Raw genomic sequence first — 60,948 nt, 5'->3', positions numbered from 1 at the left:
CTAACAAGCTGCATGATACTGCCACCGCCGTGCTTCACTGCAGTGATGGTTTGTTTCACAGACAGACTCAATTCTCTCTTTATCAAAGTATTCAGTCCTGATTCTCAGCAGTCGTAGTTTTCAGCATTACTGCAGAAGTTTAGCACATGGGCCCTCCAAAATGGATGAAACAGTTCCATCAGCATTATCATCGTCTTGTCACTAAAAAGTGAGAAGCGGGTTTTCTTCAGTCCTGGTCGTCACTGTAAACTCAACTTCAGCAAATCTCAACCAGAAATCAGTGAATGTTGTTGTTTCAGGGTTTCCATGACTTGGTCAGAACAGTCTAAGGTCAGAAAGAGAAACGCTCCAACGGTTTGACAAAAATACCTTTACTTTATTAGCATTTTTCAGAAAAACTGTCCCTGAGGAAAGACGTCATGTAAAAAAAACCACGATTGAGGCTACGGATGAAAGAAAATGGAAAACTGGCTGATGATTTAAAAAAACAGTCACATTCTCAGTTGAATAGTTTCTGACACATCAAACCAGACTGATTCCGGAGGATTAATAAATTATTGCTGCTGTTGAGATGAAGACTTCCTCTGACGCCTTCTGTCGCAGGACATCGGAGATGTTCACTGCTCTGATGGCCTCAATGATCTTCACTTCACTTTGTCCATGTCTATAGTTGAGATTGGCTCCTCCTCCTCCTCCTCCTCCTCCTCCTGACCTGACACGCCCCCTGCTGTCTGACAGCAGGAGTGCTGATGGTCCTTCCAGTCCTGCAGATAAAAACCGGCCGTGGTCAGAGTGTGTGAAGAGGAGTTTGTTCCATTTACTCGTGTTAGACATTTCTGTGGCAGAGTACATCAAAAGAAAATGTTGATATCCTGCATTAAATGTTATTGATCATAACATCCGACTGCAGAGACTGGAACGTTTCATCACGGGGTTACAGGTTCAGCATGTTTATCAGACGGGTTCCACTTGGTTCATGTTAATGACTCCTCACCTCAGACTGAAATTAAACATGGAGTTCCACAGGGTTCTGTCTTAGGACCTGTACTCTTCACTATGGAGATTTTATTATCACGAAACACTCCATTAACCCCTACCGCTATGCAGATGATTCACAAATCTATTGATCAGTGAAACCAGATGATACTGATCAACTTGTTAAAGTAGAAGTTTGTCTACAGACATAAAGGCTCGGATGAGCCGTAATCTTCTGCTCAGATAAAACAGAAGTTTTTTATATTTGGCCCAAAACATCTGAGAGAGAAATTATTAAAAGATATAGTAACACTGGATGGTATTACTTTGACCTCCAGTACCACTGTGAGGAACCTGGGAGTTAATTTTGACCAGGACTGATCCTTCAACTCCCACATTAAACCAGACTGCAGGACTGTGTTTTTTCTCCTGGAATGTCTCTTCTTTGAGAGTCAGGGACGGTTCAGGGCCCCCGGACTGTTTTCTATTGAAGCTGCTAGAAGTCAGGACTGCTGGGAGACCTTTACTGCAGAGCCTCTGGCAGGACAATGGGGTCTTCCTGATTTGTGCCTCTCACCACGACATTATTCCATTAAGTTTACGACACTTTCCCCCTGCGACTCTGACACTGAGCTCCCCACACACTTTCACATACTCTGCATGAGGAAGTGTGTCCTCTCCTCTTCCTCTGGTTCTTACCTTCCTCTGACAAAAGTTGGAGCAGTAGTTGACTTTGTGGCAGCCCGTGCACTCGCTGATGGCCATCCGACCGCAGTTCACACACATCTGCTGCAGAGTCCACACAGGAGGACATGAGACATGAACCCAAGAGAAAGCAGCGGCAGGAGGCCTTTCTACAGCTCGTTCAGACTCCAACAACGTCTGATGGAGGATTGGGGGCCTGTCAACTCCTCAAATGTTTTACAATCCATTAGTGTAAGGCCTTACAATGTCTTTGCATGTATTCTGCGGTGCTTTTATAGACCTCACAACTATTTTTCAATTTTTTTTAAAGTAAAAGAACAATTAAAGCATGAGTGTTTTTGTCATGTCACCATAGACTCTCCAGTAAAAATAAGGTCTAATACCCATCACAACTGCACCAATTAGCATCCACTTAACATCCAGTCTTTTCAAAATACTAATGAAACGTTGATAAAACCCTCACAAGTATACTAGTTTAACAAATTGGCAAACGTGGACATATTTCCTGAATTCCTCTGAATAACAGTAATCTGGTATTGTGAGATTGGATTAGATTGTTCTCCGATGTATATTTGTGGAACGTTATATTACTTCCACCTTATAAATGATGTGTAATAAACAAGGCCAAAGAAGTTAATTTCAAAACACTGCTCAGGTGTGTGTGTGTGTGTGTGTGTGTGTGTGTGTGTGTGTGTGTGTGTGTGTGTGTGTGTGTGTGTGTGTGTGTGTCTCTCACATTCATGATGATTTCTGTGATGTCAGAGCTCCGCTTGGAATCTGATTGGTCCGTTGGCTGAAAGGCGATCTGGTTGTGAAAGGCCTGACTGAGACCAATGCACTGACAACATTGACGTGGACACAATTAATGAGAGAAAGAAAAGAGACAGAAAAGAGGACAGAGCTTCTACCTGAAGATTCCGAGGTGATGCCATGTTTGCTCACCTCCTTCCTCCCGCCCTGACCTTTGACTCCCACTCCCTCGTCCACGGAGTGTTTGGCCTGCTCGATCAGACTCTTCAGCTGCTGGACGTTGCTCAGCAGTGTGTTGGCCATCTCTTCCAGGTACAGCCAGGTGTTCCTCTGCCCCCCCTCGGCCGGGCTCGCGTCCAGCCCGGTGACCAGCGCCCCCGCCGGTGGCGGCGGCGGCGACGCCACCGTCGTCGAAGCGACCGCCACCTTGGCTTGGACCGGCTGAGGCGTCATGGCCAACGCCGGCAATGCGGCGAGCACTGGGAGGGGAGACAAATCCAACAACATCTCTCAAAGGCCGTCTCATATTCCAAAACGTATATCAGCTGGTGTAGAAGACACGTTTATTTCTCCGTATCCAGACGCAACTATTGATCATTCTGCTCCAGCAGCTCTTCCAAAACCTTCTGTGAACTTATTCCTCAACTCTGGCCGCCATGCTTTCAGCCCGCAATCAGCCTTCTTCATTTTCTCCATCTTCTGTGGTCATACAGTGACATCTAGTGGTCCCAGAAAGTATGTACTGCTAGATTTAGATATACTATGACTTGCTTCTAAATATAAGTTGCACAAGCAGCCAGATAATTAAAAAAATAAAAAAAGGTGCAACTTACACTCAGGAAAATACAGTAGTGGACCCTAAATTACCATAATTACTGGATTATACGTCTTGTCTGTGTCATGAAGAGTAGAAATACATAAATAAGTCACATTTATTTTTCCATATCCAGATGCACCTACAGCGTTGATAATGCTGTTCCCAAACCTTCTGTCAATTTATTCCTCAGCTTTTAGCCCACGATTAGCCTTATTTGTTTTGTTTATCACAGTAAAAGTTCCTTCTTTTTCCCCAATTTCAATTCTGGTGAAAATCCACTCGTCATGGAGGATTTTCCGAGGTACAGTAAAAGCTTTCTGCAGCCATACAGTGACATCTAGTGGTCACAGATGATATTTAGGTATTTATTTATTTGTATTTTGATATGTGCCAGAAGTACATTATACATTAAAAATAAATACATTAATAATAATACCTTGGTTTTCTTCTACTCATTCTTGTTCTTATTATTACTATTATTATTGTTTTTAATAATCACATTATTATTATATTTTGAAATTAATTATATATTTATGATAATTATTAACAGTTTAAAATTTATATTTATTTATAATATTTCAATTTAATAACATAAAAGAACAAATAAAATACCAAAAATGGAAGAAAAAAATGTCTAAACTATAATGAAGCAAATAAGTTTCAAATAAAATATTAAACATGAGCGTGGACTAAAAACAAAATATACAAAATAGAATAAAATGAGTTTAAATAGAATACAATATTGCCGTTAACTGTATTCTTTAAAATGATCTTTGTTTCTTCACATTTGATTTACCAGAATCAGTCTAATATTGAAAATTTGCCGACAAAAAGTGGAAAACACTTTATAGGGGAAGATAAATATATATTAATGGCAGGCAGGTTCATGAGGTGAGTGACTTCAGAAGTAAAGTGTGATTTAGTTGTTAAAGTTGCACAGAAAGCCGCCATGAGGAGAAGTGCTGCTGCTGCAGGGACACACTGAATGGAGATGAAAGTGGTGAAATCTGGACTTCTGGATTGTCTCTTCTGCCTCTGGGAGACGAGTTTGAAGTGAAATGAGCAGCAGCGGCTTCAGCAATGAGAACAGAAACGTCTCTGTCCGTCTCACTGGCAGACCTTCCCTGTTTTCATTTCATTCAGTGAATTCATCCCTCGCCCATCCCTTGCTCCACCCGAGGAGCAGCGGCACCGAGGCTCGGGATTGATTAACCTCGGGGTGAAGGACGGAGACACGTCCACAGGAAGCCGGATCACCGGCCACATACTGCTGGACGCTTCGTCTTTTTAAATGTTTAAAAAAAAAAATCTGAAAGCTCGATTCTCTTGATTTTGGGTTGTAAAATTCCGTCTGGTGCTTTCAGATATCAGTGTTTCTCTCACTCCGGCCCAACGTCTCGGGGTTAAAGCAGTGATGGCGTCTCATTAGTCAAACATGCAAGTCCACTGAGCTGCTGTCTCCTGAGACCTTATTATCCCGACGCAGCAGCCGAACGCAGTGCGAGCGCGGCGTTCCTGGGATTATTTGATAGAATGATGGATGGCCGGCAGGTGACGAGGTGGCCAGGGGGGGAGCCTGGGGTGGGACGGGGGACTCCTCCACAGGTTACACGTCCCTCAGAGTTCAGAGGAAGAAGAAGGAGCGTGAAATTGGAACCGACCTGCAGTGCTGGTGAACACCTCGTTCTGCAGCGAGCCCTCCGAGATGATGGCCGCTGCCGCCGCCGCCGCCGCATCCCCCACAGGGGCGCGGTCAAAGGTCAAGGCGCCTGAGGTGGTGAACTGTCCTGATGGAGACACTGTGACTGGAGGAGGAGGAGGAGGAGGAGGAGGAAGAGGAGGAGGAGGAGGAGTCAGAAACGTATTAACAGAAGAAAAGGTTGGGATCGTGATGAAGCCCTTGCATCTTACAGGTGGCGGCCGGCGTCAGGGTGATGTTTTTGTGGATCGGAAGCTCCTTCTTGGTGGGGACAATAGGCAGGTCGCCGTCCTTCTTTCGTCTCTTGTACGGGACGAAGAGTCTCACCGGTCCGGTCTGAACAGGGAACAACACATTTCAGACGGATTCAAAACACTGGGCGGCTTCCTGAAACGTCCTTCCACGTTACCATGCTGATGGTCTCAGGCGCCACCGGCCCGCCCTCCTTCGAACACTGTCGGACGAGAAGCAGAAAATCAGATGAGAGTTTATAGAAAACAAGCTTCTCTAAACAATGTTCTGTTGTTTGCCTCACCACCGTCAGGTCATCGCAGCAGGCCGCACACGTACAGGAAGCAGCGTGAGGATTCAGGATTCGCTCCTAAACACACGTTTTAAAGTGACACTTCAGCTCCAAATGGAATAAAAAAATCCTCAGAAAAAGTCTTTCTCCTGAACATCCAACTTCAACTTTCCACACAAGGTGATGCGGCGAGTCACTCTCGGCGTTCCACTCGCACCTTTACAAAACAACGTTTCGCGGTGTCTGTTTACTCGACAATGGTGCTGGGAGCCGTTGAAAACACAACTTTTTAAAACGGTCTCAGTGTCGAACGGTAAAACGTCGTTGTGTAAATGTGAAATGGTTTTGAAAAGAAACATGAAATTGTTTTCAGTTGAAATGTTGTTTAAAAAACGAGGCCTCAGACATTAACAGGCGTCCAGGTGATTAGACCACGTGCAGTGAGCTCCAGCGCAGACCGTTTGTTTACCTTCGTCCCTATCAGGCGTTCCGAGTAGGGATGTCCCGATACTTTCCCGATCCGATACTCACATTGCGCTCGCAAAGGTACTCAATACTCTATTTTTGGAGCGACTAAGATGTCTGAAGCTAAAAGCACTATTGGCAGAAGCTTTGTTGAGATAGAAATTATTGTAAAACTCACTTATATAATCAAAATTCTTCTCAGAATGACTTAAATGCTCTTAGGCTCCAATGTAACTTCTTTGTGTATTAAATTTCAGTTGAACCTAAAGCAGTATGAGAGGTTTGACCTGAATTGTCACAAAACATTTACATTTCAATGTGAATTATAAACACTTAATTCCACTTCAAAGTGGTAAAACCTGTTTGACAAAAGTACTCTGAACATAGTACTCTCAAAAAACGTATTCAGAATATCCCAGTCTCCCTTCAAACTAGAGTAACCTTCTGGCTTGTTTTTTTCACCATACCGCTCCCCTGTGGGTACTTATCCTTTATTTTAAAGCTTTTTTTTATTCAAGGCATTTTCTTTAGTTGTTGTTGTAAACTGAGGAACATCCACACGACGGAAAAAGGATCTTTGTCCTCCCTGGCTTTCTCCCAAAAAACTTCCGTCCGCACGTCACTATGAACACGTCTCAGCTCGAGGCTTCAGGGCATGTAGTACACATTACTGTAGATCCTCGATCAGTCACAAATCACCAATATCGGCCCCGATCCCATATCTACCGATCTGATCGGGACATCCCTAGTTCCGAGCGAAACCAGTTGAGATTGAATTACGTTACCATCTCCACGTCATTCCACTGAATGGCCCAGCATGCAGTCATGAGTCATCCAGCCGCTGCTGGACTGATCCTCTGCCAGGCCACCAGGCGGCGCCGCGTCTCCGCAGACCTCCGGACTCAGACCTTCGTGTCCTTTCCCATAGTTTCTTAGGACAGTCGTAAAGACTGTATAACTCAGACCGGCGCGTTCTCTGCAACATGGTGCAGGCCGACGACGTTTATGAAATTCCCATTTTCCTGCGACGCGTCCGTGACCCCGTGCTGTTCTCACTGCAAAGCCAGTGTGGTGTGGTGCTGCCTGACCTGCTCGGGAAGCGGTTTGAGTGAAAGCGCTTTGGTGCCTGTTCACACGTGCCCTTAGAGCATCTGACCACCCTAAAAAACAAGCTCACGCCCCGTCTGAACGGACACGGATTTCATTTAATCCAGAGGAAAGTAGAAATCAAAGGGTTGCATGATGTCTCAAGGCATCTCATGAAATGTAAGAGCGGTTGATGGGTGCGCGCGGCGATACATGTTTGGTGGTGATTTCCTGTGAGGAGACACTTTGACAGTAGCGGGTGCAGCGTGGCGGCGCGCTAGCAGGCTGTACCTGTATGAGGCAGAGCAGAGGTCTTCCCGCGTATCGGATGCTCCTCTTCCAGTCTTTGCTGCTCGCTCGTCCTGCTAACCCCTCGAACTCGGTGGGCGTGAACCACTGCTGGTTGTGTTTGATGCAGCGACCTTTCCCACCTGACAATCAGACGGGACCGTCAGCTCAGGAATACCGTGGGACAAATCTACCGACGACACCGTCATCCATCCATTTCAGTGTCAAAGTCACTAACAATGTACATATTACATGGCAGTGTCTAAGTCCATACATGTATAATGAGGTAAATCATCTAATCATGACCCTCCAATGGGCCTTATGTTTGTCGGGGTGGTGGTGGGGGTGGGGGTGGGCGGGGTGGGGTTGGGGGTGGGGGGGGGGGTACTCGCCTGATCCCAGACGGTTTTTGTAGAGGACTCCGCTGGTGTTCCTGCAGCGCACCGGCAGCTCACTGTTGTACACCGAAGGGTCCCAGTTGTACTTGGAGCAGGACTCTTTTTCCTGAGGAGGGGTCATCGGGGTGGGCGGAGTCTGTTGACCTGGGGTGGGCGGGGCAAAGAGGCACAGAGCAATCAAATCTGAATGTCTAGATATTCTTTCTCAAATCTATACCAGCTACGTCAAAATTGTTGCAGTTCACATCGTATATGTACGTGTACGTGTGCGTGATATGATATGATTTTGTTGTTTGTATTTGTATATCTTTTGATATGTCTGGAGCAAATATTAATAATAATATTAATAATAATACAATTATTATTACTAGAATTATTCCTAATAATAGCAAGCATACTAATCATAATAATAATAATGAGTTCTACCTTCTAATTCTACATGAATGGTGAAAAAAAATCAACCTCAGTTCTCCTGTTTATAATGGTTTTGTGCAAAATGTCTCTCGCAGCAGTTTAAGCGTGTTTTATTATACTGCATCAATCAAGACCTCGGACTGGAAAGTTACCAGCATCGTGGGTTGAACCGTCCGCTCCGTGTTCAACAGTTCCTTTCTTCAACCATCCTATTCAAGATGTCTGGTCATTAGTGTACCTGAGGCGATGGCGGTGGCCGACTTGAGTCCGGCTGCTTCCACGATGCTGCCGTCAGTGTGAACCACAATCAGAGTGGCCTTCTGGGAGTTGAGTCCTTCTCCCAGCTGCAGGGTGGTCCGACCGCTCTGCAGCACAAGCACACCACCGCAGAGTGAACAGGGCGAGCGCCAGAGCTTCAGATGTCTGAGTGGAGAGAGCCTCCTACAAACCTCCATCAGATCATTTCAATCGTGAGCACAGACAATTAAAAGATGCTGAGTGTGTGAGTGTGATTGTGAGTGTGAGTGTGAGTGTGAGTGTGAGTGTGAGTGTGTGAGTGTGAGTGTGAGTGTGAGTGTGAGTGTGAGTGTGAGTGTGTGTGTGTGTGTGTGTGTGTTACCAGAACGTGTTCGGGGAGACTTCCTGAAGTGGCCACCGTGGTGGTGAAGACGTTGTCCTCCGGGCTGTGAACACCCCCCACCGTCACCGCCACCTCTGATCAAACGACAGGAAATGTTTGTTCTTAGTTTCGCCACATGTGAGAAGGTCAACCTTTTATTTCTGCTTTTTTTATCTTTGTATTTCTGTCTAGGTTTGTTTTTCACCTTGTTTAAATGCCCCTATTAAATATTTATTTCCATTCTGAACCAATCAGCGGAAGCTCATCAACGACTGTCAACTTTAAATAACCACAACTCACCTTATCTGTCTGTTTTGGTGCAAAGTGATGGAGGTATGATGTGAATAGTCCACCTGAATTCAATATTTCTAAAGCCAAATAAATGTATTTCTCAGTCCGCAGATCTTAGTGCTGTAGTTCTTTATAAAGACGGTCATCACAACTGAAGAAACTACAAAGTGATGTTCTTTAAAAAGATGTTTTAAAAAATTACTCTTAGGGCCTTTTCAAGTGAAAATACTAAACTTTAGTTGTATCATGGGCGTGTGTTTACATGACAGCTGTGCTCGTAGCCACCGAAAATGCAAAATGAATGTGCATGTGCTCTCTTAATAAGTATGGCATATTGTTCTCGATTTACGTGTGTGTGTGGTTTCAATACAAAAACAAACGGCGCCCAACGTGAAAACTACAATTTCAGTGTTTTGGAAAAAAATGCCTCGTAAACGCTGCTTCCCTGACGTTTCAATCCACAGATGTGTCTGACATTATTTCTAATAACGGAGTCATCCCAAAGGAATAGACCAGAGACTGCTGTTCTTTTCTTTTTAAGGGAGCATTGAAGCAGGGTTTAAACTTTTGTGGACTTTCTGGTGACTAAACGTAACTTTAAATGCATTTCTTCCCCTATTCCATCCTATTTTGAGTATTTCCTGTTCACTTGCCCTTCCTTTTTTGTATTACCACTCTATTGATGCTCTGTGGGAAAGGATGACTGGTGTGTAGCACATTTAGTTTAACAGATTTCCTCCTGTTCCTCATCCCATCTACCAGTGTTTACACGTGCTACTGGACACTATCAAAACAAAGTAATACTCTTATTAAATATAATGTATAAGGAAATAACTTAAATTTAACTGAGAATTTCTTTATTTAAACATATCCTCATACACGTGTGCTGAGCAGAAATATAAAAGAAATGTAGTAGTTTAGTTTATTATTTAGAAAAATGACAACCTGCAGAAGTCTCTTGTATTTTTGCATGTGCATTATATTCAGACACTCGTGTTGAGTCTGTTAAAGTTTGCTTCTTCCAGCAGAGCTGTGTCGTAAACCCTGTTTCTGTTTAACTCTCATCATCTGCAGGTAAGTTTGTGTTTTGGCGCCACCCGAAGAGCCTCGGCCTGCTTCGGCCTGCTTCGGCCTCCTTCGGCTCGAGAGGCCCGAGTTACCCGCGAATGCAGCTTCGGCCTCGTCCGGGTTCGGCAGGGACTCGGCTCCCATGTCGATGTTCCCCGGTTCGTCCATCACCGCCATAGTTGTGACTTCGGCCTCCGACTCGGTATCCGATCCCTCCACCGGCCCGTCGATGGGCGGTTCATCCAGCCCGAGCGCCTTCGTGGCCGAGTCCGCTTCGTCCATACTCCGAGTCGAACGACAATAGCCGAATATGGCCGAGCAGCCGCGCGCAGAGCGGGATCCGAGAAAAGCCGAACCCGACACGAACCGGCGTGGAAGCGCCGAGGATGGAGAAGCGCAACGGCCGAAAGTGGAAAATAGAAAATCAGCGATATTTTCTCCTGAAATGAACGCACGCGTTTTTGAAACGAAGGGAGCGACAGCGAAGACGGAGAAAGGAGGGCCGCTTGTCGTTTGTTTTTAACTGAAGTCTCGGCAGAGGGAGAGACCGGAAAAAGCCGAAAGAACGCGAGACAAGCCGAGGCGAGACAGAGCGGCGGTCACGTGATCAAGTGTAAAAACACACTTCTCACTATCTCTCATAACAACTTTTCATTTTAAACTAAAACCTGATGTTGAAAAAATAAATGTATATATTCAAACACGTGTTCCCCATCCACACATTCAATTAATAATCTTATCACGTTTTAATGAAAATTAAAGAAAAACTTTTTTTGATGAAGAAAAGCTTGAATGAAAAACTATGAGTGAAACAGCAGTTGCTGTCACTATATATAAACACACACTCAACCTCCGCCTTGGTTGAGAGTCTAAATGTTTTTCTTTCTTTGCTGAACTTTGACGTGAGGCTGAATATGTCCCCTCTCTTCCACATCTGCTTCTTCAGTCCATTCAGTAAGTTATTCAACAGAATAATAATCACATAAGTACCTTCAGTGATGCCAAGAAAAACTATATTAGCAGTCAATTATCACACAGTACAGGGGTGTCAAACACATGTTGGATCAGGGACCACAAACAGCCCAATTAGCCTTGGTAAGATAGTCTTGGACTGGTAAATTAGTGCCATAATAACCGAGAAATTTAAACTTGAAAGTTTTAACTTGTTGTGCCGCATAGTATAGACAATGAAAATATCTATATTTTCACAATACCAAACAATTACTACAGAAAATACCTACAATCTCAATATGCAGCCAATTTTAATGAAACCTGGTGCAGAAAGCATTGAAATGTTTAAAGAAAAGAACTATGGCTGTTGCATTATGCTTGTTTTTATAAACTAATTCTAACCGCGCGGCTTTGAGGCTAATGGGAGCAGCTTTCATGGCAGCATCAGTAGTATCTCAGCTTGGGTCTCACTGTTGTTTTGTGTCCACTACTCTTAAGAAATATGTTTAAAAAAAAAAAATCAATGTTTTCATTGGAAGGTTTACAATGTGGTCGGTGGTTTGGTGGCCGGATTGGAGCCTCTTGTGGGCCGGTTCCTCGCCCACGGGCCTTATGTTTGACACTCCTGGTACAGTGTGTTGTTTTATTAAGTAATAAATGCGGCACACCTGAAAGTGTCAGCACATTTATTTGATTAGTGTTCATTGTAATGAATTATCATTTCCTGCTTTTGTATGTATATTTTATCCATCCATCTTCTATACTGCTTCATCCTCACAGGGGTCACAAGGTGCTGGAGCCAACCTCACTTTACTATTGGCGAGGACAGGATGCTTCCGTTCATCACAGGACAAACACACAGAGAGAGAGAGAGAGAGAGAGAGAGAGAGAGAGAGAGAGAGAGAGAGAGAGAGAGAGAGAGAGAGAGAGAGAGAGAGTTAGACACACAGTGGAATCTACATCTCGTCTCGCTTGCCCTCCTGTGAGGTGGACAAATCACCATGAATAACAAATAGAGCATATAGACTAAAATGTCAGCCAAAATAGAGTCAAAATAAAAAAATATATATTAATTTGCCGCTGAAAAACAGTGCGACAAGATTTAAAATAGAAGTCAAACACTGAAATGTGTAAAATACAATATGATATACCCTGAAATGTTCAACATGTAGTGGAGTGAAGCCTCAGAACAGCTTCATGGATATGAAAAGTGCCTCAGCGGTCAGATGATCAGCGGGACTTGAATCAGTGTCCACTACAGGGACAGCAAGTCTTTTACAGTAGCTGGTGCCAGAATGACCTTCAAACGGTGTCCAAGCTCCCGTGTGACCGACGTGATCGATATTGAGTGTTTTGCATAAACTTTATTTTTATCTGTTATTATTAAGAATGCTTCTCTTGATGTCGTCTCGTCGTGTTAAGCCACAGTGTTTCTTGACCGGATAATTCTATTCTATTCTATTCTAGTCTATTCTAGTCTAGTCTAGTCTAGTCTAGTCTAGTCTTCAGTTGTGATGACTCGCGATAACCAGTAGGTGGCAGCACTTACAAGTCAAAGATAAATGAAGCGTTCAATCGCTCAATTCAGGACTTCAACCTCCCTGATGAGGTGATCAACTCTGTGACTTCTCCTGTAAAGCTCTCAGCAGTCAACATGTGCAGAACGTGTGGCGCTTTACCTTCAACATGCCGTTTCTAAATCATCATGTACCGAGAACCACACTGGAAAGAGATCAAACAAAACCCTCAAAGAAGAACGGCGCTGCAGGGTGAACTCGACATCTCTCAGCATTGAAGCTGAGCTGTGGGAACTGAACTCTGCAGGAATCGTGCCGAGGCCACAGGCCCCACTGGATAAAGACAAACCGTAGCAGCAGAGAGGATTTTCTTACCTTCTGGGAGTTTCAGAGCCACTTCCAGCCCCGTGGTGCAACTCAAACCCCACAACATGAACTCTGGAGAATTCACCATATTTTGCACCAGACAGTGGAATAACGTCAAAACTGCACGACTGGCACATTAAAAGAAGAAACAACAACAACTTGTTTCAGATTTTAAAAAGGAAATTGAATGAAATGCAGACTTTTCCTGATGTAGACGTAGATTTTCACACTAAAATAAGAGGAAACTTTTGGAGTTTATCTGCACACATCAGTGATAATGTGGTTATTGTACCGGGGATATCACGTGTGTGTGTGTGTGTGTGTGTGTGTGTGTGTGTGTGTGTGTGTGTGTGTGTGTGTGTGTGTGTGTGTGTGTGTGTGTGTGTGTGTGTGTGTGTGTGTGTGTGTGTGTGTGTGTGTGTGTGTGTGTGTGTGGCAGGAGGAGCTGCAGCAGCCTCCCTGGCGTTGACTGAAGCCACAGATTGTCTAATTAGATTAAGCGAGGCTTTCCTCAGATAAGCATTTAGCAGCAGCTCCTGTGTTTTTCCCTTCCTTCCGATGGAGCGTCTCTCGTGAGCTCGCTGAAGGTCAAACCGAGTTTTCTTTTTGCAGAGAAAGGCAGCGTCCTGGTGTGTGTGCGAGTGTGTGTGCAGGGGTCTGTGGAGGGATGTGGTTAGGTTATGGGCTGTTTCTGGGGCTGTCAGGCTGAAGCTGCTCACAGTAATCGGACTGCCACTAATACCTGCTGCTGCTGCTGCTGATAACAGGAGGCGATGGGGGAAGTTCGTGTAAGTCTACCTTTTCTTCTTCATCGATAATGTTGGTTTCTGTCGTGGGAGTCGTTGACAACCTGTGGAGTTTATCATAACCTGTCAGAATGAGTCAGATCAGCAGTGAAACTACATTAAAATGTATATTTTTGTTGGTATTTTTAGACCTCCTCGGGCTTTCAGGGTGTAAAAAGTGAGCGATAGTGTGTGTTGTGAAGGTGACGACTGAGCGATGGAGCTGTGGGTCACACCAGAGCTTGCTCCGCCGGTTTGACCCTCCGGGGCTGGTTGCTGGAGGTGCCGCGGCTCTTTTCCTTCTCCTCCAGCCTGAAACAGGCCTCCACCTTTCAGATTAAGCCCAGGCTGACTGATTGACACAGATTACTGCTGAAGGCACAGAGGTCGCAACCTGTGAGGAGCAAATATAAAATCCTCCAGTTTACACATGAAGCGAGTCAATGGGCAGTTTGTTCCACTGCGGTTTTCATCCTGCTGCTGCACACATGGTGGAGTTCATCACTGTAAGATCCACCAGATTAGCCTGTGGTTTTAACTCCTCATCAGACAAATAGCACTCCCAAGATTACGTTGGTATTTCATCGATTGTTCTGTCTTCTCTGCTTTGGTAAACAATCCAGTAAATTCACCTAGAAACTATGAGAAACTGCGTCTGAGCTAATGAAATGTTTCAAACGCCTCTAGTAAGTCATTTCGGTTTTTACTTCTGAGCAAAGAAGACTCGTGCTCAGAATCATATGGCCAGTATTTTATAGAGATTCATCTCAATCTATGTGTCGTTTTGGTCAGACGTAATCCATTCTTCTGTGTTTGATGGCATGAAAATGTCTCATAAAGGTGCTTTCACTGAATCTCGAGTATTTAATTCTTTTATTTATACTCTGAGGCATTGTATTCAAATAAAAATGTATTTCATATGGTTAAATCACTACATAATTAGTCTTTGAAAATCCCCTGAATACATAAAAAAAAGAAAACCTGTGCTCAGATTGATGACTTTTCTGATCTGCAGCGTCGTGGGACCAAACCATCCCAGTATAGTGTTGTAACATGTAAACGTTATGAAGCTGGAATTTTTCATCCAAATGAACAAATTATTCCTAATTAGCATCTTTGGGATTTAGGTTTCTTATAAGAAAAGTCCATTAGATGTAGAAAAAAAAAAAATTATTCTGCAAAAACAAGTAGAAATGTATTTAAATTATTACATTCATAGTTTATCATGCTTTCTTTTTTATTAGTTTAGAAAACCAGAGATCAGCGAGGCTCTAAAGCGTCGAGGACGATAGAATATTTTCCACTTCGGGTGTTTTTGTTTAAAAAAAAAAAAAGAGTTTTAAATGAAATATAGATTGTTCATGAGATAGTTGTGCATAAAGAAAGAAAAGAAACGTGGAGTTTATCTACATTTCTCAGTTCTTTTACTGGGTTTACACTCTAAACACGGCCAAGAGGCCAAATGTAAGATAACATTAAATTTGAAAAGAAAATTACTTAAAACTAGCAGAACGATCCGTCCGTGGAGTACACGAAGTACATTTTACTTCGTAAGAAATCTTGAAATAAGAATTTTAAATCCAGATGTTCATCCTGTAAAATCAAGGACTAAAAATGAGTCAATAAGTATCAACACATTTATCTATCATGTGCAGATTATCATGTTCAGAAAATCCTACAGGATCACACATGATTTATTGGTTAAAACCAGTTACAGTGAATGTACCACGCACACACACACACACACACACACACACACACACACACACACACACACACACACACACACACACACACACACACACACACACGCACACACACGCAGGAGGAAGCCTCGATCTTCCGTCCATCATGTTTAGATTACAGATGCATGCTTTAAGGGGAGAAGCTGCGGTCCACCCAGACTCAGGTGCGAACCCCCTCTGAGGACACGTCATGCAACATCCTGTTTCATCCCTCCACAGTCACAGAGTCCCCGTCAGACCAGATCTGCACCTCAGGCCTACCACTGAGTCTGCACCCGTCCAGAAGGCCCCGTGTTGAGTTCCCGAGGAAGCAGTCATGGCCAACAACTCTCTGAGCGGCTCCAAACACGGCCAGGCGGCCAACCACGACATGGAGTTCGGCTGCTCGCTGCAGGAGCTGCGCTCCCTCATGGAGCTGCGAGGAGCCGAGGCCACGGCCCGGGTCTCCGAGTCCTACGGAGACGTGAACGGACTGTGTGCCCGGCTGAGGACGTCGCCCGTCGAAGGTACGGAAACCTCACGTCAACAACGCTGATCACATCACTTCGTCTTTACAGGAAGAAACCTGCAGAACCAGACTCAGAGGAGGAGAGTTCCCTCTGTTCTGGTTTTAGGTTAGAGGAGGCACGGAGACAACAGGAGAGGACAGACAGATTGTGGGGGGGGGGGGGGGGGGGGGATTCAAACCCTGGTTCTGGTAGTGGGGTAGGGTTTGATCTTAACTTGGCCAGACTGGTAAATAATACTAGTATAGTCTTTGAATAACTAGAAATCTAAATCTCTGTATTTGCTTTAGTGCAACAAATTGTCAATATATCATTAAGAAGTTCACATTTAATAAACTTTCCTTTTACAAAACATGACAAACGTGAAATTTGAATAGAAGAACTGCAAATTCAGCAGTAATGTCTCATATCAGCATGCGCTGCACAACTTACAGATCACAGTGGACATAACATTACATGAATCTTTAAAGGTTCTCCGACAGTGGAGATATAAAGCATTGTGCCTTTTGTGAATGCTAATTGTGCTTTGTTTTTTAGCGGATTGATGTTAAGGTAGGGCCTCATTTTGAATCCAGAGTGTGTTTATCTGCAGGGTTTGCTCATAATTGTCTGTTGTTGTGTCTGACCTGCTCAGTGATTCATTCGGCGGGTCGCTCTGCAGGTCGAGCGGGACCCTCGGCGTCTGACGATCATATGATGCTGCATGTTGGGTTTAATACAGAACAAGTTCAGTCGTTATTTTTTGACAGCGGTGATTTATTATTTCAATGTGTAATGGGGGACGGAATCAGGGCCCTGGGGAGTCTCCACAGGTAGAGAGGAAGCAGGAACGAGGATGACTTTAGGACCCTGGGGACACATTAAAGGGAGAGTGGAAGCAGCGCGCTCTCTCTCTACTTGTGACCAGATGAGGAAGTTCAGCCATACACGTGAAGCAAGACAAACAATAAACACGCACTCAGGTCCAGGTCCAGGTCCAGGTCCAGGTCCAGGTACAGGGTTGAGAAGTGAATCTCTCCAGTCATCTGCTCACAGAGCTCTGCTGTACAGACTGTAAGTCCTTTAATGGAGCAGCTCCATTAATCAAAAAGACTATTTAACTGATGTTTAAATGTATTTTGTGTTTCTTTTAAGTGGCAGTCATCACGACACTAAACATACTGCTGGTGTGAACATAAAATAAACAACTTGAAGGTACGGCTTATATAGGTTAATTATTTTTACAAAGATGGATTTCTAATATGCCGAACATTCCTAACACCTGTTTGTTTTATAGGACTGTTTACAAGTGCAATGACTGTCACTGTTTTTTTATCTCATGAATTCATTTTAATGGCTCTTTTTATTTACCTATTTTCTTGTTTTGTTTTCTTCCGGGGTTTTATTTTAACAGGCGAGGTGCAATATATAATGGGCATTGTGCAGTCTGAGTAATAGCTGCCTGGGAGTTGTGGACCTTTTATTTAGTGACCTGTTTGTGTGTTATTTTATCATTGGGGATTTTTAAACATGTGCAGTGGTCTTTTATCTGATTGGAGTGTGTTGGGTCCCATTTCAGTTTTTTTCCACGGCCTCCCTATTAGTCTGTTTTAACAGAACGTACATTTGTGATGGAGAAATTACTATGACTTTTTTTTAACTTGTATTTCTCACCCTAGTTGACCACGCAGGCATGTTAGTGTCCATAATTACCAGGACAGGAGGCTGACAGCTCACAAAAATATAAAAGTTTATTACAATAAAAGAAGATAAAATCCAAACAGTAAAAGGGGAACAATAGATGACGAGGGCTACACAGTCGCCGACCAACCGCTGCAAAATCGACAAAAGTGCATATGTACGTTCTGTTAAAATAGATTAATAGGGAGGCCGTGGAATAAAACAGAAATGGGACCCAACACACTCCAATCAGATAAAAGACCACTGCACATGTTTAAAAATCCCCAATGATAAAATAACACACAAACAGGTCAGTAAATAAAAAGTCCACAACTCCCAGGCAGCTATTACTCAGACTGCACAATGGCCATTATATATTGCACCTCGCCTGTTAAAATAAAACCCCGGAAGAAATCAAAACCAGAAAATAGGTAAATAAAAAGAGCCATTAAAATGAATTCATGAGATAAAAAACGGTGACAGTCATTGCACTTGTAAACAGTCCTATAAAACAAACAGGTGTTAGGAATGTTCGGCATATTAGAAATCCATCTTTGTAAAATAATTAACCTATATAAGCCGTACCTTCAAGTTGTTTATTTTATGTTCACACCAGCAGTATGTTTAGTGTCGTGATGACTGCCACTTAAAAGAAACACAAAATACATTTAAACATCAGTTAAATAGTCTTTTTGATTAATGGAGCTGCTCCATTAAAGGACTTACAGTCTGTACAGCAGAGCTCTGTGAGCAGATGACTGGAGAGATTCACTTCTCAACCCTGTACCTGTACCTGGACCTGGACCTGCTGCCTCTGTCTGAGTGCCTGTCACTTCTCCTCTGCTCACCAGTAAAGAGAGCGATCACTGCTTCCACTCTCCCTTTAAAGTCTCCCCAGGGTCCTAAAGACGTCCTGGTTTCTGCTTCCTCTCTACCTGTGGAGACTCTCCAGTGTCCCAATGCCATTCCTGTTTACAAATGTGCACAGTATTTATTCTCATCCTCCAGACACTACAGATCTAAAGATTCTTAAAGTGTCAGAGGTTTAAGTTTACTTAAAAATAATGGAATCCGCTGTCGTCCAGTCGCCAGCACTAATATCCACAATCTGATGAAAATATGAGATTATGGCCCGTTTACATCACGTTTCAAGTGAAAATGAATAATTTTTGCATTTTTGTTTAGGAAAAGTTTTTCATTTACGCTGCAGTGTTTTGAAAACGATGTAATTTTCTTGTTGGGCCACTAGTGGGTGCTGTTGGTTGTGTTTGTAATGAAACCACACGCGCTGCAGGGAACAATAAGCTCTACACATTTACAATGAGAGGACACGGACATTTCAGTGGACAGATGACCAAGTTGGATTTCATTACTCTGACTGTCAAAATAAAAGTACCAAGTCCAGGAGGATATGGACTGGGGGTCATGACAGGACAGAGGAAACATTGTTCTGATTGTCTCTACTGAGCATGTGCAGAACGACTAGCGGCTGCGCGTGTGATGTAGCAACATTTCCGAGAAGTTGCTCTTTGTTTGTTCATAGCGGGACGGAGCTGTAGCGTTTTCAGAAAGTTCCATTTTCCCCATTTCCATGGAGACAGAGTTAGATCATTTTCAAAGAATTGTGTTTCTCTCCAATCCCACGGAGATGGAGTCGGAGTGATTTCGAAAAGTTGACTCTTCCGTGCCTCTGAGCACCGTTGGCGTATAAATGGACACACATCAAGCAACAAAGGTTTTGCAGTTTCACTTGAAAACATGTTATGAACCTTTGTCCTAGAAACAGAATAATATAAAATAGCTTTTTATATGCCTTTCTTCTCCTCTGAGTCACCAAATTTACACAGCAACAATTTTTGCTGGCAAAGGGCCAATAACCTGAAAAGTTTCACCATTTTAGATGTAATAAAGTTAGTAAAGTTTATTATTGTTGCATCAATAAAATAAATGCACTGACAGCCGGTAATATACCCTGTTATTGTCTCAGGATATCTTTTTACGTGTGCATTTAGTCACTCTACAGATTACAGCTGCAGAGATCGAGTTCAGTTGAGTTTATCTGCCCCCCGTTTTGACTGACAGGCTCAAATCTTGTCAAGCGAGGTTCTATTCAGCTTCTGTAATGATGTATTTGAGATAAAAAGCACCACTTTAATGCTTCTCATTGATTTAGGTGTGTTGATGCCTTTAGTGGTTCTGACATCAGCCTTTAGTCTTTCGTTTCCTGGACATTCCCATCATAAATTATATGAATCCAGATGTCCAGAGTCACTGTGAAGACATATGTCAGTCTTTACAGCACAAAATTCAAGCTGCTTTATTTACTGTGGATGTGTTGTTCACCGTACAATGGATGAAAACACAGTTTGAGTCCGTATGTTGGTGGAGAAACTCACAAAATGATGGTTTTGTTAAATATCCTCAACGTTTAAGAGCCAGGAGAATGAATACTATATTATATATTATTTTACATGCTGCTGATCTTATTTATCAGTACACACTCATAATCCTAAAAAACCCCGGGAGCCAATCTTTTGTGAATACGAGCTCAGTCTATCCACTGTGTTTCTTGGACCGAGCCTCATTCGTCTGCCCTTTGACATTTCCCCCCTCATCATTAATTCATGCCGTCTGTCCGTCTTGTTTGCTGAGTAAACAACTTCAGCCTTTCCACTCCTGCTGACAGAGGCTAAATGTCAGCAGCAGCTTGAAATCGGTGGAAAAAAAATCCATCTCTCGCGCTGTGTATGCCTCAGCTGGGGACAGACGCGTGAAGTTTCAGAGCAGTTCAGCCGGAGTTTCCTTTCCAGACAACACGAGGCGAGGGAGCAGCAGCAGGGTCTCTGAGGGCGTCCGGGCGAGTCCCGACCCGCTGGTCCACTCCTCCGGGGAGAGCACGCCGCCCTCTGCTTCCACACAACGCTACCAGACTGCAGAGTCACAAACAGCAGGCGTCACTGGAAACAGTCTCGTTTGTTCATATATGCAGACCTCTTGATCCCGTCTGGTTCTGATCCTGCAGCCGCATGACGAGCTGCAGACGCCCCGGCCTGACCCGACGCTGCACCTTCACACTACAGCAGGTGGCTTGGCTGTACCACAATTGTCCAATTAACACGAAATGTTGAAGAGTGGAGGAACACCCTGCTCCTTCTCATTTATACTGACAATACAATGCAAAGTTATTGTTTAAAGAAAATACTTTTTTAAATTCTAATTCAGATATGATGGATGATGGATCGACATTCTCGTGGACAGACCAAGTCTGGATTGTTATGACGGTGACTGTCAAAATAAAACTACCAAGTCCAGGAGAATATGGACTGGGAGTCGTGACACTCTGGAGGAAACGTTGTTCTTAGTGTCCAGCTACTGAGCATGTGCAGAAGCACTATTTACTGTGGTTGCTCATGTTCAGCTGAGCGTTTCCGCCGTCAACGCTCAGCTGAAGCCCAAACGTTCCCAGAAAGATGCATTTTTCCCTCGTTTACACAACGACAGAGTCAGAACGGTCCGCCCTGGGCGCCAATTTCTAAACGTTGTGTTTTTAGTGGCTCCGGGCACCGTTGTCATAAGAACGGATGCCCAAAATGCTGCGAAGGTTTTCCATTGTTACTTGAAGACGTCTTGTAAACGGGACCTGGTTCAGTCTGTCCTTCTTTCTGTTCAAGCTCCTGTCTTAAAGCTTCCCGTGGAATCCTGCTTTCATCTGATTGGTTGGCGTTCCGAACATCACTTTTCTTTTATCAACATGCAACAGCTCGTGCTGTTTTCATAAGCTGAGTTTATGTCCTGAACCTAAAGACTCCACATGATCATTCCCACTGACACATGATGGCGATGGCAGTGTTGGTGTTTTTTTTTAAATAAATATACTTCGACACATGAGCAGGGTAAGATGTAGAATCGAATCTTTCACCTTTGGCGTCGTCCCGCTCCACTAACCCGAGCCACAGCTGGAACAATCTTCTCCTGTACCTTGGGATGCACCAATACCACTTTTTCATAGCGGTGTCGGTGCTGAACAAGAGCTGAGAATCAGTTCTCTTATTTTACATGTTTTTCACACAAGCAACTGCATTTTTACTCGAGTAAATTAGGTCCGTTTTTTTGAGATACTCTGCTGGATGTGTACTGATGCTGATTTCATGTTTTATCCATTTTGCACGATTTCTAAATAAAGTAGATTAAAACTATTCACATATTTCCCATTAGGTTATGTTTGGTAGTGTGTATTTCACCCTGATCAGTGTAGACATGTTGTATAATGAACATGTATGTAATAACTTTGATTTGAGCTCCTACATCAGGGCTGTCAGACGCATTTCAGTTCAGGGGCCACATACAGACAATTTTCATCTTGAGTGGGTAAAATAGTGTCTTAATAACCTTTAAATTTAAACTTTAAAGTATTCCTTTGTTGTGGTGCAGAGTGTATGTGATCACAATGTCTATATTTCTGCAGAAAAATCTATTATGACGGACTCTATCTCTAATCTCAACATAAAACCAAGTTTAACGAAACCTTCTGCTGCAAAATCCAGTGAAATGTCCAGAAAACGTCTCCTCCAGCTTCCCAGCTCGGCTCTCAGCGTTTGGCCGCTCCCCTTAAGAATTGTGTTAAGAAATGAGATTCCTGTTGTGTATAAGTCTTATTGAAGGAGGTGACGTGTTTTCTGTACACATGACAAACACCTCAATAGTCAGGATGTTCCCTTGGGACATTTTTAGCACCTTTTTTCTTTTCTTTTTTTTTTTTTACATGTTTTAATGGTCAGAAGACGTCCGTCAGGGCAGCTTAATAAGGACCTTGTCCAGGTCTGGCTCATCAGCACTGAGGTGGCTGGGTGCTGCTCCAAATACCTGCCGGTGTGTTATAATCAGGTGTGATGAGAATCATCAAAAGTGAGTTTACAGGGATGAAAAGGTGACAAAGACTTTCATTAGAGAACATTCGTGGACAAACCGTCCACTTAAAGTGAAGGTCGGGCAAGAAGGCCCGGGGTAACTCTGGAGGAGCTGCAGAGGTCCACGGCTTCGGTGGGACAGTCCCTACCCCGTACCTGAACCAGGGTTTGAATCCCGAGCCCCTACAAGAAAGCCAATTGAAACAAAGCCTGAGTAGTCCTATCTTCAGTTTACCACCTGCTGTGAGGATACTCTTCTTCAGGGTTGGACAGGGACGCTCAGAGTTGATGGGAGATGGATGAAGACAAATACAAAGACTTGAGACCGTTGCAAAGATTCATCTTCAGCAGGGCAACGACCGGAAACATCCAGCCAGAGCTGCAATGAACAGTTTAGAGCAAAGTTCAGACCTTCATTCAATTGAAAATCTCAGGCAGGATTTAAAAAGTGTCTCTTCACAGACACTTTCCATCCAATCTGACTGAGCTTCAGCTATTTTGCAAACAAGAATGGGCAAAGGTTTCAGTCTGTAGACGTGGAACGTTGTTAGAGACCCTAGAAGACTGTGATTGCAGCTAAAAGAGGCTCTACTAAGTATTGACTCGGGGAAGAAGTCTTATGGTCGCCACGTTTTTCAGTTTCCATTTGTAAAAAAAAGAAAAGAAAAAAAAAAGTACTGTTTATCTATCACATAAAATCCCAACAAAATGTATTTACATGTTTGTTTGTAATATGACAAAATGTTGAAAACGGCAAGAGGTCCGGATACCTTGGCTTGCCACTGTATATTATCTGTATAGTATCGTCTTGTGAGCCTGTGTGTGGACTGATGTTTGTGTCTCGCCGCAGGTTTAGATGGGAAATCGGAGGACGTCAGCCGGAGACAGGAAGTGTTTGGACGGAACATCATCCCTCCTAAAAAGCCAAAAACCTTTGTGCAGTTAGTGTGGGAAGCCCTGCAGGATGTGACGCTCATCATCCTGGAGGTGGCTGCTATCATCTCACTAGGCCTTTCATTCTACCATCCGCCAGACGCCAAGGGACAGAGTGAGTCCAACACACACACACACACACACACACACACACACACACACACACACACACACACACACACACACACACACACACACACACACACACACACACACACACACACACACACACACACACCTCAACATTTGAAGAGAAGGTGAATTGGGGGATCAAACCTGCAACCTTCTGATTGAAAGACAACCCACTCCACCACCTGAGACCTTGATTAAATGTGTTTTTGAGTCTATTAGTGTGTAATTGTACATCAGATTACTCTCTCTATCAACGTGTGAAGTAGTTAGATGTTTTGAAGTGACACTCTGGTGTGTTTAGTACACCAGTGAACATGATGAATGGATTCCATGTGTGCAGCCGTACAGCGACATTCGTCCAGGTTGCAGGAATGTTGCTCACAGTGTTGCTGGTTTTCTTTCCCGACACTGAAATCAGGCCTGGTTCAAACGCCACATGTTGAGCGCATGGCAATAATTCCCACTGTGTCTCCCAGAAGCTCGTCCTGCTGGAGGGGTTAATTATGTCATGTAGACTGAGGGCACTGATGCGGGTTGAAAAGGCTTCATCTCCAGTGTGTTCTCCGTTCAGACTGCGGGAAAGCGGCCGGCGGCGTGGAGGACGAGGGCGAGGCGGAGGCCGGGTGGATCGAGGGCGCCGCCATCCTGCTGTCGGTGGTGTGCGTGGTGCTGGTGACGGCCTTCAACGACTGGAGCAAAGAGAAGCAGTTCAGAGGCCTCCAGAGCCGCATCGAGCAGGAGCAGAAGTTCACGGTGGTCCGAGGGGGGCAGGTCATCCAGATCAATCTGTCTGAGATGGTGGTCGGAGACATCGCGCAGGTCAAATACGGTGAGGGGACAGACGGGAGATTCTGATGTGTCAAAGTCATTTTAATTCAGGGGCCACATGCAGACAGATTTCATCTTGCGGTGGCGCCAGACCGGTAAATTAGTGCCATGATAACATTTACATTACACCTGAAAGTTTTCCTGTGTTGTGGTGCAGAGTGGAGGTGGTGGGAATGTCTGGATTTCAGCAAAACCGAACAATTACTACCAAAAATGAATACAATCTCAACGTAAAGCCAATTTTAGTTCAACCTTCTGGTGCAAAATAAAGTGAAAAGGTCCAAAACACTCCTCTCACTGTTGCATTCTGGATGTTTTTACAAACTCGCCCTGACATTGAGGCTTTGAGGCTCGTTTACTGGCCTTCATGGAGCGTCACCCACACCTCAGCTCGGGTCTCAGTGTCGTATTGTGTCGCTGCTCTTAAGAAATGTGTTGAAACATCAATGTTGTCTTTGACATTTTCACAGTTTGTTTGGTGGTTTGGCCTACGGGCCTCATGTTTGCACCCTTTTAAAGGCTAAAGTAATCAGATTACACAAATTAAGTGCAGAAAAACATCTATCTATCTGTCTGTCTATCTATCTATCTATCTATCTATCTATCTATCTATCTATCTATCTATCTATCTATCTATCTATCTATCTACATTAACTCATTTGGCTTCGCTTTGCTTGTGTGACGTCATATTGTCACACAAGCAAAGCGAAGCCAAATGAGTTAATGTCCAGGTCACCTGTTCACACCCAGACAGGACGACTGTCTATGGGGGTGAAGTGATATTACACTGAGCCAGTAAAAGGGCCCCACATTCTCAAAAATAAAAGGTTGTTATCCATTGTAGTTTTATGCAGGTGCAGTCTTTCTATCTGTATAACAGACACCATCTCCTTGAGTCATTGTTTAAAACAGTGTGACTGGGTAGATTTCCGAGCCAGAAGAATTCTTAGCAACTAGCATTGCCAAATGCAGAGCAGCTTGTAAGTCCTGTGACATGTCAAAAGTTCCCCTTGAGCAACCGAAGATCGCAAGTGATTTGTTAAAATGTCCCTGGACTCAGCTTCTGAGAGCCACTGGAAGATCTCAGTCCAAAAATGTTGTAGTGTGGGACAGAACCAAAAAAGATGTGCTAGTGATCCTTCAGCAAGAGAACATTTGTCACAAGTAGAAGTTTTGTTTTTGAGTGATGCGGTCTATAGATTACTTTGTACTGGATTAACTTGCACCGTGAATTAATTGAACAGTAATGTATCCGGGACGTCGCCTCCTCCCAGAGCTCTGCCGACATCCCTGAATTCAGATCTTTGGCCAATACTTCTCAGATTTGCTCTGAGGACACTGTAATGGAGAAACCATTTACAAAATGTGTTACCAGTTTGGAATCTGGAGAGAGCAGGAGATTGTCAATAAAAGGGTGAATTGCGGGTGAGGACTCATAATGTGGACAATTTTCTTTAACATAGTGTCTAACCTGAAGGTAACGATAAAAATGTGACTTTGGGATATTCAATTTAGTGCTTAACTCCTGAAATGAGGCAACCTGGCCATTGACGTACAAGTCTAAAAAGGTTTTAATGCCACTCTCTCTCCAGACTGTGAACACTGCATCTGAATGTCACGGTTTGAACTGATTGTTTTGACAGATGGAAACACAAACAGAAATGCTTAAGGTCCGGCAAGCACTTTTTATCCGGTTGAATATTTTTAGGGTATAATTTTATGTAAAATGTTTCTGAATTGACTTATCTATAGAGGCAGGACTGGAAGACAAGAGGGCGGATAATGACGAGCTTTTAGCAGCAAAGGCTTCCAGTTGTAGTCATGAAGGGCTGTCAGTGGATTCCGTCTCTCTGAGGATCCAGCACACAAGAGCCCTGGAGTTAGCCGCCCAATAATAACATTTTAATATAGGGAGTCCACGACATCATGCTTTTAGGGGTTTGTGTATGTGAGCTTTAGCTATTCCTATTTATAGCCTCACACAAATGGTAAAATTATAGAATCCAGCTCCCTAAAGAAAGTTAGAATCTTAAAATAGGGGCAGGTTTTGGAAAAGATCTAAAACCCTTGGTAGACTAATCATTTTGACAGCATTAACCCGTCCGATCATAGATAAGGGTAACGTCTTCCAGGATTCAATGTTGGCCTTCAGGTTTTAACTGCCTCTATGAAGTTAGATTTAAACAGAAGCTTCGGATTCCTTGTTCATTTTAATCCAAGATAGGTGAAACAGTCCATTACCACTCTGAAAGGTAAATGTTTTGGAAAAGTATCTGGGAATTGATCCACGAGTGGTATGAAATCACTTTTTCCCCAATTTATAACGTAACCAGAAATTTTACCAAAGGAATTCATATAATTAAGAGAACATTGAGAATTTTGGGAACATTACCAAAGGGGTGTCTTCCTTGGATAAATCTGGTTTAGTCTGAATGGACTTTTATGTACCTTCTGCAAAAACCTTTCTCAGAATGCAGGATTTCTGCAGCCTTGAGCATAACAGATTAATGACCAAGATTAAGATAATCCAGATGCAAATCTCATTTAACCAGATTAGTGGGTGACCAATGCAATTACATTTTATTTATTTCTATAATGTAAAATACAACACAGTCATTTCAAGGCAGTTTGACAGAAAAAATCAACAATTCCACATGAGCAAGCAGAGCAGAGTGAAAGGAAGAACTCCTTTTAACGGGAAGAAACCTGCAGAACCAGGCTCAGAGGAGGAACCTGCAGAACCAGGCGCAGAGGAGGAGGAACCTGCAGAACAAGGCTAGGAGGAGGAGGAACCTGCAGAACCAGGCACAGAGGAGGAGAAACCTGCAGAACAGGCTCAGAGGAGGAAAAACCTGCAGAACCAGGCTCAGAGGAGGAAGCTGCAGAACCAGGCTCAGAGGAGGAGAAACCTGCAGAATCAGGCACAGAGGAGGAGAAACTTGCAGAACAGGCTCAGAGGAGGAGAAACCTGCAGAACCAGGCCCTGAGGAGGAGGAACCTGCAGAATCAGGCTCAGAGGAGGATAACCTGCAGAACCAGTCTCAGAGGAGGTGACTTTCTGCAGAACCAGGCTCAGAAGAGGAGATTTTCTGCAGAACCAGGGTCAGAGGAGGATAACCTGCAGAACAAGACTCAGAAGAGGAGAAACCTGCAGAACCAGGTTCAGAGGAGGAGACTATCTGCTCTTCCAGTTGGGGTTGGGAGATCGAAGGAGAGAAAAGGAGAAGACGGAGACAGATTGCAATGACCGTTTCAAAGCCTGGTTCAGGTCGCTGGGTCAAGAATCAACAACAACAACAACAACAACAACAACAACAACAACAACCAGTCCAATGAAAACTTGACCTCCACAATTCAGTGACCCTGTTCCAGCTGTACTGACTCATTCCTCCTCTGACAAAGTGTAAAAATAGCAGGTTTACCCAGAAGGCTGTGATTCACATTCCACACGTCTGACATCCCGGCTCTGTTTCCCGTATATCGAGGATTTGATCCTTTTTTTTTCCTTTATCATGAAACTCTTTTATTGTGTGAATTTTTGAGGGTTAAAAATGTTCCATAAACATGAAAAAAGATCCCAAATTGAAAAGCTGCACCTCATAATGTATTTTTGTTCTGCTGGCAGCCCTACGTTAATGGGATGTTTCTATTTTCTCAGATCAGATAGTTGATGGAGATTATTCGGTGATATTTCTTGTCCTGCGCTGCTCCTTCTCCAGGTGACCTCCTCCCCACCGACGGAATTCTGATTCAGGGCAACGATGTGAAGATTGACGAGAGCTCGCTGACCGGAGAGTCCGACCTGGTCAGGAAGAACGCCCGCACCGACCCCATGCTGCTGTCGGGTGAGGCTGACACACGACAAGAAAAAAATGCATAAGACCTGCAAAAAAGGAGTCATTTCCAAAAAATGTAGCTCTATGTAGTTATTATCTCATTATTAGATTATTATTATCTAGTTATTACTTTCCAAACTGATTTCTCAACGCTACTCCTTCATGTGGTAATTTATTAGATCATTGTTGTCAAACATATTTTAGTTCAGGAGCAGCATGCAGACCAGTTTCATCTTGGGTGGACCGAACCGGTAAACTAGATCCATCAGAACAAAACAATTACTACTGAGGAAGACTCTAATGTCAACATGAAGACAGTTCAAACAAAACCTTCTGCTGCAAAATGCAGTGAAATGTCAGTACACTTTTTCTCTCGCCGCTGCATTCCAGGTATTACAAGACATATTAAGACATGGGACGAGCATCCTAAAACACTTTTGGCAATCTGTCACATTATTAGAAGGTTATGACATCATTGATTGTTTGATTGGTTGAATGTGATCGATTGTCTTCATCATGTGCATAAAGCTGAAGTTTAAAGTGATTTAAGTATTATGGAGACTAATTAAAAATGATAAAGGTGAAACAGTTGCAGACGTCATAAAAAGAATTCTTGTGCAATTAAAGCAGCTAAAGAATCATGAGAAGAGTCGTGTTTCTTTATCACTGGTGAATCCGGACAGGCTATAACAGTGATATCCCCCAGGTACCCATGTGATGGAGGGCTCTGGGAAGATGCTGGTCACTGCCGTCGGCGTGAACTCTCAGACCGGGATCATCTTCACGCTGCTCGGAGCGAGTGAGGGCGAGGGCGAGGAGAAGAAAGAGGAGGAAGAGAAGAAGAAGAAGAAGAAAAACAAAGAGAAAAAGAGCAAGCAAGGTGAGGACGTTTGGAGAAGGGACACGTTCAGCATTCAGCCCTTCGAAGACCGCCGAATGAAGCAGCCGCAGACTCCCACTGCGGGATAGTTCCATACGACAGGGCCGCCTCCTCGTGGTGTCGCGGCCAAAACACTCAACGCTTACTCCACCCTCTGAATAAATAATGACAGGTTTTTATTTTCTACCTTCACAGGTAAAAAAGAGAAGAAAGGTAGGTGGTACACATCTCCGTCTATCCTGTGTGTGTGTGTGTGTGTGTGTGTGTGTGTGTGTGTGTGTGTGTGTGTGTGTGTGTGTGTGTGTGTGTGTGTGTGTGTGTGTGTGTGTGTGTGTGTGTGTGTGTGTGTGTGTGTGTGTGTGTGTGTGTGTGTGTGTGAAGCATTTACTCGAGAAAACAATCTGGACTATTCGTTTGTTTCAGTTTTCGTTTAACTATTTAACTTTATCAACCTGGGAGCTCCTCTGCACTTTTTGTTGGAGTTTTAAAACAAAGATTCTGTCTAAGATCAAGAAGAAGAAAATAAAACCTTTAACATTTTGCAACTCTTGCAATATGTTTAATAAACTTAAGCTTAAAGACATTTAAACAAATTAATGTGATGGAGTTCGTGTTATTCAAAAGTTTGATCATAATGTTTTCACTTTTATGGCAAATGAATATCGGCTCCAAATATCAGTTATCGGCCTCCTTCACTACTAACGATCACTGTCGGTATCGGCCATGAAGAAAACATATAGGTCAGTCTGTAGTTTCTGGTGTTTCTGCGGTTGTCCGTGTAAACAGACATGGTTTTCAAAAAGTCGCTGTGTAAACTTCAAAACGAAAAAGGCCAAAAGGTTTTTACTCGTCTTAGTTTGCCTCGTTTGGAACAACAAAATGTAGAAACTGATTCACTCGCTGTGATTCCCTGCGTCGTCCTGAAATCCAGCAGACGGACGACTTTCTAGATTTCCTTTAAAAAAGTGGATTTGTTGGTCCTAGACGGTGAAAATAAATGGCAGAGCAGCCTACGATATGATGAGGCTGGTGCCAAATTACAAACTTTCCACATCAGCCCACCGAGTCAGGCTGACTCTTTTAGACCAGGTGAGAAAAGCTGGATGACTTTGTGAATCTGAATGAACCTTATTCTAAAGTCGTGACGAAACGCTGCTCCGCCCCTGGAGATGATGTCAGTTTGTGACTGAACAAACACACTGATAAGTAGATCATGTTCGGTGCTCGTGCATCGTGAACGAGCTCACCCTCCAACTTGTCGTCGAACGTCTGGTAAGCCAGTATGCGGCACGCACCATGTGATGCAGGGGGGGAATCGGCCGGTTGGTGGCGCTGTGACAGGCGGGCGGTTTCTGGTCACTTTCCAAACTGCCCCCCCCCCCCCCCCCCCCCCCCCCCCCCACTCCTCTTTGGTGGTCCTGTGAGGAGCGTAGTGCGTCTCTGGGGTTGGAGCTGCAGCAGCAGGTGCTTCTGACTCTGTTGATGGTGATTAGGACCAAGCAGATTATCGACCTTAAGCTCGGCAGATGCTTTCTTCTCCTGCCTGCTGCTGCCGCCTGCCTGCTCACTAATAACCTCATTACTGAGACGGGATCAGCATGCTCGCTCACACACACACACACACACACACACACACACACACACACACACACACACACACACACACACACACACACACACACACACACACACACACACACACACACACACACACACACACACACACACACGCCCTGTGGTAAGAAGAGACAGTGGTGTAATCTGGTGAGTTTGTTCATGTTAGACGACTCTTCACACTCATTGATAAAAATGCAATACAGCAGCAGTTATCAAACGAGTATTACTTGTAATTTCACTCGATTAAAAAAACGTGGACACATAAACAAAGAAATTGTCTCTTCGACCTTGTTCTTGGTTGTGTGAGCTGAAAACGGATCAGGAGACTCCCAGGTAGCTCATGGGAGTGTTTGGACTTGGAACAGGAGTTGAATTCTCCAGTTTGTCTGTGAGCGTCCAGTCAAAGACCAGAGCAGCTGGAGAATGAACCAAACCGGAAACTCTCAGCTCAAATGAGAAGAAACATGTTCACACTAATGCGACAACGTTTCAGGTGAAAAGCCATTATTTGTGTGTTTTCTGTTTCAGAAAACGTTTGTGTTCACACGGCAATGTTATTAAAACTGTGGTTCGTTTACATGAAATGACCGACACAATGAAAACGATGTAGTGAGCATGCCAGGGCAATAGTGGGACTGTTGCTTGTTTTTGTAATGAAGCAACACACACAAGCAGTAGAGAACAAAACGCCACAAACAACAGGAGAACACTGACATTCTAGTGGACAGAACACCAAGTTGGACTGTTATTACGGTGCCCTTCAAAATAAAAGTACCAATTCCAGGAGAATATGGACTGGGAGTCATGACACTTTGGAGGAAACATTGCTCATATTGTCCATCTACTGAGCATGTGCAGAAGAACTATTTTATTTACCGTGGTGCGCATGTAGCAGTGTTTTCAAAAAGTTGCGTTTTCAGCGGCTTCGAGTTCCATCGTTGCGTCAACTGACACCAGATCACAGCGAAACGGACCTTTAGTCAACAACAAGGACACAGATCATCATTAACTTGTGCCAGTTTTATAAGAAATGATATGTAACAACCGAGATGCATTTTTATATAAAACACTGCGTTTGTCCATCTACTCGTGAATATACAGAAGAACCATTTACTACGGCCGTGGTGTGCATGCACAGGAGCAGCATCTCAGAAAGGTTGTTTTCCTCCATCTACACGAAAGTTACAGTCAGAGCTTTTTCAAAAAGCTGTGCTTTCATTTGCTCCGAACACCCAAAATGAAACGAAAGTGTTGTTTTCACAACGTTGAAGCGCAACTGAAGCACATTGGTGACGACGTTCTGGTTTGGAGTCGCTTCACTTCCTCAGTCTACAGTCGTAGCCTGAAACAAACACATGAAACTGTCAGATTTGCTTCTACTGGAATGGAGCTCTGGAGGCTCGTCAGGCTCTTCAGGCCAGCTTGAAACCCTGTTTGACTGCAGTAAAACATCCACAGAAGCTTCTCTTAGTCCTTCCAGTTCGGATCCGCTGGCTTTTAATCAAAGGTCATTGTTCTTTACCACCGCACCGACACTCATAACGTCTGTGGTCTCTTAAAAAAATACATCTGAAGACTCTTCTAACCCTAACCCTCTTCTTGTCTTTTGGATCAGGACTTTTCTTCTGTATTGCACTCTAAATCTTTTAAAGACATGAATATCCAGAATGAAAACACCTACAAGCTATCTGCCTGCAGGCTCACCTTCTTCGATTGTATCCGTTCTGTTTGGATTTAACTTGTTTACACAACATTTTCAAGTGAAAGCAGAAAACTTTCGTTGCATTTTGGGTGTTTGTTTGCTTGAGTGGTCTGAACCACTGAAAATGGTTCCCAAGGTGGAACTTTTAGAAAACACTCTGTCTTCATGGGACTGGAGAGAATGATACTTTTTGAAACGCCCCGGATGATGAACCTCTAATGGAGTTCTAACACCTTGACGGTACAAGAAGGCCCAAAAGCATGTCTGCGTTTTATGAATCGTTAGAAGGATCAACCTAAAGAGGGATTTGCTGAATTATTTTGTTGTTGTTTTTTTTATACATTGTTTACATATGAAGCACATAATCCTTATTCTTATTCCTTTGAGTTGGTATTTCTGATTGTACATAACGTTACTGCTTGTTTGGCATGTCTGGCACGGCTCACGTATTTGGTGTGTTTGGTGAAATGTGTGTGCTCATTGTGACCTTTGCATGTCCTTTGTTTTTTGGCCATTGTTGTGGATGAGGTGCAAATTTCATCGCGCTGTCATACGAAGTGTGGCTGTACAATGACAATAAATATTTATCTTAACAATGTTTCCTCCGTGGTGTCAGGACTCCCGGTCCCTATTCTCCTGGGACCTGGTAGTTTTATTTTGAAAGTCACCGTAATAACAATCCAACTCGGTCGTCTGTCCTCCAGAATGTCTGTGTTCGCTAATTGTTATTCTTCATGGCTTATATTTCTCTGCGTGCATCTGTGTGTGCTTGTATTTAAAAACAAACACCGGCTCGTGGCCCGACATGAAAACTACGCTTTCCTGTCGTTTACACGTAAACTGACATCATTTTCCAAACTATGCCATGTCAGTACAAAACTATTTCCAAATAAAAGCGCAAAGCAATGTGTTGTATTTTGAAACGTTATATCCTTTTTGCGTCTCTTATGTACTTTAGTAAAGTGCCGTGGTGCTTCTACTTTCAATCCAGCATTGCCCGGTTTTCATGATTTATAAGCCCTTTTACTGATGTCTTTGTTTCTCTTTTCAGTCTATCTCTTCTGGTTTCCTTGTTTTTGTCTCATCTGTGTCCCCCCAGTTTCCTCTCACCTCATTTTACATTTTTGGTTGGAGTTTATATTTTTTAGTGTCCACCTTTCCACGATGTTTGAGATTTATGCTCTGATTGAAGAGTGAAAGGTCTCCTCAGTTTGGGACCTCAGTTGTGTTTGATAAAAAAAACAATCAGGGACACGGCTTCATCAATGAACACTGATTGAGGACCTTTCATTTCCTTGGCTTGTACTTACATTTTCACGTGACTCCATGACCCAGCGCAGCACTATAATCCCATGCGGGGATTAGACCACCTACCTGTTGACACAGAGCTGCCCGTCACTGCTGTCCTTTTAACACTTCAGAGGATGTGATGATCTGAAGAGCAGAAGGGAAAGCCACCTTCACTTCCCTCGCTCCTGTTTCCATTTGTGGATTCAAACTTGATGTTACCAGATGATCTACTAGATTCCATATAATTTACATTTCTTCAGGATTTATTGATTTCAATTCAGAAGTGCTATAAGAAGCATATAAATTGGTATAATGGAGAATGTATAGAAACCTAGATGCATGTGATAGAATTGCTGCAGTGGCTTTCGAGGTTTGTGGCCATGCGTTTGTTCTCATCACTGACTGGGGCTGTTTCTTTCAGGGAAAGATAAGGATGGCGCCACGGTGGAGATGCAGCCGCTCAGCGATGATGGAGACCCAGACAAAAAGAAGAAATCCCCACCAAAGAAGGAGAAGTCTGTCCTTCAAGGGAAGCTCACCAAGCTGGCCGTGCAAATCGGAAAAGCAGGTAAGAACCATCAGTAAGATAACAAGAGTCATTATCTTTATTATAAACGTTTAACTTAATTGAATTAACTTGTAAAATGCTTTAAAGTGGATTCTGCTTCTTGGTGGGAGTCATTAAAGCATTCAGCATCTGTCCATTTGGTCATTGGAAAACACTGCCGGAGGACGTTCGCGCTGCTAAATACATATCTTGTCCTTGTCTTGTCCTCACTTCTCTCCATTCATTTTCCAATTGAGGGACATAAAGAGGACGAAGGAGCTCTGCTCTCTTTTAAACCGCCAGGATTTTACTCACTCCTCAAAACAGTAAAACAGTGTTTGTATGTTGCAGCAGTGAAGACCGGACAGAGCCTCGCTGGATGTTTTAGATGTTTATTCTTTTTAGAAGCAGCTGGATGTCCCAAAAGCTCCCGTATAGAAATGTTGCGTGGACCATCATGCAGTTTGGTTAATGCTGCTGTGGCTTCAAACAGACATTTTACATATCTTGAAGTCACTGCTGCTTCTGCCAAGTTGAAAATACCCTGAAACACTCATGGCTGACTACATCCACCCTTCTCTTTCCTGGAGCAGTGGCTCTGTGGTCTGTGATCCCCGTTTGATAACAGTGGGTTAAACTTTCCTCCTCCACACTCTGCTGTGAAGTGCAGGTCTGTGTGCTTGGTCAACTTCCTGTTAGGTCACAAATAGATGAACGAAACTAGGGATGCACCGATACCAATACTAGTATCGGGTCTGGTGCTGCACACTCGTACTCATAAAAGCGCCCTGATACAACCCGATAAGTATTATGTGATGTCATCCGTCAGCAACGTCAGCAGCAGGTAGACAAGAGAGGACGAGTGATGTCCACGGTTTGGAGATTCGTTAATGATAATGAGGATGACAAAAGTACGACAGACTGTAAATTATGTTCTGACAAAATATCATGAGGAGAAAAATACTTCGTCCAACACCAGCAACTTCATCACCAGCAGAGTTAGAACGATGTCGATTAGGAGGACTTTATTCTGAGCTGTGCCACATGCTACATGCTAAAGTGTTTCAGGGCAACATGCTACATGCTAAAGAGTTTCAGGGCTACATGCTACATGCTAAAGAGCTTCAGGGCTACATGCTACATGCTAAAGCGTTTCAGGGCTACATGCTACACGCTAAAGAGCTTCAGGGCTACATGCTACATGTTAAAGAGTTTCAGGGCAACATGCTACATGCTAAAGAGTTTCAGGGCTACATGCTAAAGAGTTTCAGGGCTCATACAGCAGCGATGCCACATGCTAAACATGATTAAAGTCTGAGTGATACTGTCATTAACATTGAGATGGAGCGTGTGGCGGCACACAGCAAGTTCGGGCCTTCAGTCGACAGTACACATAACACACTGTGTAGATAGATGCATTGCGTGGCTACACACTCTGTTATTTGTACTGTAGACACAGTAGTACACTGGAACCTTCACGGCAGTTGGAGGTCTGCGTAGCGTCAACGCAGAGGCTGTGGGGAGGTGGTTCGCGGCAACACATAGCCTTCACATATCGTTTGCAGAAGGTATGAATTAGACATGAGTACTGGTATCGGTATCGGTATCGGTATCGGTATCGGCAAGTAGCTAAAGGTTGGAACTCGAGCAAGAAGCAACATTTTCAAATCAACTTTTCATGTCGACTTCTGATGTGCTCAGTTGTGTGTAATTTCAATCTAACAGTAAGAATAACCTCAACAATAGCTGGTGGCTACATGTTTAGCATTGAGGTGATGCAAAGATTTTAGTTCGTGTGGTGATCTGTGATCTCTTTCTTCATATTTTCAAAACTCTTATCCACACTCATATCGAACAGTTTTTTAAACAGAATTATTTCATCCATCAGGCCAAGCAACACTCTCTCTCTCTCTCTCTCTCTCTCTCTCTCTCTCTCTCTCTCTCTCTCTCTCTCTCTCTCTCTGTCTCTCTCTGTCTCTCTCTGTCTCTCTGTCTCTTTCTGTCTCTCTCTCTCTCTCATCAGGTCTCATCATGTCCACCTTCACCGTCATCATCCTCATCACTCGCTTCCTGATAGATACCTTCTGGATTCAGGGGGTCATCTGGACCAACGAATGCATTCCCATCTACGTGCAGTTCATGGTCAAGTTTTTCATCATTGGAGTGACGGTTCTGGTGGTGGCTGTCCCTGAAGGACTTCCTTTGGCAGTCACCATATCTCTGGCTTATTCTGTGAAGGTCTGTTTACATATTTTGGTAGCAAACTGAAGCTGTTTTATGACTGATCTGTCATGTTCAAAAGCGGTTTTATATCCTGAGTGATATGACAGTGAGTGAGGGGTTCAGCTTGCTGTTCTTTCGATGGAGTAGTGAACCCAATGAAGAACTCTTGAGAATTGAGTAACTTTCCACCTGTCTTTGCTTTGTCAGAAAATGATGAAGGACAACAACCTGGTCCGCCACTTGGACGCCTGCGAGACGATGGGCAACGCCACGGCCATTTGTTCAGACAAGACGGGCACACTGACCACCAACCGCATGACGGTGGTGCAGGTCTACGTCGCAGACCGCCTCTACCGAAAGGTGCCAGAGTCGCAGCTCATCCCACCCAAAATCTTGGACCTGCTTGTTCGGGGCATCGCGGTCAACTGCGCCTACACCAGCAAGATTATGGTGAGCTGCAAAAATAGCCTTTCATTCAGGAAGCTCTGCGAGCTAAGCATGGGCCTGGGAGGGCAGGGCTGGTTTGGAGAGCTGCCACTGCAGCTCAGGGCTCATCTGGTCACTGCCTCCTGGATCCACAGCTCAAAGAGCACAGGGAAGACAAACAGGTTCAGATCAGACAGGAAGACAGCAGCAAGCACACTATCGCTTTGCCTCCAGTCGCCTTAGATTGTTAGTAGAAGGCCTTTCATGATTGGTCTGGTTGAAAATAACAGTTTTACAGTACAGTGGTTTATCCTGGTCTCTGGAACAGCAAAGGGATCATTTAAAAGACCTTCGGATAGTCAGACACAAAATTCACAAAGACAATTAACGACACAGATGTTTCAAAGCAATAATTAAATCCAGCGCTCTGTTAAACATACAATAGATTTATAAATGCAACTTTTACACTCTTGTTAGTACTAGTTGGTAAATGATCTAAATGAGCTATTACAAACATCAACGAAAGAAAATAACTCAGTTTCAAGAAGGTAAAATTAAAGATGATAGGTGAAAGAAGCAATTCAAATAAGCAGAAACAGTTACTGAAAACCACAAACATTTATATTTTTACCTGTGTGTGCTTGGAATACCAACACCCTCTCTTGTTGGTCTATTCTGGCCGGGTTAGAGGGCGAGAGAACGTCCTGGGTCAGAAAGGAGCCAAGCACATCTGTAAGGTTCTATAGGGAGGAGCTCCAACGCAGCCGTCTGCTGATTGGTCAGTCATGCTCGTCACTCTCGACAAGCCCGCAATATTCAAATAGCTCATTGGTCATATAAACCCTCCCGTTGTTGTTCACATAAGCCGCTTTGTGCTCACTGGTTATGTTAACTGAGTTTTTTGAAATGTCAGCGCTGCACTGCCCCCTGCTGTTCTGACGAGGTGCAGCCGCTCCTCTCCAGAACAGGAGAGGAGGAGATTCAGCAGGAGCTGGACGCTGCAGTTCAGAATGAGAACGTTTTCCAAGCTGTGTCACAGAGAACGGAGGCTCACAGCTTCACTCACATGCCTGAGCAGTGCTGCACCAAATGTGTTCAGCATTGATCCCACTTTTACCGTCTCGTAATGACGTCACATTCCTGCATCATTATGTGGTCATTCACAACCCTGCCTACATTTTTACGGTACTCTCTGTGATTGAACCACCTAACACGTCTGCACTGTGCCGTGCAGTGGGAACAAGGCTTTAGAAGACTGAAAGACTGGATGAAATTAAGGACAAGACCCTTTTTTTCTTCTTTTTTGTTTTTGTTAAATTCAAAAACTGGCAAATAAAATATAACCCCCCCTAATTCTTTTATAAATGAAGACGCTGTGGACCGGGCAGTTGCATTTTTGGTTCACCAAAGCCCCTTTTACACAACGTTTTTAAGTGAAAACAAAAAACCTTTGTTGCATTTTGGGTATTCTTTTACATCACAATGGTGCTCAGAGCCACTGAAAACGTAACTTTTTGAAAATGGCTTCCAAGGTGGGATATTTCAAAAATGCTCCGATTATGTCTCCGTGGAAATGTGGGAAACCACAACTATTATGGAATGCTGAGATGCTCATGAGCACCATGGCCACTTGTTCAGTAGATGGGCAATAAGAACAAAGTTTCCTCCAGAGTGTCGAGACTCCCAGTCCATATTCTCCTGGACTTGGTAGTTTTATTTTGACAGTCACTGTAATAACAGCCCAACTTGGTGGTCTGTCCGCTAGAATGTCCTTGTTGTCCCATTGTTAATGTTTAGAGTGTATTGTTCTGTGTGTGTGTGTGTGTGTGTGTGCAGTTTTGTTACAAAAGCAAACAACAGCACCACTAGTGGCCCAACATGCTAACAACATCGAGGATTTCTGCAATTTTTTCATGGAAACAGACGTCGTTTTCAAAACGATGCTGTGTGAGTGAGATACTTTTCTAAAATGAAAACACAAAAACGATGTGTAACCTGGGAACCGGTCCGGGTTGTATCCTGCCCTCGCCCATAGCAAGCGAGGATTGGCTCCAACCCTACAAACGATTAAGCAGCATAGAAAATTGATGGATGGATGGATGGATGGATGGATGGGTTGATCTGTTTCAGAAACAGTTCAGTTCATAAGACCAACTACTGGTGGCAACAGTACAGTTCTCCAGGCTGAATTGTTTTGCTTTTAAAATGATTAATGCAGTTTGACATTTGACCAGACTGATTGACCATTTCTATGCATGTCAGATTAAAATCTTGGACACAGGGCAACACAACAAGTGAAGGAACGTGAATTTAGTTTTACTCTGATTAAATAAGATGTTTGTTTAAGTATAAAAAGCTTTCCTTAAGTCACACAGGCTTCTTCTCTTTGAACCACAGACAAGATTTCAGCACTGATTTCAAACTGAAGGTACAAGAAGAGCATTGATCAACTCTCGCTGTATTTCTGTGTTTTGGAATTCTTTTATGAGGCAAAACAGTATCTTTCAACAAAATGAGGCTGGAGTAAAATTACAATCACTGCATGCTGCTTGATCTTTTACCCAGCATGTGTCAAAATAACATTTTCCACACAACTGCTTGTTGTTCATGTTTAAAATTGCCTTATTGATGCTGGTCTGAGGCTAACACTGCACATTTGTGCATTGAAGAACCTTATTTGTCCTCAAAACAACTGAAATCTGAGCAACATCTTCTCTGCTGTTTCCTCCAGCCTCCGACCAAGGAGGGCGGGCTGCCTGGGCAGGTGGGGAACAAGACTGAATGTGCCTTACTGGGACTCATCCTTGACCTTCACCAAGACTACCAGAAAATCCGCATTGAAGTCCCAGAGGAGAAATTCCACAAGGTCTACCCCTTCAACTCTGTGAGGAAGTCCATGAGCACCGTGCTCAGAAACTACGATGACAGCCTGCGGATGTTCACCAAGGGGGCCCCTGAGATCATTCTCAAGAAGTAGGTTGGCTCAGTCTGCCTTTACGCCCTCAGATTACCACCATGTGACTGTGTGGTGTTCTTCCAGGTGCTGTAAGATCTTGACGGCCAGCGGCGAGGTCAAAGCCCTAAAGCCCCGGGACAGAGACGACCTGGTGAAGAACGTGGTGGCGGGCATGGCGTCGGAGGGCCTGAGGACCATCTGCCTCGCCTGCAGGGACTTCCCCGCTGCTGAGGGAGAGCCCAACTGGGAGGACGAGCAAAACATCATCACAGGCCTCACCTGCATCGCTGTGGTCGGCATCGAGGACCCGGTCCGACCCGAGGTACGACACCCAAATACATCAGAACAGGCTGTCACTGCACAACAGAGCCCACATCTCTAATCCCACCCGGAGGGATGGGATTTAAGTCACAGGAGTCTCTGTCTCTCGCTTTGATGAACAATGACTCATCTCACATTAAAAAAAAGTACAAAATTCCTCCATCTACAAAGAAACCAGATAAAGTTCATCATTTAAGGAGTCATATTATGCTAAATTCACTGTTTACTGGTTTTCCAACAGTAATAATCGTCCCCATACCTGGAATGATGTCCCAGAACTGAAGAATGTCTGTCCTCTCTCTCTCCCTGGCTTGTTTCAGTTTTTAAAAAGTGTGTTGCTCCAACCAGCCAATCAGAGATCCAACCCTATATAGTATCATCGGGGGTTTAGCCAATCCCAATCAAGGTAGGCTCCTCCCTTTGACTCCTCCCACAATCAGGCAGCTCTGCTCTGGCACATGACACCACCAGAGGAAGTACTTCCTCCTCTTCCCAAGATGGGCTTGTGTGGGTGGAGCCAGTCTAGGTTACACAGACACAGCAGATTCTGAATGCAGCTCTTATGATCCAATATTCAAATGGAGGAAAAATCAAGGAAAAGCTGGATTTGGGGGAATAAACTTTGAATACAACATTTTTGGACCAACTTGACTTATGTGGAATGACAATGGTGCTCGAAGTCACTGAAAACGCAACTGTTTGGCAACGGCTCCCAAGTTGAAACGTTATGAAAATTGTATTTCAGTGGAAACATTTTGAAATGGGAACCCATAGTTATTTTAAAATGCTTCTATTTTGTCTCGGTGTAAACAAAGGAAAACACAACTTTTGAAAGTGTAAAATCTTTCTGAAAAGAAAACACAGAAACGATGAGTTTTCACTCGAAAAGTTGTGTAAACGAGGCCTGAGACTGATCGCACAGAGACCGTCTGAATAACGAAATACAGAGGCTACAGCTGTTTGTCCTTGGCTCTGTGCAGCAGGAGTCATCCCGTCTCTATAGTATATGATGTTTCTTTATATATTCGGAATGTTTATACGTTACATGTCTTCATATTTCTTAATGTGTCTAGAATTACCCATTAGGGAAAGATAGAGTGGAAGTGATAAGTGCAACACTGAAGGTTCAAGGTGAACTTTATTGGCTAAAATTTGTTGTTAAACACACATAAACTTTGCACTACAAGACAACCTTTTTTTAGAGTTTCATATTGACCACATAGAGCACAAGATGATGATAAAATAGTTTCATAATATCAATTGAATATACATTTTTTGGGACAACTCAACATTTTTCAAACACAAAGAGCCACTGTGTTACATTTATAGAAAACCTGAGCAAAGTGCAGTGGAATGTCAGTAAAAACATGTCCTCCAATTGCAGCAGTTTTTACAAAGCAGTGCATTGAATTGCATCATCACCAACAAATAATAGCTCAAAACGTTTGTTTTAGCACAAGGTCAGAAGACAACATGGAAATGTTCATATTTATTAGATATTGTTTTACAAAACCAAAACAAGTGGAACTTTTCTAAGAAAAATAAGCTCAATATGCCAAATTGCAGTGAAATGGTCCCACAAATTCATTTTATTTTGCCTCTAAAAATGTAACAAATGCATCGATCGTGTGATTAATCCTGAAGATATATCCACCCCCATATTCTGTACATGTCCACACTTATAGGCACCGTGTGCATATTCTTCTATTACATTGTATTTTTACCTGCTTTTTTTTTAGTTCCTGCTATGTGTGCTTCTTTCTCTGTACTATCCTGTTGTACCACTACAAATTTCTCCACATGCGAGATAAATAAAGGGATATCTTAAGAGGGATCACATTGAAATGAACATGCAGCATGTTTCTCAGTGTATTTGTCTGGGCTTTTATTGCCCTGTACCACCTCCCTGAGGGTAACAGCTGAAACAGGTGATGTGCTGGCTGGGATGAGTCCTTCAGGAAGCTGCAGGCTTTTCTCTGGCAGCGGGACCTGTAGAGCTCCTCTCAGGAGAGGAGAGCACAGCCGATGATCTTCTGTGCTGTGTTGACGACCCTCTGGAGCGTTGACTTCTTCTGAATCAGCTGGCAAACCAGACTTGGGGCCTAATGCGGACAGTACAGTCAGGTTGCATAATGGCCTCCTGTCAAATACCTATATGGTACTCATGTGGTACCATTATAGGTTGCCCAGCCTGCAAACATTAACCATTATTTACCTCACTAGGACCCATAAAGGAAGCCCACATAAGGGAACCTGTACGGAGCACTCAGGGTTTGCCAATTAGGGTCCCTTGTACTCTGTTCTTTGTTAGCCACTGCCCACTTGGTACCCAAGTACCCCAGCTGTAAACCATGAGGGGCCCAAAGACACATTTGTGCTGCGCCGTTAGTCAGTACACTTTCAATTGCGCATCTGTAGAAGGACACCAGCAGCTACTTGCCTCAAGTGTTGTTCCTCCATAAGAAGAAGCAGTGAGAGATAAAACGAGTGGATGGGACAAAAAACACAGAAACAACTGAACTCGTTTCATCCAGCAGGTAAAAGGTAGTTAAAAAGGCTAATTGAGGGCGGTCTGGATGCTCGCCACTGCCAACTAATGCATAAAGAATTGTGAATATGCTCAGTAGAGGTCATCATCAACACTGAGATGCTGTTTCTTCAGCGTTTCTTCTGTGATTTATTCAGGAAGCTCGGCAGCTCTGATTGTCCCTCTTCAATGTTCCCGGCAGGTCCCAGAAGCCATCAGGAAGTGCCAGCGTGCCGGGATCACGGTCCGCATGGTGACTGGAGACAACATCGAAACTGCCCGCGCCATCGCCACCAAATGCGGGATCTTACATCCTGGAAGCGACTTCCTGTGCCTGGATGGAAAACAGTTCAACCGACGGATCCGCAACGACCTGGGCGAGGTCAGACTGAATCACAATTCTGAACTCCTCTGTAGGCCTCATCCTGCTCCGTCTCCAGTGTCTTCAGTGTCTTTAGTGTCTTCTGTCTTTTTCTCTGCAGATAGAACAGGAGCGCATCGATAAGATTTGGCCCAAGCTCAGAGTCCTCGCTAGATCGTCTCCAACAGACAAACACACTCTGGTCAAAGGTTAGTTTGAAGTCAAGTCGCAGTGGGGAAGGAAACAGAGGTCCTGCGTTGGGGGGGGGGGGGGGGCAGCAGGTGTCCACAATGTAGAACAGTGGAGGGTTTTCTTACTTTTAAAGTTGGTGCTCTCTGGCGGCAGCCTGCATGTCTGACGCTCAGATCCAAACAGGGACAGCCGTGTGGATTCCACCGTGCAGTACGGCACGGTACAATATGGCAGAGCGTACCCAGAATCTAAATCTTTTGCTCGGTTCCACCACTGAGAGTACGGTTAAAATGTACCGGGACCAGAACACATTTGGTGCAGCACTGACCAGGCATCCGAGTAAAGCCGTGAGCCTCCGTCCTCTGTGACACAGCTTGGAAAACGTTCTCATTGTGAGCAGCAGCATCCAGCTCCTGCTGAATCTCCTTCTCTCCTGTTATGGAGAGGAGCGGCTGCACCTCATCAGAACACCAGGGGGCAGTGTAGCACCAATAAATAAAGTTAACGTAACAATCAGTCTGTGCAAAGCAGCGTATGTGACCGACAACGGGAGGGTTTATGTGGCCATGAGCGATTGCGGGCTTGTCGAGCGTGACAATCGTCACTACCAATCAGCAGACGGCTGCGTTCTAGCGCCTCCTTATGGAACCGTACCGATGTGCTAGCTACCTCAACAGAGGGGTTACAAATAATTGTAACAGTTTGGTAAGGTAATTTCGGTACTATCCACCACTTTTATCCGTGGAAACACATGAAAACCTGTACCATACCGTACCGGTACCGGCACATACTTCTTTTATATGTCTCTTAGCTTTAGTATGTTTGAGCTGAATACCTTTAACTGGTTCTCTCAGGGATCATCGACAGCACGGTGTTGGAGCAGAGGCAGGTGGTCGCAGTCACCGGAGACGGGACGAATGACGGCCCCGCCCTGAAGAAGGCCGATGTTGGCTTTGCTATGGTAACAACTACTATATGTCACCAAACACCAACGAAGAAGTCCCTGCTAGATGTTCGTGAAGCAGAGGGAGTGACATGCTTTTGTTCTGTGGTTTGCAGGGCATCGCAGGAACGGATGTGGCGAAGGAAGCGTCCGACATCATCCTGACAGACGACAACTTCAGCAGCATCGTGAAGGCCGTCATGTGGGGCAGGAACGTCTATGACAGCATCTCTAAGTTCCTGCAGTTTCAGCTCACCGTCAATGTGGTCGCAGTCACCGTGGCCCTCACCGGAGCCTGCATCACCCAGGTGAGGGGCCGAGGGATCACCTTCTATTTACTAGAAGCTTTTTAAAGCTCTGTAGGTAAAAAGGTATCGGTAAGCAAGAAAAGATGAGAAGACGTAATAAGTTCTTGGTTCTCTCAAACAAACGGATGGCATGAATGGTAGATGAAGGAGTTATCTTCGGGTGTCTTAGGGCGTGTTCACATTCCCCTGTTTGATCTGGACCGGAGTTCTCTGTTTCGTTTGGGCGACGAGAACACGCCCACAAACTCTAAACTGGAGCGAACAAGAGATCTCTGGTCCCCTTCAAAAGCTCGGTCTCGGTTCCTTTGCAAAAAAGAAAAAGTTGGAAAATATCTTGTGGGAAGACGTGGAGTAGAGAGGACGAAGTAGTGAAAAAGGCACTTATCTATCTATCTATCTATCTATCTATCTATCTATCTATCTATCTATCTATCTATCTATCTATCTATCTATCTATCTATCTATCTATCTATCTATCTATCTATCTATCTATCTATCTATCTATCTATCCATCCATCCATCCATATATCTATATCTATCTCTATATCGAGAGAGAGAGAGAGAGAGAGAGAGAGAGAGAGAGAGAGAGAGAGAGAGAGAGAGAGAGGGGGGGGGGGGGGATTTAACAGCAGTGAATTTAGAAGCACTGCATCTCACTGTGTTGGTACTTGTGTGATTGAGGTGCAATAAAAGCTGCTTACTGATGTTATTACATCGATAATATTTGTGGAGTTTAAAGCTCCTGCAGGACAAAAGATTATCACAACCATTCTTGTTTGAAGGCCCGTTTAGTGAAAATGCAAAACTTTCATTACATTTTGAGGGTCCGTTTACACAACTACTTTGATGAAAACAAAACTTTTTGAGAATGGTTCCCAAAGTGGAATTTTTTGGAAAACGCTCTCACTCTTGTCGTGTCATCAGGGGAAAACACAACTATTTGAAAATGTGCAGCTCCGTCTGCGTGCAGAGGTTGGAAAATAAAGATTTGTCTTGTCCTAACTCCCGGTCCACCTTCTCCTGGACTTGGTAGTTTTATTTGGACAGTCTCCGTAATAACAATCCAACTTGGTCGTCTGACCACTACAGTGTCCGTGTTCTCCTGTTGTTAATGTTTATATCGCATTGTTCTCTGCTGCTCTTCTGCCACTTCCGTGTAAATTGACTTTTCTTTTTAAACGTTGCATGAAAATGGACATCGTTTTCGCTGCGTAAACACAAAACATTTCTGATACAAGAACTCATCGATCTGCCAAGTTCAGAAAATAGTACCTTAATGAAATTCATTCGGGATTCTTGTTGCAGATTAATTCCTGGTAATTCCAGTGCATGTCTGTCTTCTGCCTCCCTCCTGTACATGACACATGGCAGACGTGTCGGTGGTCTGTGGGCTCACACTCCTTGTCGCCGTGCGTGTTTCCAGGACTCTCCTCTGAAGGCCGTGCAGATGTTGTGGGTCAACCTCATCATGGACACCTTCGCCTCGCTCGCCCTGGCCACCGAGCCGCCCACCGAGGCGCTGCTGCTGAGGAGCCCGTACGGCCGCCAGAAGCCGCTCATCTCCCGCACCATGATGAAGAACATCCTGGGACACGCCATCTACCAGCTGACCACCATCTTCATCCTGCTCTTTCTCGGTCAGTCAGCTTTTGGCAGGTTCTCTCTCAGACGGCACAAACCAGCTCGACATGTGATGAGCAGCGTTCTCACTCACAACAGATAAATCCATGATACATTCACCACTGGAGATGAATGGATGGATGTTCAGTTATATTTTAAAGAAAACAGCCTGTGGAACGTCTGGTAAAGTCAAGACTTGATGAATGATGAGCCGACTGTGGCTCAGCTGCAAGGTTGCAGGTCCAATCCCCATCTCCCCCTGTCCATATGTTGAGTGGATAGAAGATTGACAATAACAATCACAAACAGTGCTGAACAAAAATACAATGGGCCACCTCCAGTATGCATGTTTTGCATCTTTCTCTGTCAGTTTAGTCCATTTAGTTGTTGATGTCACGTTCCTTGTAGGGGTTCCATTTCTTCCAGTTTCTCTAAAATGTATGTCCCTTGAGTTTAAAGTAATAAGTCATCTTTTCCATTGTGTAAATGTCCTCGATTTCGAACCATTGCTCCATGCTTGGTGTTTCCACTTTGTGCCAGTTCCTGGTCATGATTCTGATTCTGAGTTTCAGTGCAAGAAACCAATCCCAACCATGGTCGCCTTCACCATTGGTGTGTGAATGTGATGGAAGCACTTTAAATAGCAGGATTTAAAACATGGCAACCATATATAATAATATAAAACCAGGAGATCTATTTATGTTCGTGCATGAAACAACTTCTTTCTGGGATTATAAAAAAGTATTTTCTACTACTTCTACTGTAATCCAAGTACCTTAATAGAATAATGTTTGACATGCAGTCAAGATGCTGCCTTTGAAATCACTTTCAGCACCGAGAAACACTTCTAAAAAATATTTTTTAACCACGTTCAGATGGCCTATAAGGAAAGCTGTGGACCAGCACGTTGTGACAATATTGAGAAAAGTGCTTTATTAATAAACATAGGCCACAAGTGAAAACACAAGCTGAATCGCAGCCTACGGCGTCGTGAGTCGATGAAAATATGCGATTGTGCAAGAATAACACATTGTGACTATGAACATGAACGGAGCCCCACCATTGTGGCATTCATGTGTTTGGAAAGAAATCCCCCCAGAAAAGGAGCAGGAAGAGAATATGGCTCGGAGAGAGACGCCAACTTGGATCTTTCATTCAGTGCCATGTTCCAATGATTCCGAATAGGCAGCATGTAGTAATGGGGACAGCCTGAAATGTCTTGAAAAATTCGACTAGGAATCCATCATTGACTTTGCATACTTTTTGGATATTTGGCTTATCACCATATTCAAAGTATGTAGAGTGTGATTGTAGGATAAGTCGTCCAGCATCGCTAGAGGTGATGAGATCAAATTCTATCTGTGAGTGAATCATTGTTTGAGTAAACCAAGTGAGGGAGACGTGGCATGACTGGAGAGTTGAAATAATCTTACTGTGCGGGACTTGTTCAGATGGCCGGGGGTACAACATACAGAAGAACAAAACATATCCCCGGTGTCTCCTGATCTGTCCTACTGCTGCACGGTGTGGTTCACCTGCAGAGGACAGGAGGCCGGCAGAGAAAAAACAGTTATTGGGATTCACACTACCTCTCCTCAAAGACACTAACATTGGCCGACTTCAAAAGAAGGCCACATCCATCTCAAAATGACCCCACCCACCCTGGACACCACCTGTTCCCCCCCCTTCAGTAAAAGACACAGGGCATTAAAGGGTTAGGGTTAGCACCCACCCTAACCCACAGACTGTCAGATTTTTCACCGCTGCTGTAACCCCCTTTTGAACTACATTTGTAAATACTTTTGTTTTTACTTTAGTTTGTTTCTCCTAGTCTTGGTTTTTAATATTTAATACTTGATATTTTATTTTCTTCACAGTTCTGTATTTTACTCTGGTGTCAGTCCCAAAGCGCTTCACATCGTCATCACATTAACCCATTCATTCGTATGACGGAGGCTGTGGACACATTTTAAACCTGTTTCCCCTCACAGGAGACGTCATCTTCGACATTGACAGCGGCAGGAACGCCCCCCTCCACGCCCCGCCGTCCGAGCACTACACCATCATCTTCAACACCTTCGTCCTCATGCAGATATTCAACGAGTTCAACGCCCGCAAGATCCACGGCGAGAGAAATGTCTTTGACGGCGTCTTCAAGAACCCCATCTTCTGCTCCATCATCATTGGAACACTCCTCACACAGGTGACGTCAGGACGGGGGGAGTGTGGCGGTGGGGGGGCGGGCGTGTGGGGCGGTGGCGGGGTTTAGCGGGTGGGCGGTTGTTGAGCAGTTTAAACAAACCTCTGTTGTGGCTCCGTCTCCCCTACAGTTTGTAATCGTGCAGTTTGGAGGGAAACCGTTCAGCTGTGTGAGTCTGACCATCGAGCAGTGGTTGTGGTGCATCCTCCTCGGCTTCAGCAGCCTCCTGTGGGGACAGGTGATGATCCGCTTTTTAATCTGCGTCTCGCACAATGACAGACACAGGTTGTACGACAATACAAATGTTGGTCCTGTGACTCAGATGGTGTCCTCCATCCCCACCAAATGGCTGAGGTTCCTGGCCACAGCAGGCCACGGCACGCAGCAGGAGGAGATCCCCGAGGAGGAGCTGGAGGAGATGAAGGACCTGGATGAGATCGACCACGCCGAGATGGAGCTGAAGAAAGGCCAGGTGCTGTGGTGCCGCGGCCTCGGACGCATCCAGACGCAGGTAAACGTTTTCAGACACACAAGTCATTATCTTATTGTATCACATCCCTGCTACTTCTTCTCGTATTGATACTGACCAGCACTGCAGCACCAGCAGTAACAATGGAGGCAGTGTTGAGTTTAGGAGGAAATAGTTCTAGCAGAGTGTCTGTAACACCTGATACACCTCTTCAGATCATGTCTCCTTCTCAAGAACAACATCAGTCCTGTGGTGCCATCAGAGCTATATGGTCACTCAAAAAAATAACTTCTCTTGGCATTTTGCCAGTATGTTGATTTAGAATGATGCCCCCTGGTGGATTGAATGCTAAATGTTTGTTTCAAGAGTAGATATATGGACATATTAAAGCAGTGATGGGTATACTGGTTGAGGCTCTTTCGCCTTTTAACTGTTTTAGTACCTTCACAGTCACATTTTGTTTGGTGACAGCTGAGCATGTGATGAAGATTTTAGTTGACAAACTACCGAACCATTCTTATATTCAAGAGTTAATGTGTCACCTCAAAGGTTGAGATAGGAATACCATTGAAAATGTGATAACGATGCAAATTTATACATAATTCAGTCTTATCTAAAGAGGCGCTCTGAGCCAAATGCAGCTCCAGACTTGTGAGTTGCAGACTCCTGAACTAGTTTGTCCTTGGTCCAAAAAGAGTCATCAGAGGTTACAGCTTCTGGACACTGCTGACTAAAATGCAACCTGACAAAACTCTAATAGGCAGAATGAAGACAGACTGGGACCCCATTTACACAACAACACTTTCAAGTAAAAACACAAAACCTTTGATGCGTTTTGGGTGTCTGTTTACACGACAACAGTGCTCGGAGACACTGAAAAGTCAACTTTCTGAAAACTCTGAGTCTCCGTGTAGATGGTGGGAGCGGAACCTTTTGAAAGACTGCTACTGGTCATGCACACCACGGCCATAGTAAATAGTTCTTGTGCGAATGCTCAGTAGATGGACAATCAGAACAAGGTTTCCTCTGTGGTGTCATCATGACTCCCAGTCCATATTCTCCTGGACTTGGTAGTTTTATTTTGACAGTCACCGTAATAACAATCCAACTTGGTGGTCTGTCCATACAAATGTCCGTGTTCTCCCATTGTTAATGTTTAGAGTGTATTGTTGTCTGTGGGCATGTGTGTGTGGTTTCATTACAAAAACAGCGCCCACTAGTGGCCCAACACGAAAACCACATTGTTTTGTAAAGTTAGTTCCTTAAAATGAAAAAGCAGAAATGATTTGTCTTCACTTGAAACGTTTTTGTGTAAATTTGGTCCAAAATGATTCCCCACCTCCCTCAATGCACCAAAGTGTCCAACATGTTTGATCTATTGGCGTGTGTCTGAGTCTGAGCTCTCTGTCTTCGTCTCAGATCCGTGTCGTGAAAGCCTTCAGAGACAGCGTGTCGCCCTACGAGGGCCTCGAGACCCCCGAGTCTCGCAGCTCCATCCACAACTTCATGACCCACCCCGAGTTCCGCATCGAGGACTCTGAACCTCAGATCCCCATGATCGATGAGAACGAGAGCGGGGACGAGCCCCCCACCAAACGGAACTCCATCCCGCCGCCGCTGACCGAGCTGCCCCCGCTGCCCCACCTGACCGAGCTGCCCCCCGTCTCCAAGCTGCCCACCCTGCCGCATGTCCCCGCGTCCCCGAACAACAACACTTTGGACCGTATCGTACCGCTGCACAAAGACCCGTCCCGCTCTGGCCTGATTCCCCCCAACTCGGCGGGGCTGCCGCCCTGTCCGGGGAGCCCCCTGCACAGTCTGGAGACCTCGCTCTGAGCCCCCGCCCACTTCCTCTTCCCTTGGGACTGTTTGGATGCGAGGAGCGGTGTTGACGTTGTTTCCAGGAATAAAAAACTTGTTCAAAGCGGACTTGTCTGAGCGGTTCTCCTCAGGACGCCCTCTGCTGGGTTTTTTTAGGCTCCGGGAAGAAGAAATGGTTGCCGTCTTGTTCGGCTCACACAGACTGCCGTTTCCTGCTTCAATAGACATCGACTCCACAGTCTTTGTTTAGGATAAGTGTGTTTGTGAGGTGATTGACCAATAATCTGTTCCCGACATGTAAATATTCATGTGGAAATAGCAAGAGCTCGTTTGAAGGTGCAGCGTTTCCCACGAGTTCAAGTTAGCTTTGTGTCCAGAGGCCTGTACTGTGAAGCAGAGTTCCAGCTCATCCAGGTAACTTAGTGACCAATCAGCTCTGTTGGTAAACAATTGTTCATTTCTGGACAATGTCTGAATGAATGATACGTCTGGTAAAGTGGAGCCGCTTCCTGTATTTTAATCCTGTTTCCCAGTGCAGGCCTCCGGTTTTACTTTGAGGATCTGAGACCAGATGTGTAGCGTCACTTACAAACGTGTTTGTTTCTTTGTTTGTAGACAGAACGGATGACGTAAGTGTTCAATGTTGGGTATCATTCTAGTATCTTTTTTAAGAAAAACAGTTGTAGGTTGTTGTTTTAAAATATGTAAAACCACAAAATATTAAAAGTAAAAAAAAGAAAAAACAATCTACAATGTTTTCTTTCATATCAAACCTGTCCCTGATGCTCCCCACAATAATCGTTTGGGAACTTCTGCATGTGACCTGACTCGGAGTGTGGGGAGTGGGCAGTCCTCTGTGATGCTTCTCTTTCAGGGTAGCAGGCGGTCCTCCTGTAAGGTGTTCTGAGATCCAGGTGTCCACTTTGTCCACCCTCATCTCAGTCACTCAGTCTGAGTGTCAGGCCACGTTTTCTCGTTTGGGCCTCACATTTACATATAAACGCAGCTGCGAGTCAACACAAACAATGATTTGTGAAAACTCCAGCCACAGTGAGGATTTTGAAAAACTCTGTCTCCATTTGCATTTAAAGAAGGGGAGGCGGAGATCCGCGTCACAGTCCGTGACCTCGTGTTTTTTCCAGGATTTTGATTGGCTATCATGACTTCATGCTCCTGCAGTTTTGGCTGCGCATAATAATTCTGAACCAGGTGTCTATGTGGGTCGTGTAAATGAAGTTTGTTTTGTAAATGTAGAGTAAGAAATACCAGTTTTTGTAAGTTTTTGAGAGGACTGAAGTCACTTCTTTAGAGAGGACTGATCTCACTTCTTTAGGGAGGACTGATGTCACTTCTTTAGAGAGGACTGATGTCACTTCTTTAGGACTGATGTCACTTCTTTAGAGAGGACTGATGTCACTTCTTTTGCACTGATGTCACTTCTTTAGGGGGGACTGATGTCACTTCTTTAAGTAGCACTGATGTCACTTCTTTAAGAAGGACTGATGTCACTTCTTTAGGGAGGACTGATGTCACTTCTTTAAGAAGGACTGATGTCACTGCTGTTGGGATTTATGGTTGGTTATTAGCATATAATTACTGTAAGTAATAGATTACTGAAAGTAATAAATCACGAAGTAATTTATGAAAAATTTTAATTATTAATGGAAGTAAACAGTCATTTACTCATTAACAACTCCTAAAGTAATTGCGTAATTACTTAAAAAAAAAAAAAAGAATAAATATTAATTAATTAATAAGTACTAATTTGCATACATTTGTTATTTATGTATTAATAATAAATCGGGGCACCACCAGATAAACTGGAAATAGCTAATACCAAAATATCAGTCTCGTTTGTAAAAGTTAATTTAAGTTAGTTAATATTGCTGCATAAAATATAACAATCTTAAGTAAAATGGAAGGTGTGAGATCCGAGCACAGACTGTTACAAACCAGTGAATTGTCAACAATAAATACACAATAATCACCAAGAAGCATTCAATTCAGCTAACAGGCGTTTATCAATAAAAATTTATTCATTCATAAATAATTCTGAAATCATCTCATAAATCAACACATTCAAATAGCAAATGACATCTAACACGGAGATCTAATCTATTAAACAGCAACACTATGTACAAAGAGTGTGTGTGTGTGTGTGTGTGTGTGTGTGTGTGTGTGTGTGTGTGTGTGTGTGTGTGTGTGTGTGTGTGTGTGTGTGTGTGTGTGTGTGTGTGTGTGTGGTCAGGTGTGATGAGTGTGAGTGGGATAATGACCTCGAACGTCCACCAGGTGGAGGCAGACGTCGGCGGGTCAATGCGGTGACTGTGACGACCACTAGGGGCGTGCGGCGGCGCGCAGAGGGAGAGCGCAATGACTTGGTGTGTCCACCAGGTGGATGTCAAGAGGGACTGCGATGACCCACGCGACCACTAGAGGAGTTTGACTCGCTCTTTCTGGGGACGCGGCGGTTGCTTAGCGGCCAGATAAACAAGACGTCCGTCGAGCGCGCATGCGCGAGGACGGTCTCGGAGCGAGGCAGTCTACCGAGGGCGTAACGAACGGGCGGTCCCGTTGGCCCGGTTCTGAGCACCGGAGTCCTAAGTGGAGGTCGGGACCTGCAGTTAGAACTCTTGTGATCAAGGCAGATCTGCCCTTGCAGCAGGTTACATGCAGTTGGTGTGTGTGAGCGTATCTTGATCAGATAAGGGGGGAGCAGGGCTGCGAGGAGATCCGGGTTAGTGGAGAAAGGGGGAGAATGAGATAGGATGAAGACAAGAGAAAGACAAAGAATTCTGCGAGGCTCGGTTCTGAACCCTGGTTCCTCCACACAGAGCTCCCAGTGGGCCTGGAGCTCATATGGACCTCTGGTTCTGAGGTGGAAAACCAGAGTCCTGGACTTGGTTGGTGCGCGTAAACGCACGTACACAAACATATGAGATGCTGCGGCCTTCTGAGCGGCACATTGAAACACATTGCATTTTCAACAGAACATCATTCTAACTATTCTCTGCCCAGACAAAAGCTCTCTCACCATCCGGTTCTGCTGTTGGTTCTGGGAGGCTGTGGTAACTGGTTGTTACTGGGTCTGAATTCAGCGCCCTGAATTCAGAGGCTTGGCTCCAGCTGCAGGAGTGGATAGCTGAGAGGACGATTTTGGAGAGGAGACGATGGCTCTGGTCTCCAGAATCCCCAAAAAAGCAGGAAAAATAGAGAAAACAGACGACGTAGTCCAAACTGGGTCCTGCTCGTCCAGCGGACTGGTCTTGGTGTGTCTTTTATTCCTATTGGGTGCTCTCTATACCATCCTGAGGTAGGAGAGCTATGTCTCTCCCTCGATGGTCAGATTGAGAAGCAGAGTGTTGGTCGGAGAAGTTTCACCCAGGCTTGAATTTCGGACCCCTGTGGTGTTTGGGTCGGGTTCGAACATCCTCATTGGCCACTTCCGGGGTCTATCTCGCTCCCCCGCTGTTTTATGGCCTATTTATTGTTGCTGGTGTTTTTCCTCTGGGGGAGAAACTTCTGGAGGAGTTCACTGGAATCTTAAGCCCAACACTTCTTTAGAGAGTACTGATGTCACTTCTTTAAGAGGACTGATATCATTTCTTTATAGAGGACTAATGTCAATTCTTTAGAGAGGACTGATGTCACATCTTTAAGAAGGACTGATGTCACATCTTTAAGGAGGACTGATGTCACTTCTTTAAGACGGACTGATGTCAGTTCTTTAACGTTGAACAATGTCACTTCTTTAAGAAGGACTGATGTCAACTCTTTAGAGAGGACGAATGTGACTTTTTTAAGATGGACTGATGTCACTTCTGGAGAGAGGACTGATGTCACATCTAGAGGGAGGACTGATGTCACTTCTTTAGAGAGGACTGATATCACTTCTTTAAGATGGACTGATGTCACTTCTTTAGAGAGGACTGATGTCACTTCTTTAAGAAGGACTGATGTCACTTCTTTAGAAAGGACTGATGTCACTTCTTTAGGGAGGACTGATATCACTTCTTTAGAGAGGACTGATGTCACTTCTTTAGGGAGGACTGATGTCACTTCTTTATAGAGAACTAATGTCACTTCTTTAAGGAGGACTGATATCACTTCTTTATAGAGAACTAATGTCACTTCTTTAAGAAGGACTGATGTCACTTCTTTAGGGAGTACTGATGTCACTTCTTTAGAGAGTGATGATGTCACTTCCTCAGGGAGGACTGATGTCACTTCTTTATAGAGTACTTATGTCACTTCTTTAAGAAGGACTGATGTCACTTCTTTAGAGAGTGATGATGTCACTTCCTCAGGGAGGACTGATGTCACTTCTTTATAGAGTACTTATGTCACTTCTTTAAGAACGACTGATGTCACTTCTTTAGAGAGGACTGATGTCACTTCTTTAGCACTGATGTCAATTCTTTAGAGAGGACTGATGTCACTTCTTTATGAAGACACAAAATTGGTATCAGAACAACACGAGTGACTGTGAAAGAATCTTTCCACCTTGGGAGCCGGGATAAAAACTTCATGGGTCCAGTGGATCTGAACACTGGTGTTGTGTAAACTGACCCCCCCAAAAGTGAAGAAAGTTTTGCGGATACACTCGTATTTGTTGTTGTGTGAACGGGGCCACAGATAGACGCCTCATTCCGTGCTGGGGAGTGATCCAGCGTCGGCGCCATATTGAATGGGGCATCTCACTCTCCAGTGGCACCAGAGTCAACGGGGGGGTTACCACAGAATGAGCAACTTTACCCATGTCTTGTTTACAAAAACTTAAAGCAAGGCTGAAGAGAGACGACCAGTTCCCTGAAAGTGTACTTCAGACCGATGATGTATTTGTATTTGATATGTCCGATACAGCTGTGAGCATCAGAGTCTGGTCAGATTAAAATCTCTCCATACACACCTATTTGCTTCTTACATGTTATAACTAAATACATATGTTAACTTCCTTTTTACTGACACACACACACACACACACACACACACACACACACACACACACACACACACACACACACACACACACACACACACACACACACACACACACACACACACACACACACACACACACACACACACACTCACACACACACAGCAGTAGACTGTTGGCAAACACCATAAATTGGCCAAAAAAACAAACAAACAGAATTTTTTGGCAAAGATTCATTCCAACACAACTGAGTAAAAAAAGTGTGTGAGTCGATGGGGTGTCTCCGTATATTATGTCTAATGACGTAAATATGGATGGAACGCCGGAGAGCACCAGGGGTGTCAGATGTCACTCACTGTTTTCAGATCAAACTGTGCAAAAACCACACACCTCAATTAAAACCAGCCCAAATCTCAGCCTGTGTATGAATAATATAAACCGTAAAACTATTACATGTGTAACAATGAACACACCATAAACACACAAATGCACGAAATAAACAAATTTAAAAAGTAAGACAGTTTGGCTCCCCAAATGGCGAACCCATGTAGATCCATTTTCAGGTGGTTGGTAAATACAAGCTGATGAGCGAAAGAATAAAAAAGAGCACAGCTTTTAACATTGTGGTGGAGCCGCTTCCTCTGGTGCTTATCAGTGTTGGGATGTATGGTTGGTTATTAGAATTAAATTACTGTAAGTAATAGATTATTGAAAGTAATAAATTACTGGAAGAATTTTAAGAAAAAATGTAATTATTAATCGAAGTAAACTGTCATTTACTCATTAACAACTCCTAAAGTGTGTGTGTGTGTGTGTGTGTGTGTGTGTGTGTGTGTGTGTGTGTGTGTGTGTGTGTGTGTGTGTGTGTGTGTGTGTGTGTGTGTGTGTGTGTGTGTGGAGTTGAGTGTGGATGTAATGACCTTTAATGTCCACCAGAGGGGGGCAGACGTTGGCGGGTCAGTGGGGTTGAGTGTGAGTTGGTGTAATGACCTTGAACGTCCACCAGAGGGAGGCAGACTTGGGGGGGACAGTGTAATGGCCATAGTAGACGCCGCTCGACCGCTTCCACCTCTTGGTGCTGGCGAGCGGTGGCGCCGCCATCTTGGCCCGGTCGTCCGCGCCGCTCAGTCTAATCTGCTTGGCAGGAGTAATGAAGTGTCAGAGACTTTAATCGATCATAACTGGCAGAATACTAAACTGATCTTCACCTGGTTTTCTTTCCTGCAAGCATCAGACATATAGGTCTGATACAGGATACATGGTCTGGTGTATTTTGATGTTCATAGTGGATTAAACAATCAGAATGTTCTGATTTGTGATCTATGATAGGTCATTTATAAAACAACATCAACACACACACACACACACACACACACACACACACACACACACACACACACACACACACACACACACACACACACACACACACACACACACACACACGAAGCAGAAGCAGAAGAAGATTGTTCGACTCAGCCATTTTAATAAGTTGAAAAAATTATATCAAAACCCATTTATAAGATACAACACAAAAGACAAGTTATCGATCACAACAAAATCTAGATTTTTTTTGTTCTATTAATTCATTTCAGGCATATGGCACTTCACATGTGTACAATCATATACTTACCAATGTCCATATTGTCTATATCTACACACACATACAAATACATCTATTTACAGCATATGATGATAATATAAATAAATGATACATTATGAATTTATATTCAGAGAAAATAGACAATCGATATTTAAGTATTCCCGCATACATATAAACATACAGACACACGTACATACCTCATATATGTAATTTACATGCCTGAAAAGGGGCAGCAAGAAGTAAAATCTATCAAATACTCCATAATTCTACTTTATAAATCTTTATAAATCTTTCTGTATTAAAAAAAATGAAAATGAAGATTTAGGATGAACACATCCATTTTAAAATGTTCCCTGCAAACCACAGAGAACTCACTCAGTGAATCCTTCCTCCTCAAAGCCACCTCCCTCTTCTTCCTCAAGTCTTTGTCTTTGGGAAACCTTCAAAATGAAAACAGGAGATTTGTGAGTCAAAACAAAAACTTTTTAAAAAGGAGATTAAGCTTATTTTCTCCTTTCTTGCTATTTTCTTCCTTCAGATTTCTTACAGCCTTTCTTCAACAAAACTCATATTTTGATGCATAAATGTTGATAACAAACCAAAGCTGCTGAAACTGTCGGTAAACCTGTTTCCATCTTTTCTCCAGTCACATGTCGTCAGTGTTTCTCAGTCTGTGTTTCTCAGTCGGTGTTTCTCAGTCAGTGAGGAGGAGGAGACATAAGAGGACTCTTTCTTCTGTTAGGGTTTAAGAATTACATGTGAACAATCCAGCCTGTGTCACCTGGTACAATGTGCTGGTCCATGTTATACCTGCAATATTTGGTTTATTTCTACAACAGCATTCTTGAGTCAGTTGTAATCTCAGTCTGTATTGTGGAACATTTGATTTATAAAGTCTCAGTTGGACTAATAGCAGGTGAACAAGCTGTAAACAAAGTCCAGCTCATGGCAGCTGCTACGAGTTCACTGGTGGACAGAAATACACAACAATAAGTTTAGATTGACAAAATTCAAACAATAGTAATGTTCCATCTTACCTGTGAAAAGTAATCCCAGAGCCCTGCTTCCTACACGGCGCTCTGGTGTCTTGGATTCTCTGCTGCTGCAGTTTGTGTTTATGGACTTGACGACCCCTCCAAGATGGCCGCTGTATTTCCTGCTCCGCGGCAGCCTATGCTGCGTCTACTCTTTAATATTTCTATGGTGATGGCTATGAAAGTGTCCACCTAGTGATGGATGAGTTGGTATACCCATCCAAGATGGCGGTGCTGATGGGGGTTCTCATCGATGCACAGCTGAGTTGCCATGGCGATCGAAAGACGCTTTCTGAGGTCACGTGACGACCGGGTGGCTTTGTCGGCTCGGTTCTGAACGCCAGAGTTTTAACTGGATGTCGAAACATGCAGTCAAAACTCTGGCGACAATACGGATGTTATCCAGCGGCACGAGGGAGCCGTTTGGTTGCTAAATGTGACTGTGAGTGACCATTTATCTAACCGCGATTACCGAGCGGTGGCGGATGAAGTCAGCGTTAGTGAAAGAGGGAGAGAAGAAGAGGTCTGGCGAGAAAGTTCGGTTTTGATTCCTAGTAGTGTAACAATACATCGATCCACATCGTCATCTTTAAGATACGCCTTTATTTTGAAATTCACTTAACTCGTCTGTACATCGGCGTCATCATTTCCTGCGCACTTTCCCGCCCAGAAAAAGGCGACGTACGCTCGCCTCTTGGAAATAAATCGGCGGGATGGAAATATTTTGGATTCCGACGGAAAGACGGCTCAACAGACAAACTCACTCCGTATGCAAACTGTGTCAGTGCAAGTTAAAATACTCGGGAAACACAACGAACTTGGCCGGGCACCTAAAGAAGAAGCACGTGCTCGACCCGCATGCTAGCTCCGCCGTAACCGTGTCTGATGTCCCGCGAGCTTTGACCAGTTTCTTTACAAAAACTCTAAAAGAGCGATGAGGATCACAGGAGCCATTTCATATTTCATTTGTAAAGATAAGAGACCTCACAGTGTTTTATTGTTACACCCCGACTGTTTACACTCTTTATTTAATGCCTGACATTAGAAATAAACTTGTCAAATCATAATTCAGTTGTTTTTTGTGAGTTGATATGAATGTAAATGATTGTGTGAGTTGGGTTCTATGACATCACATCATGTCGATCGCAGGCTTGTCAATCGAATCGAATCGAAATCGTATGGTGACAGACTTTGTGACATCGGCAAACATCGTATCGTCGTCCAAACATATCGACATCGTATCGTGATGAAGCTGGTGATTTACTCCTCCGCTGATTCCCGGTTCCTTCCCGTTGCTGAACGCCGCGTACACAAACTGCGGCAGCGTTATCAGCGGCACAGGAAAACACAGAGCACATATATCGTCTTCAGGCTAGTTTAACAACCCTGCCCTGACCGGAGCTCTTTTACTGTTTGTTTGTCTCGGGTTGTTCAGCACCGAGTGGTGCTCTGCGGGTTCCGTGAGGCTGTGGTAACTTGTCCGTTGCCGGGTCTGGATTTCGGAAGTGGGTTTCATCAAAGTTTGAATTTCCAGGTCACTTTGACCAATGAGTGGCTGGAAGCGAGAAACTCTGCATTCACTGCTGAGTTTCTATTGGTTCCCAACCTGGGAACTCCGATGGTCGCTGTCTCCCCCCTGCTGTTCCTCTGTTCCTGGTGTCCCACCCTCTGGAGAACATGAACTGCATGACGGTGTTCAGTGGACTCTTGGGCCCAACACCAGTGACGTCAGTCACACGTCAGTGATGAGGCAGTCGCATGTAGAAAAATATCTGAGTTGGTACCACATAGGTACCAGTGTGCCAGTGTGCAAAGCTTCTCAAAGATAGATCTATTTAACTTGTGGGTGTGAAATAATGAGGCTGTATTACTCTGCCTTACCTCCTAACTCCATAAAAATATTTTGGAAAAAGAAAAGAAAAAAGAAAGAACTTTTCTGAAGGAATGATTGAAAACATCCCCCCCCCACCCCCACCCCCCACCCCAATCCCCACCCACCCCATCCCCCACCCCCTTGTCGAGAGACAAGGAACAAAATGCTTTTTCATGTAATTCCAGCAGAACCTTTATTAATGTGGAATTCATTACATTAATATTGATACGTGTTTAAGCAAAGGTTTTATAATACGAGACATTTACAATCAGAAGTCTTCCAGGCGGAGCTGGTTCTTCCTGTGTAACTCTACAATCTACTTATACAGACAAACTTCACACATCCACATGACCCTCACCTCCCTCCAACACACCTGTAATACTTCAAGATGTTTAACACTACACTGTATTCTCAGCTCAGTGGTTAAATACCAAATACACAAAAAGGAAGAAAATGACTTTACAGATTTAGAGACATAAAATACTTCATTTGAGTTGAGATTTGTTCAAAATTATAACCATTTGTCGGGTTTAAATATCAGGTGTTCTCATGCAAGTTTCTACACAGGCAGATATTTCCACGTTTTCTCGTCGAAACATGTGTTTGTTCATCAAAGTCATGTTTCTCCAGAGCCTTCAGGATCCCGGAAGGACAAAAAGTCCCGTCTTCATATCTCAGGAGGTCCTGGCTCAGACGGTTCTCATCACATCCCGTCATGTCTGAGCTGCATCCTGAAAGTAAAGCTTCTGACGAGGACTCATCTTCACAGCAAGCATCTCAACGTGTCCTTCGCCTTCTCGTCTTCAGAGCTGTATCCGGGTGGAGCGGCGGCG

At 44.0% G+C, this 60,948-nt stretch overlaps 3 protein-coding genes across 4 annotated transcripts in view; 1 reads left to right on the top strand and 2 right to left on the bottom strand.

Moving 5' to 3' along the window:
• Positions 1 to 357: 357 nt before the first annotated feature.
• Positions 358 to 10,632, bottom strand: deaf1 (DEAF1 transcription factor). Its single transcript, XM_080474582.1, has 13 exons — positions 10,191 to 10,632; positions 8,740 to 8,834; positions 8,359 to 8,485; positions 7,701 to 7,850; positions 7,312 to 7,451; positions 5,482 to 5,547; positions 5,356 to 5,400; positions 5,159 to 5,282; positions 4,909 to 5,052; positions 2,623 to 2,909; positions 2,417 to 2,518; positions 1,675 to 1,764; positions 358 to 764 (listed from the first exon to the last, which is right to left on the bottom strand). Exons 1-13 carry the CDS (start codon positions 10,378 to 10,380, stop codon positions 645 to 647), a joined length of 1,680 nt encoding a protein of 559 aa, XP_080330708.1. The 5' UTR covers positions 10,381 to 10,632; the 3' UTR covers positions 358 to 644.
• A 2,758-nt stretch (positions 10,633 to 13,390) lies between these two features.
• On the top strand, positions 13,391 to 51,388 carry LOC308116389 (plasma membrane calcium-transporting ATPase 1-like). Its single transcript, XM_080474560.1, has 20 exons — positions 13,391 to 13,720; positions 15,682 to 15,968; positions 23,385 to 23,582; positions 24,171 to 24,428; positions 28,147 to 28,272; positions 28,970 to 29,143; positions 34,174 to 34,320; positions 36,323 to 36,537; positions 36,730 to 36,972; positions 39,680 to 39,921; positions 39,989 to 40,226; positions 42,955 to 43,134; positions 43,235 to 43,322; positions 44,160 to 44,266; positions 44,365 to 44,556; positions 45,980 to 46,193; positions 48,168 to 48,379; positions 48,507 to 48,614; positions 48,699 to 48,887; positions 50,265 to 51,388. The coding sequence occupies exons 2-20, from the start codon at positions 15,779 to 15,781 to the stop codon at positions 50,679 to 50,681; spliced, it is 3,738 nt and encodes a 1,245-aa protein (XP_080330686.1). The 5' UTR covers positions 13,391 to 13,720; positions 15,682 to 15,778; the 3' UTR covers positions 50,682 to 51,388.
• An 8,899-nt stretch (positions 51,389 to 60,287) lies between these two features.
• LOC308116462 (pro-adrenomedullin-like) overlaps positions 60,288 to 60,948 on the bottom strand; it is a 3,826-nt gene continuing 3,165 nt past the window's right edge. Inside the window, exon 4 of one of the 2 annotated variants that reach the window (XM_080474680.1) lies at positions 60,288 to 60,948. This exon is cut by the window's right edge and continues 175 nt beyond it. In XM_080474680.1, the coding sequence (XP_080330806.1) occupies positions 60,919 to 60,948 (30 nt within the window). In that variant the 3' untranslated portion in view covers positions 60,288 to 60,918. The other variant, XM_080474681.1, reaches the window with a different exon arrangement.

Source organism: Lipophrys pholis (assembly GCF_963383615.2).
Source record: "Lipophrys pholis genome assembly, chromosome: 11".
In the NCBI taxonomy this organism is placed as follows: Eukaryota; Metazoa; Chordata; class Actinopteri; order Blenniiformes; family Blenniidae; genus Lipophrys; species Lipophrys pholis.
The sequence above is the reverse complement of the archived record's forward strand: the minus strand, read 5'-3'. Positions and strand labels throughout refer to the sequence as shown.

What these genes read in the sequence shown, in the direction of transcription:
- deaf1 (XM_080474582.1), bottom strand. Translation starts at nt 10,380, where the DNA reads ATGGACGAAGCGGACTCGGCCACGAAGGCGCTCGGGCTGGATGAACCG. An exon ending in GGCCACCGCCATCGCCTCAG is followed by an intron (nt 7,851 to 8,358) that starts GTACACTAATGA and finishes CGCCCACCCCAG; the next exon opens with GTCAACAGACTCCGCCCACC. An exon ending in TCACAGAAATCATCATGAAT is followed by an intron (nt 1,765 to 2,416) that starts GTGAGAGACACA and finishes TGGACTCTGCAG; the next exon opens with CAGATGTGTGTGAACTGCGG.
- LOC308116389 (XM_080474560.1), top strand. Translation starts at nt 15,779, where the DNA reads ATGGCCAACAACTCTCTGAGCGGCTCCAAACACGGCCAGGCGGCCAAC. An exon ending in CATCGCGCAGGTCAAATACG is followed by an intron (nt 24,429 to 28,146) that starts GTGAGGGGACAG and finishes CTCCTTCTCCAG; the next exon opens with GTGACCTCCTCCCCACCGAC. An exon ending in CCTGAGATCATTCTCAAGAA is followed by an intron (nt 39,922 to 39,988) that starts GTAGGTTGGCTC and finishes GTGTTCTTCCAG; the next exon opens with GTGCTGTAAGATCTTGACGG.